Source organism: Ixodes scapularis, unplaced genomic scaffold (assembly GCF_016920785.2).
Source record: "Ixodes scapularis isolate PalLabHiFi unplaced genomic scaffold, ASM1692078v2 PGA_scaffold0__279_contigs__length_252992795, whole genome shotgun sequence".
In the NCBI taxonomy this organism is placed as follows: Eukaryota; Metazoa; Arthropoda; class Arachnida; order Ixodida; family Ixodidae; genus Ixodes; species Ixodes scapularis.
Window position 1 is genome coordinate 191,768,421 of NW_024609835.1, and position 72,089 is coordinate 191,840,509.

A 72,089-nucleotide genomic window follows, 5' to 3' on the forward strand; every position below is an offset into this window, starting at 1 on the left:
GCTCGGGCAAGAGACCAAGTTCGGGGGACTGACCTCTAGTACGACGGCTCCTTCGAGCTTCGGCGTCTTTGACAAAGGGTGGCCTTCCCGGGCTGAGCACGTCACTTGGCCGGGATGTCTTCGGCGGGGTACGCTTAAGGGACATAGAATGCGCTACCCCGCACCTCCACCAAAATGTCACGGATGAAAAGTTACGAGGCTGCGAAGAACTGAGCAAACTGAACGTTTAATGGGGCGAACTTGTGCCCAAAAATAAAAGGAGAAAGAAAGATAACAACAGAGCGTCGCGGCCGTCGAAGGCAGTGAAGAAGCACGATCGAACGCTGAGGGGAAACTGACTCTCTTTTTATACGGACCCCATGAGAGAAAAAAATAACAAAAGACTGTTTCGAATTATGTACCTCTCAATGGGAAACACGGGAGTTATGTAATTGTAGGCTTAGAGTGTTGGAAGGGTTACAATACTGGCATCGAAGCCTGCGGGCTGCCTGAAAAAAGTACAGATGCTTGCTCTTCTACGGTGTAGAGCGCAATTTTGGCTCACTCCTTTGTTTTAAGCACCTTTAAGGCTCCAAATATTTAACATCCTCACTACTGAATGCAGATTTACGGCTCCATTATTAAAGAACATTGCTTGTGGTGGGTCCACGCTCTTGTGGTTTTGGTTCTCCATCAGTCAGTTCCAGCAATATTAGCAATAAAGATAAATAATGCTCAAAATTTAAGATATACTTTATATCTAACATTATAAATAACTTGTACTTTGTAAGGCTAATATTTTTATTCTGTTATTCTAGCCGTCCTCACCAGGTACTGCGCAGGTATTTTAAGTTCAAAATTGATTAGAAACGTGGCTTAGGTTTATATCGAGGTGGATCAATTTGGAAGAGTGTGAGAAGGAAAGTAAAGCGAAGTGCAATTCTGAACAGTTTTTTACGTAAAAAGTATATCTTGTATTGAGAGCCAAAATATTATTGTCTTTTTTTTATTTCTGGGCATTCTACTTTTATCTGTGAGGGAATAAAATACATAGTCAAGACGCAGATTGCAGATTGTCCAGTCAGTGTTGTGGAAGCCGAGGGTGAAAGACGAGGCAGAGGGCACGTGACAGGCGGTCGGCAAAGAGGTCAGGAGCTGGCGCGAGACAGTGCGGCTGAGCGAGGCTGGTAGCTTGACAAGAACGTCAGAGCCAAGCCTGGACCATGGCGAACCCTGGGGCGGTCCACCAGCGAGGTCTGGAGAAAAATCGGTGGAAATGGCGAGCCCGGGTCATATGACCTGGGTTATGACGATCCCGGAGTGGTTCCGCAGCGAGACTCGGGCATTGATAACCCGGGACAGCCAGCCTACGCAGCGCTGGCGTGGGAAAGGCGATCCGCATGCCTGAAAACGGACTCCAACTGTAAGCTCTGATCGACGGGCGACAACAAAGGTCGGCTGGCCTGGACTGCCGGCTCTCGACGACGGACAACCAGGAGGTACAGTAAACCCATTCTCTCTCTTCTCGTTGCTGTATGTCACTCCCTGGGTGACGGGCGGAGCGCATACCTATCGGGCGACGATTACTAGTAGAGGGATCTTTACAAAAAAACCCACATTAAAATGTTTCTTTTCAATGTGCAGTTCTGAACAGTTTTTTTTACGTAAAAAGTATATCTTGCATTGACAGCTAAATTAATTATTGTTTTTTTTTCCTCTGGGCATTCTACTTTTATTAGTGCGGGACTACAATACATAGTCAAGACGTAGACTCCAGATTGTCCAGTCAGTGTTTATTTTTTAAGAAGTACGTATTTATTATTATTTTAGCTTTTTATACACACGAAGAAAGAAGCCTTTTTTACACATAAAATATATTAGCAAATTTTCGTTTCTATAAATTCAGTGGAATGGCAAATGTTGTTTTGACGGAGCAGAGAAAAACACCAATTTTAGTTTCTAAACCGGTGGTGCCTGAAACTTTTACACCGGCTCAATTGAATGAAACCACAAGGCCTCTCGATCCGTCGTCTTCATTTAGGCTCAAAATTTAATTCCCGCGAAATTAATTTGAGTGTGCATTCTGAAACGCCGCATATATTAGGTGGGAATTTGGCATACATTCTATTAACTGTTCAATTTAGGAATTCGACTAGGTAAATTTTTGATTTCATATGAGAACAGAAAGCATACTAACCAAACAATCAAATTAGGATGAAAACGTTGACTTGGAAGAGAACTGAATCTTCCAGATAGATATTTCAATGTCAGCGCTTGATATCTTCTTTATATGTTCGCATTCGTTTACATCGTTTATATAGGTTTCTGTTTTTTTGTTTCTTTTTTTTTCGCTATTTTTTGAGGCGGTGCGATAAATTGCGTTTGCTTTGACATTAGTGCTTTCACCATTGGAACCTGGGAGAAAGTTTGCCTTGTGCGCGCATACGTACAGGCGACATTATTTTTATTTATTTTAACAGGTTTTATTGCTTCTCGGTGAAAACTGTGTCGCACTTTTCCACTGAGTCACATTTTATTAATGTGACATTTGAAAAAAAAACAAAAAAAAACACGTCATTGCATTGATGACTAAGGCGAATGGAAAAGTATACGTCTATTGTTGTGAGCGCTCATATATTCGTGAATTCGAAATTTGAAGCAATGATGCTATGTGGGTGGTAATTGGATGTAAGGTATTCGCACTTTTCAGGGAGTATTTGTATGATAAGTGAGACCGTTTACAAAACCCCAATTATATTTAAAAAAAAAACGAAAAGTCACTTTTGAGCTATGGGGTGTGAATTTGCACGAAACCCATATGACCCAATAATAGACCTCCGTGTGTATTTTTGTGATATTATACTTCTCGTGTCAACGCAGTGTCCTTCAGTTCACCGCGAATAAAACTTTCGAGATTTTTTGACATAAAAACATTATATAAAAGCGAAGGCTTTTATATATTTAGAAATTAGGATAACTTGGTCATCTGTAACGACTCAATTAGACCAGAAATGATATTCAATACATGCAGTAACACTCACTTTCTAATTTTTTTCGCTGGCGCACATCCACCGACTTGGTCAGCCTTTCAAAAATATTACTCACAACAAACAGGTGCTACAGTAAAGCAATACAATCCGCGAAATCTGAAACATTAAAATTAAAAAACAAACAAAAAACACTTCGAAAACAAACAAAAAACACCTTGTCGCTTAACGAATGCCAATATCACGCAGGCAGAACATTACAATAAACAGAAGAAGAATTCGGTTTTCCGACGCCAGATGCCGCTCCGCCCATTTGTTTAATTACAAATGTATACCCATCAAAATTAATAAAAAGAATCTATACCTTCAGTCTGGTACTCAAAGTATTGATCCGGCTCCATTAGACAAGAAACAACTTTAAATTCAAAGATTCACTGCAGAGCTATAAATTCCTGGGTGGTTACATTCGAAACTGGCCAAGCGCTGGTTGACCAGTAATGTTCGCCATCGTAAGTACTTAACTTTTTTTTTTAAAGCAGAGATACACATTAAATAATTACATGTGTATACTGAATAACGGGCACAAGTTCTTTTTTCGGTCTATACTTACACCAACTTCAGTAAATTATAAGACCGAATAAGCTATGCTTTGAGAAGACCTCTCGGAAATAAGAATATTGCTTGAAGAGGTGATATGTAATTATTTTGCATAATTTGCTTTATTTTAGTCACCCTAGCCCTAGCAAAATATTAATTGCACATGCAATTAATATTCTGCTTTTAAAAGCACGTTGTTATGCGAACGACGTAGCATCAGGAGCTTGGCAAGAGCCCTCAAACAGCAGAGATCTTTGTAAAGCAAGCCCTAGTTATAAAGGTGAAAATATAGTCATGAAGCTCGCAACAAAAAGTGCTTGGCGATTTTCGTGCCTAAACTGTGATTACTACAATAAGGCTGGCAACCACAACGTCATATTCCTTTTTTTTTGTACTTTCCTTCTTCCTTCACATGCAAAGACAAGAAAGTGTATGCTGAATTATGGTGACACGAGTCGAGATAGAGTAAGTTTTCTTTGGCAGAAAGCACGCTGAAACTGCTGCTTCTGTTTGTTGCACCCCAAGCTCGATTCGGCCACAATGTGCAATACACTGCATTGCTGCGGCCACCACCGTAACACACGATTTAACTGGAGCCCCAACGGCATAGAGTTATATAGTAAACGTAAAGAGAGGACACAGGAGCCGATTCGCGGCCTAGATAGTGCGTTTAATACCCTCCGCTACGTGGCGCTTTTCTGCAATTTAATTAAAATTAATCAAAACTTTTTTTGTGAAAAGTATTTATTTTTTGAATGGCAAGGCTTTAAAATTGTTTAAAGTACTTAAAACAACTAAATAGTTTAAATCAAATACGTCACAAAAACCACGTGATGAATGGCGCCTGCTATGACCTGCCTGTCTGCACGCCGTCGCCTCTGCATCATTCTGTATGGCCTCTGCTCGTCCCTGCGTCGTTCGTCTGTGCCGTGCGTGCCGTCCATGTGTGCTTTCTGCTGCATCATGTTCGGTTGACTTTTCATCAATCAAGGTGACTCATGACCGCCCGCGTGCTCGCATGCTCGGCGTGAATTCGTGAAGCTGATCGGTTCGAGCTTCTCGCGCTGTTGTTTCTGCCGGGCTGTCTGGCTGCACATCAATGTGTGTGCATGTTGATTTTCGATGAGATTGTTTAAAAAAAAAGAATTTAACTTACGATCCTGCACACGACATTGTCCATGGGTTTACAGACGACGGTGTTGAACGAACCTCTAACATTGCAGATAGAGCCTTGGTTGTTATGCTATCTGAAATTTTCAGGAGGTGCGTTTAGCCCCTTGCATACACTGTTGTGCAAACTCCAACAACGTCTTCTGTTTAACGCAGTCTCCTCATTTCTCTCATTCGGGAGCTTAAGACTGTTCGCTTCACAGAAAAGGCCGTGGTCTGTGGTTAGGGGGCTTCGAACGTAGGCTTGGTGTGTGTGGTGATAAGCCATTTTTTGAAGTTGACAACGAACACGTTTATTTTCTTTTTGATGTTCCGCACCTTCCCAAAATAACCAAGAGAAATCTCCAAGCCCACAAACTTTGCATTGGAAATGAGGTCATTAAGTGGTCTTCTGTTGTTTAACTTTATTTTTCTATTCATGAGATGAGCTTGCAATTGGCTCCGAAACTTACCGAGATACACATTTTTTTAAGAACCTTTCTGTAACATGGAAGAAAATTGTGCCCACAGGTACTGAGTGCCCCACTCTTTCTTGCAATCATATCCCATGTTTATGCCAAGGAACTTCCTGAGGCAGCCATGGCTACAGCCTATTCCTGTGATAGGATGTGCATACTTTTTGATTGTCTAAATAGCTGAAAAATTCAAGAAGAAAGGGCAGAAGTTGCGTCATGCCCTTCTGAAGGGAGAATCTGAAATACTTGATTTTCTCCACCAGTAACTCGGATGGATTTCAGCATGGCAGTTCCAAAGTAGGAGGCAGCCCTAAGCCATCATTGGGTGGCAAGCTACTATAAAAAGTTCCCTCATGCTCTGGGATGAGCTTTCAAGCAGCCATGACTTTAAAGGGATACTACAACAAAATTTCGGTGCTCATTTTTTGGTCTATATGTGTTCAAAAGAGCAGTATCACCTGGAACATACCAATATCTTGTTAAAAAGTCTCGAAAAGGAATTTTAAAACGAATTAAACGATTAGCACAGAGCACCTGGTGGATGTCGCTAACGCCTCGTTTGTAATGCTCGTCTAGGAACCTTGACGGCTGGTGACAGAGGTTGTCTCGTCTCCGGCCACGACGAGAGAAGGGGGGAAGGAGGAACTCCCCTCTTCCCGAGAATCCCTTTTGTGTGTCGCAGAAGTCGCTATTATCCCTCTAGAAGATTATAGAAGATTAACCCGTCACTCAAAATTCGTTCAAAAGCTGCCGCTTCGGTGGCTGGAACGACTAGGCCATCCTCTCGACGTCAGCCTCGCCGTAGCTTTGCTCGTCTTGAGACGACCTACGTCACGATTGCGTTGGATGTCACGTGCTCTAAGCTGGGCCTTCTCCGAGCGCTTGCCAGAGTGGGCCGTTTATAACAAAAAATACAGCCACCAGGATCAAAATACAAACGTGCGATTGTCATTTACGGATATTGTGGATCATATTCAACCTATTTTTGAGCACGACGGGAATATTTCAAACTTCGTTGAAGTATCCCTTTAAGTTCTTACTTACACGACGCCTGCAGCAAGACACACTTGAGAACGTTTTTGGAGCTATATACGACAAATGCTGGGCTGCAACAGAAACCCAAATGTGCATCAGTTCACCTCAGGACTAAAACACCTCTGGATAAAAAAACTGTTCAAACTGTCGGACATGAAAACGTAGAGGATGACAAGGATGGACCTCCTAAAGGAGTTGCAAATATCTTCGCACAATGAAAGTTTAATTTCAGACATTGTGGAATGTCTTCCAATTGATAACTTCCGGCCACTAGAGGATATTTCTGAGCTGGCATCAGACATCAGGTCTAACATAATTGATGACTCGTCCACTTTTTTATTACGTTTGGGGCTATTTGATCAAGCTTTTGCTTGAACAGACAACTTACATCTGTGGCTGTTCTCAGCTGCTATCGGATGAGTCTAATAACTTGACCAGGCCTCACCAGTACTGTCTTGTTCCTAAAGCATACCACGTGCCTGGAAAATTCTTCGGGAACTTAGTAGTACCACCACAGGCTGCCTTTCATTTCATTCAGCAACTAGAAAATCACTTCCTTCCTATAATAGAGAGTGTGACACATGTTCCGGGAGTGTGTGTCGCCTTGTAGAGCACACTTTGAGGTCTGGGTGGTTTTAGCCTTTGCCCAGAGGAGTTCCACAAAAGGTTTTTAAAATAGTTTTGCAGAATACGCTTGTGTTGACATGTTTGATTTCTTAACCAGAATTTAAATAAATTTCGGTTGCACTCTTCAGTGGCTAGTAAGAACGAGACAGGTTTAACTGTTAATAGTGTATTAACACAGACGGTTGCCAAACCAAAAAAAAGGGCTTATTAAGTGGGCGGTGCAGCTTGCTCTCCAAATATCTGTTTCCCCTTTTTCCAGCGAATGTGTATCATGGCTTTCTAACAAAAATATTTGTCCACTTTCTACAAAATTTGGACAGAAAATAGTGTATAGAGGCTCAAAATATTTGAAAGAAAATTTATCCACTTTTGTATCCACTGTCCATAGATTTTTAGCCGCTTTTTTCTGAAGCCATATTTCTTTTTTGAACAATTTTGGGGAATGTTTTGGGACGTTGAATCTTGTCAGATTTCGAATAGAGTTCTCATTGATTGGTAATAGCTCGCCCGCAGTGAGTTTGAGGCTATGCAAATTTGTGTTTTTTTATATTTGCCGGAAATTGGGAATTTGTGCTATCCGGCGTGTGCTTCGCACTCTTATTATACTCTTATGACTGGTAATAATAGGGATGTCTTATTTATTTTTGCACTTACTTCCCGTACCCGAGTCGTTGTGAAAGTGAATGTATCATACAGCATGTTCTTTGTGGAAAGGTTTTGTTAACTTGGTTCCGCTAAGAATCTATTGCGAAGTTTACGATATGCCGAAGTCCTTCATATTCATTTTTTTTTTTTGAGTATCGATCTCTTTCGTATAAAACATACAAAGCTTCTGAAGTAAATCATGTATACAAGATTGTGGTCCAACAAAATGTGTTCGAATCACTTACTGTTGTTGACCCCAAAATGCTCCATCAGTCAGGAGTGAATGCGGCGATCGTGTAACTTCAATGCTTTACAATAGAAAAAGAACAAGAAATGTATATACTTCTGCTTTGTGAAGTAAGCTGAAATATTGTTTAACAGATTTTGCACGGACTCGATCGTAAAAAAATAAAGGAAAAGTGCGTCCGTATTAAAGAAAAACAAAAAACAAAAACAAAAAAAACAGCGGCTTCGGGAGTTAAGGAGCTCTTGAGAGTTGAGCGAGGCGAGGAGTAAAGAGATAGAGAAGGGTACCGGAGAACCGGAGCAGAAACGCCCAAACCGAAACCGAAACTAATTTGACCGGAAACGGAATCAGATTATACTTAATACCGCCCGCTAGGAGCGCTACCTGTCACTGGTCTATCTGGCCGCTGGGGCCTATGGCAGTGTCCGCTCTTTACCTTGTGTATATTACTCTATGCCAACGGAAACAAAACAAGAGCATCAATATTTGTAGGACATGCCCCTCGTTGCTCCGCCAGCAGCAACATCCCGGAAAAACATACACACAGAAGAGGGCTCGACCGCTATCTTAGAAAATGGAGGCCACTAAGCAAGCTGTCATGCTAGACCCAGTAGACGAAAGAGAGTAGAAGCGGTTCCTAAACAAAGTAAAAGGAGTCCTAACCGAACAAGGGCAATCGTTAATTGACATGAAGGTTTCGCGACAGGAACCGCATCAGTTCTATTTGGCAGATGAATCCGATGAACCAGCGACAGCCGGAAGCCAAAATTGCAATTTGAGGCCTTTTTTTTTGTGTGTGTGTTTTTGTTGCGTTCCTTTTTTGGTTCTTATTTAAAGGTCCTCAATGTGTTCAGGCGAGGTGAGAGAATGAGGTCTGCTCCTTCGATCAGGACGACGTGAACGGTGCCAAACCCGAAATTAGGTTTCCCCATTCCTTTTCTTTATTTCGTTTCAACTTTTCTTAAGTGTTCGTGTTCTATTAGTTCTTGTCATCCGCGACTCCACAGTCTTTGCACAGGTTCGTGTTATTTTGTCACTATTGGAGCCGATTCTTTTTTTACACTCACGTGAAAGATTTTTTTTTTGCCTTGATAACTGTTTTTTTTTTTACAAGCTGCTTGATTGGCCTTTCTGTGCGTATAGTGTATCCTCTCGTCAGAAACATTTGTCCTCACTTCACCGCCGTTACCGTTTCTATTGTGTTTGCGTCTGATAGGAAGTCTTTGTATGTTATCACATTATTAAGTGTACGAAAAAGAACTCGTGTTTTGTTTTGTTTTCTTCAGTCTGTCAGTACATTCGGAAGCCAGGTTGAATTGTCTTATTTTTTTATTATTATAGACGAAAGAAAAGTTAACATTTCAATTCACTAGTGTTGACACTTAAAATAGGAGGCTCGAAAACGCAAATAGCCTGCTAATAGCAGGCTATTAACGCCACTTCTGGCAGCCATGAGAGAGTGATAGTAATACTTCCGAGTCTCCTATATTTAATTTGTGATTGGGTAAGTTCGCGACGAGCACTGGGACATATCTAGAGCTAGGCTCTAGAAATGTCAAGTGTCATGCTTAGCAGTTACAGATCCGTACCGGTAAGAACAAAATGCCACAAGTAAACTCTTCATAGAAGTGAGACGACGCTGACGCCGCCGAGCCGCTGAGGGCCGCTAAGCTTTGCTAGTCACAGGACGGCGGCGACGGTGCTCGCCTACTTTGATGTGCTGCCAGCAGATGGCGCAACGAGAGAAGCTAGAGGTTGCGGGAGGCGTCGGCTTGGCCAAACCTCTCCGTACGATGATAGGTGTCAACCAGATTGTTACGGCATGTTGAAATGCAAGGTAACACGAAGGTTTTGGGAAACAAACCTTGAATTCCAAAGCAAGCGAGTGAAAGCAGTAGAAAATGTATATTACAGACTCGGGTCGTGGTGAAAGACGCATAGTAAAACTTTCAGGGAGATAGTCTGCTTTTCCGACTCGGCTCCTCCTGCAGTGAACACCGGCGCGTTTCTTCGGCCTTCGGGGGACGCAGGTGTTCATTGTCGATGCCTTCCCGTTCAGGAAGCAGTTCCACAAGTTTAGGGCCTGTAGGTTTTAAGTCATTAGCAGACATATGAAGCAGGTAGCTTAAATATAATATTCGTAAAGATGCGCCACGGTACCTTCTTCATATTTGTAATTTCTTTAAGGAGCAAGTCCTCGACAATCTCGATCATCAAGTCATCAGGAAGGCGTGTCCACTGATCTTCATTGCAGTAGCCTGGTTTACGAATCGGGAGCCCGTCGGTGTCGCCACCGGCGGCCATTGCTTGACACCAGCCAATAGACGCAAGGCTATGGGAGAAACGTAAAATAGTAACAATATTGAAGCATGTACACTGTGCTCGGAGGCGAGTATTATATAGTATGCTTTGATCCTTATTTCGGGTGTTTGGCGATCGATTCGGTATTTGTCAAACGTTCGAACGCCGATTAAAACAATCAAACGTACCGAAGCACCTATGGCTGAGCTGGCAAGCTTGCTCTTGTAGTGGAGTAAATACAAAAAACTTGCCGTCATTGAGACCGTCTTCGGAGAAGTCCAGAATTTAATGAATGACAAAGAAGTTCTATCTCGACAGCGGCTTTCCGGAAGTTCGCGAAATCCGTGTAGCAAAGCCTTCGAGCTTGCCGTCTGCTAAATCCAACTCAACGAAACCGCCACCGACTCCGCGGTAACTCTAGGTAGCTTTAACCTCAATGAGCTGCACTACACTGTTAAAAAAAAACGTAAAATTACAGGGAGCGCCAACGGGACCAGAGCCGCTCGCGAGCCGTCGTTGCCGTTTTCCCGTAAACCCCTCCACCGCACCCGAACGAACAGACATAGTCGGCGCGCTGCGGCAGTCAATGCAGCCCTTTTATTCGGAGAGGCGGAAGATCACGTGAACTTCTTTCCCGCGCTCCCGTGGGACGCTCTCCGCGTGAAGGCACCCCTGGCGCATGCGCAGTGAGCGAGACCAGGCAGATCCCGCGCAATTCGGCGACTTTGCGGACGTGTTTTGGTTCGCCGCACTCAAACCTGGAGATTTCACGGTAAGTGCATTACATCCCCTTCCTTGAAATGTTTGATGAATACCTATCGCACCACTGTTTTCTTAGATGAGTCGCGCAGTTGTCTGGATTTACTATTATGCATCGCTCGCCACAAGCGTGTGCAGACGGTGTGCGCCTCGCGCTAGAGGTGCGTAGCGTTTAGGGTAACGGGGTCTTTGCCTTGTTGCTTTCGAGTGTTACTCTAGCATTATCATGAGACGTAGTGTGTTGGTGTTCTACGTTTTTCTTGCTCCCTTCTTAGTTAAATATTATTCGGCTACGTGAAACGCTCTTGGTTTAGCGCTCCGCTGGAAAGGCAGAGGTCCCTGGTCCGGTACAAGGACCATGCACGCCGATTTTTTCGGTAGCTGCTTGTTCGACATAACGTGCTATTCAGGTGCGATTTGTTTCGAAACATGCAAAGCGACACAGTGCAATGAGGTTTCAAGTGCTCACAATGGTATACTACATACCTTTGACCGAAATGCCAAAATTCCTTTTTTTTTTGGTTCGTTTGTGCCGAGCCGACATTTAGCTTCCGTGCACTCTCATATTGTTACGGTAGACTTGTGTGAATTTAGGAAACTTTAAATTGATCATTTCGACCTTCGTGTCTAATACTGCCAGTACTCAAATGCTTTGCAGTACGCCTCTAAGTCCGCGGTCTTTTTTTTTTTTTTTTTGAGTTCGTTGAGTTTAGTTTTCTCCATTCTTTGGTGCGCTACTGTGTAGCGACGGCGCCGGACTCTACGTAATGAGTCATGACTGAAACACATTTGCGAAAAGCGGCCAAATTGTATGAAGAAATCGCAAACGAAAATCAGACAGCAACTCCTATTGCCTTTTTTTCTTTTTTTTCTTTCGGCGGGGAAACCCGGAGGGGGACGGAGCGATGTCGCAACGTTACTTCGGGAGTTCCGTCCGTTCCGTCCCTCTCCGGGTTTTCTACGCTATGGCGCAGCCGCGGCAGCCGCCGAGGCTGGTTGAGTGTTTCCGCGGTTTTTGATCAGCTTTGTACGAAGACTGATTTTCGCCCATCTTTGTCGTGTTACGTGTATGTGGTGAACGGAGCACTGCGAAGACTGAAAATTATGTGGGCTGTTCGCTGTGTTGTGGCATTCGGGCAAAGCAAGATCGCGGTGAGTTTGCTCGTGTACAGTCGGCGGTAAAAGTTTGCGGGGCGCGGGAGCGTCAGCCGAAATGACTGGTTGCGCCTTCTGCGGCGCGCGGCCGCTCTCAAGATTCACGCTTCGAGAATGTGCTTCCTTTCGTGCTCGAAGCCATGACTTTTTCGCTCGCTTCTGCCCGACGTGCACGAGATAACCGGGGACCGGCGCAAGGTGCCGCTATGACAGCCATCACGCCGCGCGTCTGCCTCAGCCACCGTGGTAGGTGACGAAACTCGCGCATGCTACAGATAACATTTCGCGGCACCTTGCGCCAGTCCCAGTTATATATCGTGCGTGTCGAACGGAAGCGAGCGAAAAAAGCATGACCGCGAACAAGGAAGGAAGCGCGTGCGCATAGCGTGAGTCTTGGAGCAGCAACGTGCCGTGAGAAGGCGCAGCCAGCCTTTTCGGCAGGCGCCCCCGTGCCCCGCAAACTTTTGCTCCCGACTGTACGTCGGCCGATGCTCGTGTCGGTGCACATCTCAATCTCAACTAAACATTGAGCGCCGATTGTGGCTGACTCCATGCATGTAAGAACGAATTAATCTAACAGGAACTTCGTGAATAAGAACGAGGCAAGCGTGTGGCTGTAGAAGGATGTCGTGACCGGTGACATACGTACACTGGTTTCCGCACGTTGCTTCTGTTTACTTTATCTGTTGTAATAGCAGTCTTTGTACCGGTGCGTGAAGGCCTCGGTTGCTTCGAAAACCAAAGCTGATACAGCCAGTCTCTTTTTATCCAATGATTCTGTCAAGTCCTAATCACGGCGTCATATATATATATATATATATCCCAAGAGTGCACGTTTGGTGTTGTTTGCGTTAATTTTACTGCGGAGGACGTTGCCTTTTGCGCGGGATCAGTCTTCTCGTGCAACTTGTCTTCCAAATTTGCGGGCAACAATTTTTGCACCCTCCGATTTCCGTTCTATATTCGGTTTCTTTTCTTGCAAATGTGTTTCAGCCTTAACATTTTGCCGCGGCGCAGCTCTGTTCAGAGAAGAAACGGTCTCAGCACAGCAGGGTGCACGAAGCGCGTCGTGTGTTTAGAAAAAAAAGAAAATGAAATCGGGCAAGAAATGATTTGGTAACTGCACCGTAATAAGTGGCTGCCAGCAGTGGAAAAAAAAGAGATGTGTTGCTTTATAGTTGGAGTTAAGTCATATGTCTTATTGTAGTATTTGAGGTAGAAAGGAGAACAAACTAGATGCCTGGGCCGGCTTGCGAGAGGCAGCGTCTCGGTTGAGACTGCTCAAAGGAAGCGCTGCCAAGGCTCGGGCCCGCGAGCGTCTGAGACTCGGCTTAAGATCGAGCGCTATAGCCTTGACAGCGCTTTCTTTGAGCAGTCTCACCCGAGACTCTGCTTCATGCAAGCCGGCCCACATATCTAGAAAACCAATTTTCTGCCCCAAAAGGTGGTAAAAAAATGTGTCACATTACTGTGCAATTGCGGGGCGTTAGCGTGGAACATTTTCGCGGTAGACTGCAACGCAAACAAAAAATAAAAAGAAGCAAGAAAAAAAAAACAGTAAGTCAAGCGTGAAATGCTAGGGAAAGGAAGGTGGGAGTGGAGGAAGCAGATGGATAGCTGGCAAGGAGAGGAGGAACTTCCCTTTCCTTGCCAGGGTTGTTTACTTACTCCTTTCCATGTTCCTTTCCCTTGCCCTTGGCAGCAGTTTAAATCAAATAGCGCTGCGTCGTCCTGGCTTTCATTGCACTGCTCAAGCTATGAATGACAAGGCGCTATACCATTCCAGCCCATTTCTGTTCACCTGACCTCTCAAGCCAGATGCACAGAAACGAAAACCTAGCCGAACGTTTCAATGACAATTACTGCGGCCATTTATATCACTGCCAATGTTAGCATGCTAGACTGTAGCTCCTCATGGCTCAGGGGCAACCTAAAAGAACACGGAAACATAGTTTTGTATGTTAAGACTGGACGACAAGACGACACGCACGCTGCAGGTGTAGACAGGCAGGTGCAGGTATTCTATCTCTTTGGTGTAAATAGAAACATATTGCCTTCAGATTAACACAGAACATTGAGGATGGCTGTTTTTTTACTTCAGTTTAAACACAATGTTAGTTTTGAAACTTGATGAAAGCTCACGTTAAGTGCTTTATAATCCTTACCGTGTTCATTTCTAGATAGGTGGATGTTTATGCTGTGTGTCATTATCTCCACAAGCACAATTGATTTAATGTTCACTGACTTCAGTTGTGGCAGGAATAAAAAAAATTGGGGTCAAGGATTAATATCTTTGGATTAGGACTTCGCCATAATTGCTTCGAATATTGGCTAAAGTTTCAGGTATCTTTATAAAAATGCAAAGATCATGTGTTTAAGTACAAAATCGTGGAGAGAAATTTTTTTTTTTGCAGATCTTAGGACTTAAAGTAGACCTTCAATCCGAAAAAAAAGCCAAATTGTTCAGCTCTCATGTCGTCTTAGGATATTGCATTTCTCAGGGTCCCAACGAACATGTTCAATATTAAATCAACTTGAAATAAACCAAGCACTCCTTTTTGGTTATAGATGAGACATCACTGCAAAAGATGCCAGAAAAAGTTTACATCATTGGACTCGTTCTTCAAGCACACATTATATCATGAAACGTCATCAAGAGGTGTTCCATGCAGCGTCGTCGGCTGTAAGGCTGCATTCAAAAATTACAACTCGTTGCGAAGCCACATCACAAGGTGTCATTCTCCGCTTGCACCTCGTAATGCAACTAACTTCCAATCCTGCCGGACATGCAGTGTAAGTTCCTGCATTGAAGAGGTGAGCCCTGGAAAAGCTTTTATCGAGCACTTCAAAAAAACATCTCAGCGGCAACCCGCCAACTGTTGTAACTTGTCCAGTTGATGCGTGTGATAGCCAGCTTAAGACGTGGGGTTCACTCAAGACCCATCTTTCCAAATACCATGGGAATGGAAAAAAAAATCAGTGGTGACAGAGCCAGTAGAGCAGGATGAAATAGTGACGTCATGCTGTAGCAAGGATGACAATGGTCTGGAGAACATTAGGGAAAAACCAGACGTTGAGAGTGAAGTGCCTTCAGTCATTGAAGATGTGGATCCCACTCACTTAGATCAAGACTCTTTCCTTGAAAGCATAGCCCTTTTTACTTTGAAGCTTGAGTCAAAATATTTGATCCCGTCCTCAATCGTCCAGGATATAGTTGATGACGTGAAAAGACTTCATGGCATTTCACAGGAGCATCTTATGACTGATTTGAAAGCTCACCTAACCGATAAGATGTCAAGAGACCAAATGACTGAGGCAATTGACCACTCCTTTGGGAAGAGTCCTTTGTCTGTTGCATTTTCAAGTGATGGAGCTCTTCGCTCAAGCTACATGAGAAATGTTTACTACACTAACAAATTTTATCACAATAAACCAGTCGAAATCTCTCTTGGATTAGACTATTCCAACGAAATGCGACATTACAGCTATGTGCCCATAAAGGTGACACTTCATTCGCTGCTTTCTAACCCAGATGTACTGTGCAAACTCTCTTTCAACGCGCAGGGAGGCAGCGATGGTGTGTATCGGGAATTCACAGACGGCAAAGTTTTTCAAAGCCGGATATCATCCGATGGCAGTACTGTATCGGTAATCTTATACCAAGATGCTTTCGAAGTCGCCAATCCCCTTGGATCAGCCCGTGGAAAGTTTAAAATGTTAGCGGTATACTTCACGCTTGGAAACCTACCAGCTTACCTCAGAACCGTAGTTGACCCTCAACAGCTTGTTTTGCTTTGCCATGATAAAGACTTTAAACACTTTGGTTGTGGGAAGCTCTTCGAGCGACTCATCAGTGACCTCCAAAATCTTGAAGATGGCATCACAGTGAACGGTCACCGTTACGTTGTGCAGCTTGTTTTTATATGCGGTGACAACCTTGGAAGCCATAGCATTGGCGGCTTTGTGGAGAATTTCAGCAGGGCCTCTTACATATGCCGGTACTGTGTTACAACCATGTAATATTTTAGGAACAACAAGCCAGCAGAGCTTCGAACTGTTTCATCATACACTGAAGCAGTCAACCGTGCTAAGGACAGCCAAGAACAGGGCTTTATGGGAGTCAAACACGACTCTCCATTCAACAAGCTTTCAACATTTCATGTCTGTCTTCCTGGGCTCCCGCCATGTCTTGGGCATGATCTTTTTGACGGTGTTGTTGACTACGACGTTGCACTGATGATAAACTATTTCGTGAAAACACTGAAATGGTTCTCTTACCACCATCTTAATGCAACAATACAGTTCAAATTTAAGTACAACGCGTGTGACCGAAGGAACAAGCCAGCTCCAATGAACATAAGTGGTAAAAAGCTTGGAGGCCAGGCACTGCAAACCTACACTCTTTTGTTACTTCTACCAATAATGGTGGGAGACAAAGTTCAGGATGCAACTAACGAAATGTGGCGTCTCCTTTTGACTCTCCAACAGATTGTAGAACTCGTCATGGCAACTGCCATTTCAGACGACCAAGTGTCATATCTGGCACTCTTGATCAGTGATTACATCTGTGAGGGGGAAAGGTTGTTTCTGGCTGTTCCACTTCTTCCAAAGCATCATTATTTATTCCATTATCCTTATCTCATAAAACAGTTTGGACCACTCGTGAAAGTATGGTCTCTCCGATTCGAAAGTAAGCACAGCTACTTCAAACGTTGCATTAGAGCATCTGGCAACTTTATTAATGTTACAGTCACTTGCTCAGAAACACCAGCTCCTGCTGTCTTACTTGCAAAAGGAAGGCTTGTTTGGACCAGCTGCGGCGTTCAGTGACCTGGCTCCTGCATCTGAAATAGACAGCTTCGACAAAAACTTGTGGTGCTTCATTCAGAAAAACTTGCCCACTAGTCATGAAACCCTGATGACTGCTTCGTCAGTGACACTATGTGGCACTAGAGATGTAAAATTTCCGGAAATTTTGAAGGCCGGAAAAAAACGACGAAAAAAACAAGTTTTTTTCCGGAAATTTTGGAAAAATTCGAAAAATATTCTCAACAGCTATAATTCAGTAATGATTCGAAACATATCGACAGAGGTCAACAACCGCAAGATATTTCCGCCAGTTTTACGGTGAACTATTATATTATATCACCTTTTTTAACGTTTACGACAACTTTTGTCAATTTAGCTGAGCTTTGACTACTCATCTGGCAACAACCGATAGCACCTACGCAGTTCTTCGTTCCCGCCGGTGCCGTTCGCGCTCTCGACGGGCAGTCGGAGGAGCCATATCACTTTAGCTTTCCCAGCCCCTTAGTGAAAGTTCTGAGCATCTTACTCTGGTGTGGACACTTGCCGTGGACCGTGGAGCTGTCAAAACTGTGTGCTGTGCACCGTGGAGAGGTCAGCCAGGGCAGCTATAACGCTTTAGCTTGAACAGCGCCGTTTCCGAAACCTCGCGCGCATCGTTCTCGGGTAGGGACTTTCGCCGTGGATCCGTGAAAACTGTGCGCTGTTCGCTATGGTGAGGCCGCGCTCCAACGTTTGGAGGAACTTTGACGTGCTAAACAGTGGTAAGGGGCCAGCGGTGTGCAGATTTTGCTGTGCCAAATACGAATTTCCCAACGCAACTCGCTTGCGGCAGCACATCGAAAGGTGCTCGAAGTGCCCCCCGGACATTCGGTCTGCAGCATTGGACGACCCGACAAGATCAGAGCCTGGGGCATGTCGGTCCAGGAGCCCATCTGTGGAAGTTTTACGGTCAGAGCGTGCACCTGTGGAAAATGAAAGCACAAGCTCTCAAAATGAGGCCGACAGGTATGTCAAGCAGCGAACTTCTATAGAAGCGTTCGTTGACAGAATGACGCAAGGGTGTCAAAGCAAGCTTGATGAGGCGCTGGCTGGAGCGATATATGCCAGTGGAACGCCTTTATCAGTTACGGAAAACAGATACTGGCGAGAAGCGTTCAAGCTCCTCAGGCCCGCATTCGTGCCGCCTTCCAGGCATTCTTTAGGTGGACGACTCTTGGAGGCCGAGTATGCCCGAGTGATGACGCAGGTGGAAGAGAAAGTCAACGCCGCTCTGTGCCCCTTAGCAAAAAGAGGCCGTACTTCAAACGAAGTTGAAATATATTTAGTACGAATATTTATTTTGTATTTATTCTGTATTATTTTGGCCGCATTCGAAATACGCGCGTAATGTATTCAAAATACATTATAAATATGAATAAAAAAATACTTTAGATATACCAAAAATATTATCCCTTCACACTCAAGATGCCATTTGTGCATTAAAAACCGGTTACACAATTTTTTTTTATTTTCGATTTTGTCAGCAAATGGTGTCCCTGTGGTATTTGATGGCACTACTAAATACATCTCACAAAGCTACATTAGAAACGAACACAAACACAAACACCATGACACACTGAACAGCTCATTCACAGCCCCGTTGACTGCTCTAGAGCCTTATATAGCCTACATATTGAAGGTAATCATTTTTTCGGTGACCACCTCTGCGCTTATTAAGGTTCCAAGTATTCGATCTTCTCCACGGAAGTCTGTCAAAAGGGAAACAGTGTTTTGATGTTTGTGGACGATATCTTTTAGTAAAAGGCATTGCTACAACTAATAACAATGCGGCGCAGTCCTTAAAACAATATCCACACAAACGGCTCATAAAATACATGTTATTGCTTCTCTGCGTAGCACCACTCAGGACGAAGCGAATCAAGGCAGTATCTTCACTTTAAAATACTGTAAACGACTTTATTTTCGTGAGGACATAATTCTCGCAAGGTTCGCGAATCGCCTACAATTCCGAAAAATAGGTCCCGTGAACAATTCCGGCAAAATTCAAAAACATTAAAATCTATATTGCGATCCCAGCGCGTCGCGAAAATTAGAATTTGCGAATTATTCCAAAACTCCAACTTTGACCTAAATCGCGAAATATTGAGCCCGCGAAAAATAAATATTTTACAGTAGTTGTTTTGCCTTTCCATTTTAGTAGTTGACTATTTAATATGGTAGTTAATGTCACTATATTAAAGTCACTATTCACATCACGTACAATGGTGAGTATACACGTTCAGTGAACTAACATTGTGCTAACAAAACCACGCCAAACGTATCTGCCCTTAGCGAAAACTAATACGTTTGAAATATACCACATCCTAATTTGAGTGTATTTGAAATACAATTCATAATTGTAAGTACACGAAAAATATACCGAAAATATAAACTTCTTTTTTTGTTACTTGGTACTAAAATATACTTCTAAAAATCATTTTAAAATACCTTTACTTAAACTACATTTGAAGTTCCCTTCATGCGTTTTGAAATATGTAAATACTAAATTAATAGGCACAAAATACCTTTCACATATATTTCTTGAAATATTTATTTAATTCGTGCAAAATATACTCCAACCCTAAAAAACGGAGCAATCAAGAATACGTACAGAATACTCTTAAAATACCTGAAAATCGTAAATACTGTTGTGTTATACTCTAAGTACCTTTTGACTGCAATACTTTGGTAGTTTGACTTAAACTACCAAAATATTTAAAAGCTCCCCTTCTGAAGTTCACTTCAAGCAGATATGGAGTACACTGAAGCGCCTAAATACATTTCATTAGTTTGGCAATTGAATTGCGCAGCATCGCACTGATAAATCAGCCCAGTTTATGTTATTGTTTCCTTTTTTTCTATCAAGAACACACCTGATCAGTTCCTTGCACACCAATCACAAACAGGGTTCGGAAACTACAACCACAACATTTGCTGATGATGGAAAGCTTCAGCAGGTGCTGTGAACAGATACGTTTGGCGTGGTTTTGTTAGCACAATGTTAGTTCACTGAACGTGTATACTCACCATTGTACGTGATGTGAATAGTGACTTTAATACAGTGACATTAACTACCATATTAAATAGTCAACTACTAAAAAGGAAAGGCAAAACAACTACTGTAAAATATTTATTTTTCGCGAGCTCAATATTTCGCGATTTAGGTCAAAGTTGGAGTTTTGGAATAATTCGCAAATTCAAATTTTCGCGACGCGCTGGGATCGCAATATAGATTTTAATGTTTTTACATTTTGCCGGAATTGTTCACGGGACCTATTTTTCGGAATTGTAGGCGATTCGCCAACTTTGCGAGAATTAGGTCCTCACGAAAATAAAGTCGTTTACAGTATTTTAAAGTGAAGAAACTGCCTTGATTCGCTTCGCCGTGAGTGGTGCTACGCGGAGAAGCAATAACATGTATTTTATGAGCCGTTTGTGTGGATATTGTTTTAGAGACTGTGCCGAATTGTTATTAGTTGTACCAATGCCTTTTAGTAAGAGATATCGTCCACGAACTTGAAAACACTGTTTCCCCCTTGACAGACTCCCGAGGAGAAGATCGAATACTTGTAACCTTAATAAGCGCAGAGGTGGTCACCGAAAAAATTATTACCTTCAATATGTAGGCTATATAAGGCTCTAGAGCAGTCAACGGGACTGTGAATGAGCTCTTCAGTGCGTCATGGTGTTTGTGTTTGTGTTCGTTTCTAATGTGGCTTTGTGAGATGTATTTAGTAGTGCCTTCAAATACCACAGGGACACCATTTGCTGACAAAATCGGAAATAAAAAAAAATTGTGTAACCGGTTTTTAATCGACAAATGGCATCTTGAGTGTGAAGGAATAATATTTTTGGTATATCTAAAATATTTTTTGATTCATATTTATAATGTATTTTGAATACATTACGCGCGTATTTCGAATGCGGCCAAAATGATACAGAATAAATACAAAATGAATATTCGTACTAAATATATTTCAACTTCGTTTGAAGTACGGCCTCTTTTTGCTAAGGGTGTTCACAGCACCTGCAGAAGCTTTCCAGCATCAGCAAATGTTGTGGTTGTAGTTCCCGAACCCCGTTTGTGATTGGTGTGCAAGGAACTGATCAGGTGTGCTCTTGATAGAAAAAAGGAAACAATCACATAAACTGGGCTGATTTATCAGTGCGATGCTCCGCAATTCAGTTGACAAACTAATCAAATGATGTATTTAGGCGCTTCAGCGTACTCCATATCTGCATGAAGTGAACTTCTAGAAGGGGAGCTTTTCAATATTTTGGTAGTTTAAGTCAAACTACCAAAGTATTGCAGTCAAAAGGTACTTAGAGTATAACACAACCGTATCTACGATTTTCAGGTATTTTAAGAGTATTCTGCACGTATTTTTTATTGTTCCATTTTTTTAGGGTTGGAATATATTTTGCATGAATAAAATACATATTTCGAGAAATATATGTGAAAGGTATTTTGTGCCTATTAATTTAGTATTTACATATTTCAAAACGCATGAAGGGAACTTCAAATGTAGTTTAAGTAAAGGTATTTTAAAATGATTTTTAGAAGTATATTTTAGTACTAAGTAAAAAAAAGAAGTTTATATTTTCGGTCTATTTCTCGTGTACTTACAATTATGAACTGTATTTCAAATACACTCAAATTAGAATGTGGTATATTTCAAACGTATTAGTTTTCGCGAAGGGGCGTCACTGTACTCCCGGACAGCTGGACCAATGTACGGGGCGAGAGCATCTTTAACTTTGTGTTGGCTACACCGAAGCCTAGTTTCTACAGCGCCGTGGAGACGGAAGATCACAGGCACACAGGAGACTACATCGCGGGAGAGATTGTGAAGGTTGTGGAGAAAATTGGAACCGACAAGGTTTTCGCTCTTGTTACCGACAATGCAAGCAACATGAAGGCCGCGTGGACAATCGTCAGTCTGCGCTACCCTAGCATCACTACTCTTGGATGCTGTGCTCATGGACTAAACTTGTTGCTGTCGGACACGCTCAAACTGGTGACATTGCAAGACGTTTGCAAGAGGTCCAAGACTGTAATCAAGTATGTCAGAAACTCTCACGTGGTTGCGGCTCACTTTGCTAAGAGGCAAGAAGACCCTTAGCGAAAACTAATACGTTTGAAATATACCACATCCTAATTTGAGTGTATTTGAAATACAATTCATAATTGTAAGTACACGAAAAATATACCGAAAATATAAACTTCTTTTTTTGTTACTTGGTACTAAAATATACTTCTAAAAATCATTTTAAAATACCTTTACTTAAACTACATTTGAAGTTCCCTTCATGCGTTTTGAAATATGTAAATACTAAATTAATAGGCACAAAATACCTTTCACATATATTTCTTGAAATATTTATTTAATTCGTGCAAAATATACTCCAACCCTAAAAAACGGAGCAATCAAGAATACGTACAGAATACTCTTAAAATACCTGAAAATCGTAAATACTGTTGTGTTATACTCTAAGTACCTTTTGACTGCAATACTTTGGTAGTTTGACTTAAACTACCAAAATATTTAAAAGCTCCCCTTCTGAAGTTCACTTCAAGCAGATATGGAGTACACTGAAGCGCCTAAATACATTTCATTAGTTTGGCAATTGAATTGCGCAGCATCGCACTGATAAATCAGCCCAGTTTATGTTATTGTTTCCTTTTTTTCTATCAAGAACACACCTGATCAGTTCCTTGCACACCAATCACAAACGGGGTTCGGAAACTACAACCACAACATTTGCTGATGATGGAAAGCTTCAGCAGGTGCTGTGAACAGATACGTTTGGCGTGGTTTTGTTAGCACAATGTTAGTTCACTGAACGTGTATACTCACCATTGTACGTGATGTGAATAGTGACTTTAATACAGTGACATTAACTACCATATTAAATAGTCAACTACTAAAAAGGAAAGGCAAAACAACTACTGTAAAATATTTATTTTTCGCGAGCTCAATATTTCGCGATTTAGGTCAAAGTTGGAGTTTTGGAATAATTCGCAAATTCAAATTTTCGCGACGCGCTGGGATCGCAATATAGATTTTAATGTTTTTACATTTTGCCGGAATTGTTCACGGGACCTATTTTTCGGAATTGTAGGCGATTCGCCAACTTTGCGAGAATTAGGTCCTCACGAAAATAAAGTCGTTTACAGTATTTTAAAGTGAAGAAACTGCCTTGATTCGCTTCGCCGTGAGTGGTGCTACGCGGAGAAGCAATAACATGTATTTTATGAGCCGTTTGTGTGGATATTGTTTTAGAGACTGTGCCGAATTGTTATTAGTTGTACCAATGCCTTTTAGTAAGAGATATCGTCCACGAACTTGAAAACACTGTTTCCCCCTTGACAGACTCCCGAGGAGAAGATCGAATACTTGTAACCTTAATAAGCGCAGAGGTGGTCACCGAAAAAATTATTACCTTCAATATGTAGGCTATATAAGGCTCTAGAGCAGTCAACGGGACTGTGAATGAGCTCTTCAGTGCGTCATGGTGTTTGTGTTTGTGTTCGTTTCTAATGTGGCTTTGTGAGATGTATTTAGTAGTGCCTTCAAATACCACAGGGACACCATTTGCTGACAAAATCGGAAATAAAAAAAAATTGTGTAACCGGTTTTTAATCGACAAATGGCATCTTGAGTGTGAAGGAATAATATTTTTGGTATATCTAAAATATTTTTTGATTCATATTTATAATGTATTTTGAATACATTACGCGCGTATTTCGAATGCGGCCAAAATGATACAGAATAAATACAAAATGAATATTCGTACTAAATATATTTCAACTTCGTTTGAAGTACGGCCTCTTTTTGCTAAGGGGAGTGCTATGCTGGAAACCAGACCACATTAAAACTACCAGCTGAAACTCGCTGGGCGGGCATTTTGATGTCACTAGAAGGCTTACTGAAGAACAAAGGAGCTTTACAGAAAACTGTGATCGCTGCGGAGCTTCAAGTGAGCAGGGAAATAAGATCAACGATATTAGATGAAGACTACTTTTGGCGAGATGTGCAAAGCACCTTCCACGTGTTGCAGCCAGTTGCCCGTGCTATTTCCGAGGCTGAGTCAGACACTGCTGTCCTCTCAGACGTCCATGAGATCCTGTTCAAAGTAACAAGACAAGTCGAAGAGGCCCTTCCAAACTCTGCCTTGACAACGGGCGAAAAGGAAAGGGTAGCAGAAATCCTGCGTGAGTGACGCAACTTTATTTGCCGTCCAGCACATGCTGCCGCAAATTTGCTCGACCCGAAGCTCAAAGGGCGGTGCTTAAGTGACGAAGAGGTATGCCACGCAATGGACAGCAGAAAGGATGTGTCTCGATGTGGGAAAAGTGTTGTCAAATCTCGCCGAATACCGGGTCCAGTCAGGTGCTTGGTCCAGGAAGGCATTGGAGGACTCGGCGAAGCATATTCCACCGTCCACGTGGTGGCAAGGGCTGTGTGCCTCTGAACCCCTGGCAGCAATTGCTTGTCGCCTTCTCCAAGTCCCGCCCTCCTCCGCTGCGTGCGAACGAAACTGGTCGAAGTTCAGCGGTGTCCACACCAAAAGTAGGAACCGACTCAAAGGACACAGAGTGCAGAAGTTGGTGTTTGTTCGCTCCAATCTCGAGCTCAAGCGCCCTGATCTGAAATACCACGACGCAGATGACTCAAGCGTGGAGTCAGAGTAGCCCTAACTAACACACTGCTTTGGAACATCCGTCTTAATTTACAAAAGATATCTAGTCAACGCGTGCATATCTACATCATCCAATGTTGGTTTTGAAGCTTGATCCTGTACTCTTTAATGCAGAACTAGTTGTACCCTTAGAAGGGAAAAGGGTCATGACAAAATACATCAATGTTGTTAAACTTCACTCCCCTTTCAATATGATTATTTAATGTGGCATTAAAACATGGCACTACCTTCATGATAGTACATAAATAAATTAATTTCTTCAATGGTTGACATATGCGACTATATTTCGCCACTCTGCTGTTATGTTATTTAAAGCTATGTTCATGCTGGTGCTGTAGTGGAGATCCGGCTGTAAATTAAGAGTCTCGTATATTAATTTATTGACCGAGAAAAACGCCATAGAGGACTTAGAAACACGGCTTCATCACATGCGTACACACTACCAACAAGCCTCGGACAGCACTGTCATTTCTCCTCCGTATAAGGCGTTCACACTGAACAGTAAAGCAACGGTCATTCGGGATGGTTGCTGCATAGTTTTTAGACAACGCAAACGGTGCAACGACGGGGCGAGGCGGCAGACAACCCGAGGTGATTGTGTTTCCTCACTTGCCCCGCCGTCGCGCTGTTTTGTTTTCTTAGGGGCTGAAAGATGTATTATGTTTAGTATAGCGTGATTAAGTTTCCGCCTGCTCTGCCGGCAAAACTCAATTCAGAGGAGCGTGATGGCCATTTTCCCTTTCGATGAGGTCAGCGATATCAATTATAACGTTCGTTGCAGAAATTTGCTTAATAGATTTGTTAATACTTCAAAAACTTGGGTTTCGGTTTTTTTCCCGAATACTATGTCAGGGAAAAAACCAGAAAAAACAGTTTTTTTCCAAAATTTCCGGTTTTTTTCCGAGCCCTCGCATCACTATGTGGCACACATTACAAGCCAGGTTCTTACATAGTGCTTGGTGGGGACCAGTACAACCTGCAGTTCGGCCAGCTTCTGCATATTGTGGTAGAGTCTGGCCATGAGGCAACTCCATTATTTTTTGTGAAAAAAGCAGCGTCTGCATTCCTCCCAAACTTCAGGCTCTACAAGTTGATGGAATTGGAAGTGGAAGAGCTACAGTTGTTGTCTTCCTCTCAGCTGATGGACATACATGCATATGTCCCGTACAGACTCCTCAACTGTCTTGTGATCAGGCTGCGGAGTTCACTATTGTTCGACGATTTTGAAGGTATGATACCAGTGATTTGTGTGGAAATTACCTCAAATTTAAAAACAGGGGACATCTTGCAACTCACTTTTTCAGTATACTGAAAAAGTGAGTTGCAAGATGTCCCCTGTCTGTTTTACAGACAGGGGACATCTGTTTTACAGACAATTGTCTGTTTTACAGACAATTGGAAAATGTAGGCCAAACAAAAAACCTCTAGGCAGGCTTTTCTAGTTTTTTTTAAATATATTATAGCATTCGTTGGAAGTTTTTACTAGGGTGCCTTCATGTGCGCGTCGCATAGGGTGATGCCAACTGCCTGTTTCCCTTTCCCACACCCTCGTCCACCGCCATTTTGTTCCTAATTGTTTCAACGTGCGCCGGAAAGTGGCCTTTGTTTCCATCGGTCCTCCCTTCGAGGGGGGAAATGCTAATCCTCATTCCGTGGGTTCCACAACGCTGCTTCGAACTTGTGAGATAAGGTACTTGTTTCCGGAAGGGTTATAAGCCCACGGATTATCGCCAAGGACCAAAATGGCTGCTGGTTTGTCGGTGAGTGGTATTACAAAGGGTGGCATCACCCTAGCAAAGCGCACATGAAGGCTCCCTAGTTTTTACAGCCGCAATGTCTAATAACTTTAATTTGCAGTAGTGGGGAGTAACATTTGGAAAAGTCGTGAAATTATCAGGGAATATCGTCAAAACGTTGGCCCCACCAGGGAAAATGACCAGTAAAAGTGGAATGGCAATGCGGAACAAAGCTAGATGGTTGCGCATGAGCAGAGCCATGCCGAATAATGTTTCTGAAATATGATCCTTTGACCCGCAAAGGCTCACGGGATTTTATCAAAATAGTCAATGGAAAAACTGGGAAAAGTCGGCGAATTTAAGACCACTAATTTTTTGTAGACCCCCTGTTAAATTGTAGCAATGCTTTACCAGCTAACTTGCACCCTTATTTTTTTTTTCTAAATTACAATTGTTTTGTAGCACATAACATAAACTTTGCATTTGTACGTTCACTGTTTTTCAGATGATAGTCAAGATCTGGAGCCTTGATAAAACGATAAAGAAACTAGCAGTGGTTGCCACATTCGACGCCTTAAAGAGAAAGGAGATAGAGTTTGGTATATGCTGCAATGGAGACATCAAGGTTTGTAAAATAATTTCAGAAGTTGAAATTATGTACTTAGCCATTCTTATTCTCAAAATAACATACCCTGTTTCCAGGTACACATGCTGGATGGAACGGAGGAGGACGAAGAAGCTTTCATTTGCTTGGATCAGTCACCTGAGGATGCTACTCACACTTTCATTGCAACAACAGATTCTTGGGTGTCAGGCAAGTCCAAGCTTGAGTTTAGTTTAGGAATGGGGGAGTAGTAATTTTTCAGTTAAAAGCAAATGTGAAGCAAATTATAACGTAATATGAGAAATTAAAAATAACTTCGAAACACCTAATTTCATAGAACGAAAAACAAAGAACTTATTTAATTGATAAAGGTTCCCTAGCAAAGTTTCTGCCAATTTGTCTTTATTTATTATGCAGGCAATTAGCAACAGACGTGCAGTATAGAGTTTTTGCTTCAAACGTAACACTTTGATGGCATAGTTAGAAGTTTCAAAGACTGTAACTACAAACTACAAAGAAATGCACTTGGATTATTTTGCTTGGAATTTTAGTTACACAGTATAATAACAATATTTATTAATATTCTAGAATATGTCTACTGCGCAGAAAAGTCAGCTGGTGTTCTCTTTCGAGAAATTGGAAAACCTATAGGTACTGTGCTCATTGTGTTTTGTAAGCGAACACATCAAAGACATAAAAGTTAGCTTATTGGTCTTCTCTGACAGAACTAGGATGCACAAGAAGAGAACAAAACAAGCAATGACACTGGCACCAGTGGTTGTATTTACCGGAATGAATAGCCAACACTCTTAAAGGCTGACGAATGCAAAACGATTAGGAAGCTGTCCCTCGCTTTCCTCGTTTGCACCCCAAAGAGGAAGAGACACTGCCTCCTCTCTGTGGAGGCTAGTTTTGGACATTCTGTTTTCGGGTAAGGAGGAGAGAAGAGTGCAAGAGGGAGGGGAGAGAAGGACACTACGGGAGGGATTTCAGCCATGCAGAAAGTGCTCCCTGTCGTCTCTCTTTAAAGGGAAGTAAAGAGGTTCTTAAGAAAACTGAATTTGAGCCAGATTTCAGCATAATGTTATCCCGTGAACCCTGAAGATGTAACTAAATGCGAGAAAACTCGAGAGACCTTAGGCCGGTCGTTGCGTCATATCCAGATTTTTCGGCCGCCAAGCGCGTTTTTGCTCATGTCGGCAGCACATGGAATTGCAAGCTTGCCAGGTATATTACCCTGCATGTGACACTGGTTGTGACGTCTTCGTCTGGCCTTTCTGACAATATCAAGAGTGGACGTGCGTAGCTTTGATGGGCATTGTAGGCACGCAAGAGCAGAAGTTCCGACAAATCTGGGTATGATGTCACGCTCAGGGATGACAGGGCTTTGGCGCTATTTCCAAAGCACTGTTACGACTGCTCCTCGCATCAGACTGATGAAACCTTGCAGCAGTTTCAAAGTTTTTCCTGGGATGTGTGCTTGAAAATCTTTTTGCACAAATATACCTTTTTAGAAAGGCAGAATATGTTCAGTTCTTTGGAGGAGTCACTCACTCCTAAAACAAACATACACTATTATGCTCATAAAAAGGTGCTTTGAACAACGAATATGATTGCTACTTTCACCATACAGTGGTCTTTGCAGAGTTCTTTCCTTCAATATTTTGCTTTTTGCAAAAAGGTATTTTGATCACAACGATTTTGGATATGAGGAGTCAGTGATAACATGAATTTTTTAAGGCTTACAGGTGTCTGTCTGGACGGAAAATTGAGCCTGCCCAAACGTGTCCTCCTCCTCGTGACATTCTTACGTTCAAGCCCCAAAAATGATGCTGTGGTCGAGTGGAGCCTCAAAATCAACAAGGCCGAGGCAGAGTTCAAAGATCAAAACGCAGCAGCTGTCTGCCTCCTCCCATTGCTTGCATCCTACTTTCAAGAAAACCTCGGAGAGCTCTTCCAGTTACATCAGGTAGGAGCATTCATAATAACCAGGCTATTTGTTTCCAAAGACACATCCTTATGACCTTGTTGAAAAGAACTTCCTGGAAGTCTCACACAGGCAGTCAGCATTCCATTGAGAGACTATGCATCTGGAAATACTAAACTTTTCTTCATTTTTGGAATTTTCAGCTATATCAGTCTTGCTGTATACCGTAACATACCGGTCATGCACCTATGTCCGAATAGGCGCCTATCTAGTGATATTTAACCATTGCAATGCCTTGTACTCTTTCTGCAGTTTCGCTTTCTGAGCGACCATCCCCTCACTTTTTCAGAATTGCCTGCAAAATCTTTGTGAACGCTTTCTTGGTATCTGACGACAATGCTGATAATGAGCACGTAAAAAGTGAAATTACTATTGCTCTACGAGGAGCCAAACCTTGCTTAATTTTTTCCTGGCTGAGGTGGCTCAATTTATTATACTTCACATTAGAGTGCAATGGGAAGATATGCAACTCTAGGCTGGGTCATCTTATAGTATGTTCTACATAAATATTTGACTAAACCAAAGGGGGAGTGGCGGTGAGCACCCACTCTTGCACCACTTTCTTCTAATGGGTTCACATGATGTTTTGCATTTTTGGGATCGAGTGTTAGAGTTAACACAAAAATTATGCTAGAGAATTAACTAGTGACAAACGTTTGTACTTCCACTTCGACTCCTAAGTTAGGATCATTTGTTTTTAATATTAGTAACTTCCTTGTCCCGCAGGTGTAACAATGAGGCTTTGTGACAGATATCAGCAGATACATTGCTGCTTATTTAAAGCTGTTTTTAGTTGTTATTGAGCGTTAGGACAACAAATGTTTGTAATTAAAAATGTCCTTATTAATGAAAAAATAACAGGAACCGCATCCTTTAATCTCAGCAAATGCTATCTCCTGTAGGTGGGATGAAGGGTTAAAGGAAATACGGGTGAGATGAAAATAAAGTGGGTGAGACAAACCTCTTTCACATAAGTGAGGGGTGAATGAAGAATAGCCTTTTGGTATTCCCGAATACCCGTGGGATTAACAGACTCTTTCAAGGTTTAGGGTTGCTTGACTTGCATGTGTGGGCAGTAACAGGAGTGCGCTTCCGAGACTGTGACCTCGCAGTGGGCGCATAGGCTTTTCTTGTGTATGGCGGCTTATGCACCATGTTCTTCTTGTGGGTGTTACATTTTGCTGTTTCCTTGGAAACCATAGTGGTGTGGGTCCGTTGTCTTTCCAGGCGAATCTCTTCCCAACTGGTATAATTACCATCTGGGAGTGGGTCTAAGTCTTCTTTGAGTAGAGCCGTGAGGTGTTTTCAGTGGGCCTGTTGTGTGGCTTCCTGGGAGAATAGGGTATCCTTTGTGTCTTTTTCAATGAAGGCGGCGCTGTTGTCACCAAGGATGGTAAAAATAAGGGAAGACAGGAACTCGCATGGGGCGGCAGACGCTGTTTCATTTCCTTGGGAATGGTTTGGTGTACCAGGAAGCAGTGGATTTAAAGTTGTCGGCCTTCCTGCTAGAGTCTCTTGAATGTGCCCCACACTCGTTGTGTGTTATCTTGGAGCTCGCACCTAACTTGTTTACGGAGCTTCTGGGTGTATTTTTTATCTTCACCGTGGTTGCATTGAAATTGGCTTGGAGTTTTCAGTCCTTATTTCTCCTGTAACATTGTTGGGCTTGCAGTCTGATAGCACACAAGTTGAGGAGATGAAGGTCGGGGTCTGGGTCGTCTTGTTTGGCTTGGTACTTCTGAGTGGATGTGGCTTTCATTATTCGCTCACCTAGACACTTTTTCAGGTGTAAGGTTAATGAAGCTGATCTGTCATTTAGTGTTGCGGTGTCTTTCTGTCATTAATTCTATTTCGACGGCTAGGTACTTGCTTCCCAAGGCGTCGGAGCAGTTCGCCCTCGGGCTTGGATGTTGTGTATGGCCCATGTCAAGTCTGTTGTGGTGTCGTTCTCAGTGCGACGTTTGCCAATGCGAATGGCAGTCTGTTTTTCTTTGAGAATTCATAGATTGGCCTGCTTGGCGGGTGTTAAGACATTGAACTCTCTGTCATTGTCTCGCTTGTATCCCCATATTCGTGCATCTGTGGTAAAGTCGCCGGCCACGATAAGTTCTTCGGGCATCATTCTTGGCGATCCGCCTTACGTCGTCTTGCTCGTGTCCCACAGTTCTATATTCTGTGGGAATAAATATAGATTCATAGATGTATGGTACCTTCACTAGCATTTCGTGCATTTCTCAATTAACCCCACATATTTTCTGACTTTTCTTAGGTGACAACAGAAATCACAGAGGAGCTTCGTAACAGTCTGCCTGCTTCTTCTGTAATTGTTGCACTGGGTGAGCTTCACGTGTCTTTTCCTTGCATGCTTTGTATTTTTGAAGGTGCTTTCTTTTTTAATTTGTGTTGAATTCTGGAACAACAACCTAGACCGTTTTATCGTGGGTAGTGCAATTTTGAGAGTGAGAGAGAGAAGAGGGGTCAGTGCAGATGACTCCTAGTGACTCAATTATAGTGGAATACTGTAGTGGTGTAACCAGAGTGCTGGAATACTGCAGTGGTGTAACCAAAGGGTAATGTGCCGATTTTGACCAGAGCTAGATGGACGACCACATCGTTTGGTTTCGGCGGCCTTGTCAAGCACCAATGTAAAGCACATGTCCTGGTATTATACCATACTTCGACAATCAATGTTTGTTTGATCCAGCAAGAAAAATAAGTTTTTATTTTGGTTTGTGAGTGCAGGTGCCACAAAACGGCATACAGCCCAAACAGCAGGTGCCTGTGAGGCATTTGATTGTTTGGGCCTGCATTCTGTGTCTTGTCAAACCCCAACAGCCAAATTTTCTGCTCGTAGAATGTGTGGTCGCATGCGGTCTCCGGTCGCTTAATTTCTAGCAAAAGCAATTTAAACAAAACCGACGACTGGCATTGCACGTTGGCATCAGACTTCCATGCTACTGATTCTGTTCACAAACTCAACAAAAAGTGTTTGATTCTGCATGTTCATATACACATTTTTTGTTTTGTTTAAGCCTTCAGGAGCACTTTGCATAACTTAATGTCATTACTGGGTATGGTTGCTCAACACTATTTAGTGTGACCCTTATTTGGCTTGGCATATAAGGTTTGCCTTACCTGTGATTGTGATGCATCTCAGTCTCAGATCTCAGATATGCGTCACAATCCTATATCAGTGTGCCTACCTATTCAGTGTTCCTGCTGGTAATACCTCTATAGAAGTTTCCAGATGTAAATATGACGATGGTATTTTTTTCTTCATTTAATGCTTCAGCGTTAAAAGCCCTATTAGAGAAAAAGCCGGCGTAGTGGTGTCGGTCGCATGACGTTTCTTGTCACTTGACTAGATAGGTCGATACATCTGATACTAACACATTTTCTCCGCATTAATTACATTAATCGCTTGTTTCTTTCCTAGGCCGCTCACTTTTCGAATACAGCTGCCAGCTGTTTGTGGACCATGAGGTGATGATGGAAGATGTGGGCTTTCTGCAAGCTGTGGAGCTCCTTTTCGCCCTTTATTATTGTTTAAACATCCAGTATGCCAAAGGTGCGGGAACCACACTTGAATTCATTCAGAGGTATGGTTTATTTCCTTCATAATTTTGAGCCTCATGAGCGGCAATAAAGAGCAACTCTGCTGAATTTTGGCTGAGAAAACAATTAGTTCTCTTTATAATCATCTAGGAAGGCTACAACTGAAATCTTTCTGTATATTAAATTGGACCCTCAAAGTTTGACAAGCGCTAATCTGCTAATTTTAGCGAGCGATGTGCAGGCTAGCCAACTTTGGCACTTCCTTCAGATGTGACGTCATGTTGATGTCTGTTGTATACACCGGCTTTTTTCTCTTTCAACGCCAACACATGTCCAGTCGGTTCAGAAAACACTACCTAGAGTTGACCCAGTGAGTGGGGTAAATCACGTAATCATGCGTCTGCCATGGACATGAGTGTGCATGCAACTGACGTCGCTGCTCGCCCTTTGTCGAAGTTTCGGTTTCAGTTTGCGACTTCAGTTATAAATAGCAAAGTTGCACAAACAATATTCTACTTTTCGTGAAACAATGTAGAGTTGTTCATGAGTGTTTTACAAAGTAAGGTCATCCACTATCTTGAAATTTTCTAAATTGAGTAGAGTTGCCCTTTAATTTGTCACTGGCTACCCACATTTCCAAGCTCAATTTCAGAGTCCATTATTAAACCGCAATAGGGTGTTGTATTCACGGACCACACAATGAATAAAACGTGCTCGGGACGAAGGAGACGACAAACATTTCTTTCAACTAAGAACAACAGGAATGAACTTAAGAGCACTCCGTGCAATTCAGACTGCCAAGAAAATGGAGAGAAAGGGAGGCAGGAAGAAAAAGAGGAAAGTGTAAAGTTAGAATTGTCACTCATGCTGTTACTTCACTCTTTTTCTTATTTCCTTCCTTACAATTTTTGACACTTACCTTTCTCTCTTTCTGCCTCCCTTTCTCTCAATCGCCTTGGCGGTCTGAATTGAAGGAAGTGCTTCTAAGCTCATTCATGTTGTTAATAAAAAGAAATGTTTGTCGTCCCTCGTCTGGGTATGTTTTGTTCTTTCTGTGGTCTGTGAATTTTACCAACACGCTCTTCAGTTACTTTAAAGTTGTTATATCTTGCATAATAATTCGATTTAAAAATTTCACCTAATGTTACAATGTGACTATGTTTGATCCTATCCCAGAAATCACAAATAAATATGTCAATATATCTACTATCCCTATTGTTTTATCTTTACTGAATGTGTCATTTACTTATAATTCTATTTAACCTTCAGTTAGAAGGCAGAGTCATAAGCAGTATACATCATTAAATTATTTTTGGCTGGAAACAAATTGGAGCCTCAAAATATGTTTAATATACTCAGCTAATTATTTATTTAAGAGTTTCTTTACTGCACCATGCTATTCTGTATCACTCTAAAAGTGTCTAGAAGTGATATGTGCAGATGATCTCTAGTTCATAACTAAATTTGACTGATATACAACCTTTTCACAACTTTTTGAAGCTTTATTTCTGCATGTTTTAGTAGCACGTGGTTCACGTTTGATTTTGTACATGAATACCTTTTTCTCGTCTTTATACATGTTTATCAATCGTATGTTCTTTCGACAGTGGCTGGCCAAAATGTGGCTTCCTAAAAAAAGAGAATGATTCTCTTACAACATTCCTTTTGCCATGTCTGGTGCTTTTAAGCAATCATTAACAGCTAGTTGAGTATCTTAGGTCATTCAACTGTCTGCACTACTAATTATGCAAATGAGTGCTTGCTTAATTACGAGTAGAAATGCAGAGGAGGAATTGCTTTGTAACTGTGTAGGACAACAGGCAAATTTTAATGCTGTATTGTAATAAAAGAAATAAGCGCGAAGTATTTACTGGTTCTTCTGTTTATGTCGCTGCTATAAAATTTACTTTTGTTTGCTTTCAAAGCTTCTCCCAAATGACTCAAATCAATTACATCGCTGTCTGTTCAATATCTTTTTAAATCAACATGTTTTGAGTGTTTTGTAGGTCTAAAAGTTACATTATATGAATCCTACCCCTTAAGATGTGCCACATGGGGCTTATAACTTCTGAAATATTCCGAGTTCTGTATCCCCATCTCATCTGAGTGAGGGAAGAATTGAGTGCCAGATTTTCTCCTCTTGCAGAAAAATGACACATTATTACAATTATTTTTTTTTGTTGTTCCCTCATTGTTTTATTTTCTTCAAAATCTAGGCACGAATTTGTACCTTGACATATTTTCTTGAAGTGCACAGTGCACAGTCTGCTGGCCTAAATGTAGGTTTTGCTCAGCTTGTTATGGCTTAATTGTTATTTTAGGAACCTTCAACACACTTATACTTTTGAAATGGGCACCTATGTGACTTTGGTGGCAAAGCTTGGGGCATTCGACATTAGTTGTGCATGTAAAATATCAGCAAGTACTGATCCCAAATCCTTCACTGCAATTTTTTTTTTCACTTGTCTGGTTTCTGACCACATACTTATGAGCCAATCTGCTATTTGTTTCAGATACCAAGTTGGTATCAAACAACATGATGCGTCACGACAGGAGGCCGGGAGGTCGAAAGGAGCTCGGGCAAGAGCAATCAAAGCCGCCACAGATCTTGCTGCTTTTGAGAAAATATGGAACAGTGTGAGTACATATTTGATTTGGCATGTGTACGACGTGGTATCAAAAGGTTTCCAGTCTTGTTGTGTATTAAAAAAAAAGCAAATAGCGGCACGACACTGCATTCACAGGGGTCGAGGGCAGCAACCTTGATCTGTCATGGTGCTGAGTGGCTCAATGCGGCAATGCACAGGCGAGTTGGTGCATGATTACAACTGGTAGCAGCATGCAAAAACACAAGGACAAAGGGACGAATGCACAGGACTTCGGTGTTTCCTTTTCATTAAACATTTAGTTGAAGTTCAGCTCGCCTTGTGCATTTCCTCCCTTTGTCCTTGTGTTTTTGCGCGCTGTTGCCAGAGGCTTAGATCATTGCTCTGTGAGCTTGGGAGCCCCGCTGTACAGGTTTTTGTGACTTCATATGCGTGCGCCTCTGCAATTCGTGCAAGTGGTTGTGGCCCTCCCGTAGCCTTTTAAATCATCTGAATATGAATTTGTTTTATTTTCAGCTCATCTGATGATTGATCGGATGCCATGAAGGCTTCTTTATAATTATGTTCTTTTACGGTTTACAATATAGTTCTTCAATTTCAAAACTGCCTCCGTTTTGTCTTGTCCCTTTTTTCAGACACACTACACTTGTTACTAAGGATGTGTCGTTATGTTACGGAACTGGACTGCGCTAACTCATGATGCCAGACGTTATCTGTAACCCTCCGTAATACTACCAAGGCCGTAGCTGAGAGTTCACATTATTGTTACCATACAGCGAGCACACAGCGATATAAGTGCAGTACACAAGTACGGGATTAAAGCTGCAAACTAAACTTGAAGTATGCAAGCCGTCAAGCGTTCCGACGGTATTGAAGGCGTAAGGGAAGGGTACGGTAACTGCACCGTTACCGTTACAATACGGCAATGGAAGTTCAGTATGAAAATACGGGACTGAAACCGTACCCTTCCCTTACGCCTTCAATACCGTCTGAACACTCGACGGCTTGGATACCTCGAGCTAAGTTTGCGGCTTTAGTCCTCTACTTGCCTACTGCGCTTCTATTGCTGTATGTCTGCTGTACAGAAATGATAATGTGAACTGTCATCCACGGCTTTTGTGGTATTACGGAGGGTTACAGATAATGTCTGGCATCATGAGTTAGCTCAGTACGGTTCTGTAATATAACGGCACCTTCACAATGCGGACACAAGCATAGAATTCGTTTGAAGACGTTTGATGATTTGGGCGTTCGCTAGTATGTGTGTGTGCGTGGGGGGGGGGGGGGGGAGCGGAGGGGGTTCTATATCTTGTTAAGCTTGAGCAAGTGTTATCGCTCAAAGTTTGCGTCGCTCATTTTATTATTCACATGTGGATGAGCTCGCATGTTATACAAACAGCAGCAGCTCTAGGATTTGAAGCGGATCATGTGTAGTATCATTAGCGGAAGAAATCTCCCCGACCACTTCTCAACTCGAAACATTGCTTGTCACAATGACCACGTAGGAGAAATGGGGAAATATTTCAACTGCCTTTGTTATATTTTGCATCCGCGTCAGGCATTCTTCGGTTCTGGTTCTCCTACGGGCCGCGAGTAGGTACCCTAAGCAGGATTTTTTATTTATTTATTTATTTCTGTGTGTGTGTGCGTGAGGGGGCTAGTTTGAATGAAGGACTCACGAAGCTACATTCTGCTTCCTCAAACGTTGTCCTGATTGGTCTTTGTCACTCACTGGTGCTTCCCACTCCCAGTCCCAGCTAAAAAAAAAAAAAAAAAAAAAAAAAGAACGGATATTCTACAGAAACTGTACATAGAAAGAGATTGACCTCGTTTCCTACAGCTCCACAAAAATCATTCGTCTTTCCGTTCGAAAAAAAGAAAGCAAATTTATTTTTGTCGTTTCATAAAAAAAAGGCGTGTGCGGGGGGGGGGGGGGGGCGTGGACACATTGTAACGGTTACAAGTAATCTTATTACTTCACAAAGTAATTAGATTACTCTTTTGAATACTGCCTAATAAAAGTAATCAACTGATTACAAAATTAGTCCAAAAAGTAATCAATTACAAGTAATTTGATTACTTGTAATGCGTACGGACAAGTCTGGGTACAAGTATATTTGTAATAGTCGCAAGTAACCAAGCCACTCAACGAGGATCAAAACTGAAACCATACGATTCATAGCCCAGCAATTTCGCACGGCGCCACGAGGGGTAGAAGAACGGGAATGTCAGTAGCTGAACTGAGTATCACACACAGGAGCCTGTGCTTGTAGGCAACAACATGCGGGCTGAGCTGTCCCCCGACTGACGAAGGGTAGCTCTCCTCGAAATCTCGTGAAGTTACTGGACGGATCATAATACACCAACGGATAATGCATCCGACATATGACGGTAAGATTTTGTTCAAACAGACAATAGAGAGCATAGCGTGCGCGATAAGCATCCTCCCCGTACGATGGCACTGGTTACCACAAGGGACTGCTCACAATTATTAAGAATGAAGAACGCAAAGCTCTAAACGCTCCCTCGGAAGAAGCGAAACCCGTGGAAACCTCTCAATAAATCGAATTCTTCACACGATCCATATATCTATAAATGTAAACTTGTCTCGAGCGCTTGGGCAAACCCGAGAAGTAGAAGAGTGGATCATTTCCGCAATCCATTCGAGACTATCCGTGGTTCCCAATAAGAAAGCATACACAATCATAATGCACGCCTAGTGGGCGCACGGCACATAGCTCCCCGTGGCTACGAACTCCCGGGCTTACCAGATATGAAAAAAAAAAATCCTTGTGGTGAGGAGTTTGGACCACCAGATATCGCCCGCCTATATTTACTTTTTTTGTTGGTTTGTTTTTTGTAGCGTTCAACCTACTTTAATTTCAATAAATCAATAATGAAAAGTCAATATCGGCGAGTCTGTGAGCGATGGCAGATCAGGAGAGAAAAAAGGATTGGTTTCAAGCCAAGCTGTTTTTTTCTAAACGGCAATCTTGAGCCGACTGTAAATAATATTCCCGTTATCACTGCAACATTCCGTCGTTCATATATTTATACATTTTTGTTTCTATAATACTGGCGGTTGTTATGTGCCGTTGTTAAGGCGGTGGGCTCCCTCTCGATGGCGTGTGCCGCGAAGTCGACTTTCTCCTCAATCGGGGTTTCTTTTAATCAAGTTACAATAAGTTATTCCTATGTATTAATAAAACTAGTATAAACTATTATCACTCATTGGAGGGCCTATCCTTACAGGTAGTCATTTGAAACCCGAGATATAAAAACAGTTTTTTTCATAATTAAACTTGCTTTATACCTATGTCATTGTATTGATAACTGACAAATACCAGTATGAAACTATGTAATTTTATAGAAAGGAATTTCTTAAACAGGCATAATAGGACATAGAAGTAGAGGGAAACATATGAAATGTGTTAAGATGAACGAACATTTAGCTGGAAAACTTTGAAACAGAGCTGGTTGGTACAATCTGACCAGGTCAAAAACGAAGCTCACCGTTTTTGTCGTGTCCCCAGCGCAGTTTCGGGAAAGACATCCTACAAGGCAGCAAAAGTGGAACAACGTTGTTGGCGCTGTGATGAACACAGCAGCCCGAAAACATGCAGGTTTGCGACAGCCACGTGCCACTACTGCCACAAACAAGGCCACATCGAAAAAGCTTGCATTCAAAAGAGGAAAACTTCAAAGAAAGAATTCCAACGTAGCAACCACGTGGACACAGCACGAGCGACTCCACGAGCGAACCATTCTGAGCAACAGGTGTCAACTCTGCATGACCTACACTCAGTAGCCAGTGAGGCCATCGCTCCCAAGTTCACAGTGATGGTTCACGTGAACAACAAACCAATGACATTTGAAGTGGACTCAAGTGCCCCTTGTACAATGATCAGCATTGATACTTTTCGGGAAACCTGGCCAAGCAACTCACCGGATTTGAAACAAGGTAACATTCACCTCACGACCTGGTCCGGCCAGGCACTGCAAGCCTCCGGTACAACACCGGTGGCTGTTCGTCACAAAGACAAGACGTACCAGCTACCCCTACTTGTGGTTCAAGGCTCTAAATGCAGCTTGCTTGGCCGCAACTGGTTCGGAACGCTGGGCATCACAGTCAGTGGCATCCACCTGACAGGAGGAAGTTCCGATATTACACAACTCCTCCATGATTTTGATTCGGTTTTTTCCGAAGATATCACGGGACATGCCGGATCACCGGTGCATCTGGAGTTGACAGAAGAAGTGAGGCCCAAGTTCCTCAAGGCACGACCTGTTCCGTTTGCCCTCCGTTCTAAAGTCGAAGCGGAAATTTACCTACTTCATGAGCAAGGATTTTGGAGCCAACACAACACTCTGACTGGGCTACTCCGTTGGTATTGGTGCGCAAAAAGGACGAGAACCTTCGACTTTGCGGCGACTATCGGAGCACCGTGAATGAAGCCACAAAGAAGGCATCTTACCCACTACCTACAACAGAGGACCTCTTGAGCACTCTGCGAGGTGCGACAACTTTCAGCACATTGGACCTGGCGCAGGCGTACCAGCAACTCCATGTGACTTCAGCTACATCAGAAGTACTCACCGTAAACACATTGAAAGGGCTTTACAAGGTAAAGAGACTTCCTTTCGGTGTAGCTGCCGCCCCAGCCATTTTCCAAAGATTCATGGAGAACATTCTGAGTGGACTTCCCGGGGTCTGTGTGTACCTCAGCGATATTATCGTCAGTGGCACCACGGAACAGGAGCACAGAGAGCGGCTGACAAGGGTGCTACAACGCCTTCTTCAAGCAAACTTGCGACTGAACAAGACAAAGTGTCGTTTCAGCGTACCCGAGGTACAGTTCCTGGGCCACCGGATTGATGCCAAGACAAGGTACGAGCCATCGTGGAAGCAGCAGCGCCCACAAGCAAGCAGACTCTACAGTCGTTTTTAGGCCTGCTAGCCTTCTACGATCGTTTCTTGGAGCAAAGGGCTACAGTAGCATCATCACTGTATGAGCTACTACAGAAAGACAGACCGTGGAAATGGGAAGATCCTCTTGAGAAAGCTTTTGAAGAGTTGAAACAGCTGATTTCGAAGAAGATTTTACTGACACATTATGACGAGGCAAAGCCTCTCATCATCTCGTGTGATGCCTCGCCTTATGGCGTCGGTGCAGTGATGGCGCAGCAAGACAGTTTGGGCAGGGAGGCTCCCATAGCTTTCGCCTCACAAACATTGGGTACAGCAGAACGCAATTACGCTCAACTAGGCCGGGAGGGCCTGGCCGTGGTGTTCGCAGCTGACCACTTCCACAAGTACATTGCGGGACGCCACGTGACATTCGTAACTGACCATCAGCCACTACTGGGAATTCTTGGACTTCAAAAAAAGTAGCGCAGATGCGTTCCCCCCGCATGACACGCTGGTGTCTTAAGCTAGCGGCGTATGACTACGACCTCAAGTTCCATGCCGGAAAGATGCACCAGAACGCTGATGCACTCAGTAGGTAGCCACAGCCAGAGCGCATCGAGGAACCCCAGGTCCCCGGCGACATTCTAATGTTCGAAGCATTGCCACAACCACCCCTGACAGCAGACGTTATAGCGAAAACAACACAGGAGGATGCTATACTTTCAAGGCTCTACACAGCGATACAAGAAGGTACGGTGCAGCAGCTGAAAGGCGATGACTTTAAACCTTACCGCAGAGGAGCCACAGAACTGGCTATTCATCGCGGTTGCATCACCTGTGGAAAAAGGGCTGTCATTCCCACAGCTGCACGGGAGCAAGCCATGAACCTGGTTCACGCCGGACATCGAGGAGTGATAGCTATGAAGACTTGCGCTCGGAGTTACTTGTGGTGGCCAGGGTTGGATGAAGACATTCAACCAACCGTTGGATTTTGTGATCCATGCCAGCGTACACAGCGGAACCCAGCAAAAACCCATCTTCCGCCGTGGCCTCAACCGTCGATACCGTGGCACACACTGCGTGTGGATTTTGCAGGTCCCGTGGAGGGACGCACTTTCTTGGTGGTGGTGGATGCCTTCACCAAATGGCTGGAGGTACGTCAAGTAGGCCATCCCCCGTCGGCGGCAGTAATCGATGTGCTGCGATCCCTGTTTGCGACGTTTGGAATTCCACAGAAAGGAGTGTCGGACAACGGGACAGCTTTCGTCTCTGCTGAGATTGCAACGTTCTACAAGAACAATGGGATTCAGCACGTCACGTCTGCCCCGTACCACCCTGCCACTAATGGGCAGGCAGAACGCTACGTGGGCGAACTGAAGAAGGCACTAGCACGGGAACCATCTGGATCAGTGAACCTACGGCTGTCGAGGTTTTTATTCCGTCAACACTGCACAGTCCATCAGACGACGAACATGACCCCGGCTAAGGCAATGTTCGGGAGGGAATTACCGACTTTTCTAGACCTTGTTGTACCCACCAAAACTACACCAGTGGCAACAGAGAAGTTACCTAGAAACCGCCAGCTGCAGGAGGGAGGACTGTCATGATCCGACAGTTCCTGAAAAAACCTGAATGGATTAGAGGCACATTGGTCAGGAAACTCAGTCCACGCTCATGGCTAGTGCAGTGCGGAGAAGAGACCGTTCGCCGACACTTGAACCACATTCGGAAGTGTAACCACAAGCGAGAAAGTAACGACTCGAAGTCATCTGTTGAAGAACCTGTGCTGCGCAAATCGACAAGGACGAAACATCCGCCTGCCAGGTACAGGAACTCAACAGAGGGGGCAGAGGTGTCGTGTCCGCTCGTGTGTACCAGCACCAGGGACGAAACAAGAAAAACGACGACGACACGCGCACGCGCGATTCCTGGGACGATCGAGCGCCATGCACCTCGAACGTTTTCATGTGTGACGTATTTCTCGATGTAGCCGATGTAAATGAGCATGTACAGCCCTTATTTCAACTAGTAAACAATTTTGAATTACATTTAGGAGAAAAAAATACTGTTTATTGATTGTATTTACCTCTATCTTCTAGTACCTTATTTTTATGTTTTGAATGCATTTTTTTTTTTAAAACCGCTTCCTTCAGTTGTTTAAGCTTCGAGTTTTATACACTTCTAGCATAATCATACACGAATTAAGTGATTCTCCTAAGTCTAAAAAAATCATCCCATTTTGTTTTCGTTTAAAAGAAACTCTATACATGTTTGCAAGAAAGTCTGCCATGCGCTGACATGTTGAGCGATGCCGGTGCCGCGTAACGTTTCCGCGATGCTGGGGTGCGCCAGGTGTACGTCATTGGGGTGCGCGATGACAAGATGGCGGAATTTGTGGTATCACCGACGGCCAGCGTTAGCGACACACCTACTGTTTTGGTGCTCAGGAGGAGGTATCGACACAGAATTATAGCATCAAACATTGTAGGACAGGAATGTTTTAGGGTTGGAGCTGACGTTATAAAGATCGCAGCCACTGTTTCAGCGCGTCGTGGAAGCCAGCGCTGCTGCGAGCGCAGCCATCGTTGATACAATGGCCATGCGGCTTTTGGCGCATTCTGAAGAAGGCTTTACACTTGTCTCTCCCTCTTGAAACTTTACATGTTTTTGTATTTTTTATTTGTCGGTGGTTATGCATTTTACTTAATTTGTTATGCTATTTCGCGGTCGAAAAACACAACTGTATGTTTTATAAAATATCTATATATTTTTTTATTTATTTCTATGCTCAGTTGCGTGTGCTTCAGCAAGAGACGCCTGACAAGATTGTACGACAAGTAGCGATCGTCGTGGTTGGAGAGTAGGCCCGCCTCACCTCGGCGCGCGGTTCCAGGTCAAGCCGGGATCCCACCTGCAAAGGTGTATACGGCGTGCAAGTTCGTCTGCTGCTTGCGCGCCTCGTGCGTTCCCCCCCCCCCCCTTCAATGCGTCCATGTGAATTTGTTTTCCCCCGACCTCTAACAATGGCGGCGTGCGCAGGGCTGCGTCGTCATCGTGCCCTCCCTGTGAGTTTTCTATGTTCCCCTATGATTCGCGCGCCGCTCCTTGGGTTCCGATGCGCCAAAGACTCATTTTGAAGAACTTGTTTGCTGTATTATGAGCGCCGTGATGATATCACCCGAAATGAAGATAACAAAAATATTTAAATCCAGTCACCTTGCTCTGTTTGGAGATGTGTGGTTGTCCTTTGTTTTTCTTGTTCTCCTTCTCCTCCTTCTCCTGAAAATATTTTCGTCATTCATATCTAGGTAGTTTGTTCCTTTGCATTGAATTGCATTATAATAATAACCTTAAAATGCAAGCCGTTCACCCTTGTTTGAGATAGACTGGTGGCAGCTGATAAAGCCCGTTTGCTCTACTGACGTCTAACTCCTGGTTAGCTCAGTTGGTAGAGCGCTCCAAAGGAAATGGACAAATCCCTGGTTCTATACTAGGACCAGGCAGATTTTTCGGTCGCGATCAGTCACCTCGCACAGTTTGGAGATTTCTGTTAGTCCTTTGTTCCCCTTGTTCCCTTTCTCCAGGGACTAATTTCGTCAACAAAACCATGTTACATGTTTTAGCATATTTTGACGAGCGCAAAAACTGGCGCTTTGAGGGGGATAATAGGTGCCAATTACTAATTATAAAACCCTATACAGGTGCTATTACGTTGAAAACGTAGCATGGTTTTTGTCGGAATTATTAAAATCAGTGTTTTTGTATTCATAAAAAAAGAAACGGGAACATAGGCTTCGTACTTACCACATGCAGCTTTTTGCAACGTCAAAAAATGTGACTAAATATTGTTTCACATCCCAAACCTCCAGGGTTCATGTCCATAGATTTTGCATTACTACTAAAACACCTATTATAAAGAAAGTCAAAACTTAGTCACAGTGTTTGAATAGTGAAAAAGCCAACATTGCTGAGCTGTTGGTAAAGTGCGATGGCTCTGGACACAAACATTTGTACGTTGCCAGATCATTGATTTTCCTTTATCACAATTCAGCCAATATCAAGACCTTGCCCCGCTGTATAGGCGAGAACAAAAATATTTGCCGACAAAACTATTTGCACTTTCTTGTCTTTCTAACAATTATTAGCGGTAGTGCTTTTGCTCTAAATTAATCTTTGTTCACAGGGGGATGACGCTCAAGAGTTCTTAAGATATAATGTAGGGTTATTCTGTCTCGTTTCAAATAAATGTTTTTGTTTGTTCATCTATAATTGGTCTCAGCTTAAGTCCAGACGCAGCCCACACTACGGGCGAATCAGACCAATCAAGTCACTGAGTATTTCTGTGTAGGATTAATTCAGCGATGTACAGAAACATGACGAACACCACGCTTTTGACGCTATCTGATTATTCGTATTAGCCCGTAGCGTCGGCAGCGTCTGGACTTAGGGTGACACGAAGCTTACACATAATATAGCTTACATACAGCTAATACTGCTTACATGTATAAGACATGTAAGCTGTATTACAGTTGCTACTAAAAAAATGTGCGGAATCGGCCTGAACCAGGCTCGCTCTCCAGTTTAGGCGCACTAATACCGGGATCGAATTATAAACGACTGAACTACATATTCAGTCACTGCCTCGTGTATACGATCAAGGTTATTAATTTTTGGAATCTAAAAAAAAGGAATACGGCAAACAAGTAATTAAAATCGCATCATGCCGTGCATAGGAGTGGAAGCGCGGAAAAAGTGAGCGGGAGTAATTTACCTGTGCTCCTAACCCCCCCCCCCCCCCCCCCCCCCCCACTTGCTAGTTTGTCATTCTTTGTGGTGGGTAGCAGAACATGTCGGCTGTTAGTTCCTTGACCCCTGTATTGCGCGGGGTAGGTCAGTCAACAAAAGCAATGCGCTCACCGACTTATGCTCTTTTCTTTTTGTCGAACGCCATGTTCTCCTGTGTGAAGTACCGGTGCATTTCGGAACCAAAAGCCCCTGAAGACGGTAGGCTGCCACTGATACATCTGCACACGACGCCTGAGCGTGGTGTTCTGACGCTACTCAACCCTTTACGCAAAGAACGAATGAATTATCGCCTTGGCGGCGGGCCACTGTGTATTCCAATAAGTTTTCGTCGCCGTGATGTTATTCCAGTCTCTGCTCGAGGGGCAGAGGATATTCCCGTTTTTCTCTCGACCTACCCGCTCTGTGATGCAAACCGAGCTCGTCGTTGCAACTGTCCCTGTACTCCCTGTGCACAGAGCAGACAAACTTGGTCGTCGTATTACCTTTTTTTTAATATTTTATATATTTTATTTTGTCTTGATGAAATGTGCATGGACGTAAATTTCCCCCAAAAATTATTCTTATGCACGTTTTAAAAGTAACGAGGATAACAGGCTTTGAATACAGGGAGAATATGCAGCAATATCATCGTTGCACTACAGTTCTGTAATTGACGTTTACTAGAAGTTATATACACGCTGCGGCTGTAAGGATCAACACATTTGGCAAGCCTTGTAAAATATGAATTTCAAAAGAACGTGCCTGAAACTGAGCACACGAACATTGTTTCGCAAGGAGTTCGATCTGTGTTTTTTAGAGCTCAACTCGGGGAGAGTGAAATATTAAATATAACATAAATTTGGAGTACTTTTCTTTTTTTTTTCTTCCTATGCAAAACTGTTCGTCGTCTGCAAACAGTTATATGGGCTCGCTCCCCGGTTGGCTTGCAGAACGCAAAAAACAATGAAGAACCAAAGCAGACGATGGAGATGAGCAAGGTAATCGCATAATTATTACTTTTAACGAAGCACATATTATTGACAACCTGGGAGCAAGCTTACAAGCAAGTGCGCAGATGACGACCATCCGGTATATCGCATAGAAAATGCACGGCCGCTGTAATTGTGCTATTTTCAATCTTTTACCACATATGAGTTGAGTTAAGAAGAAAATCGACATAAAACTACTTGCGAAACTGTAAACTACGTTAGCGTATTCAATTTCAGTTATGGACGTTTTGAATTCAAGTTTTGAAAGGCGTGCCAAATGTGTCGTCACTTACGGCCGCACCCTGTACATTATATACCTATCTGACTCAGCCATAACATATTAAAACGCCTTAAACTCACGAAATTTAAACTCAAGCGTTTTGAGAAATCAAGATATTATTTCTAGATCTAGTATTTATTTACGCCTTGTTTTTTTTTAAATCGGTTTTACTGTGCACCACGGAAAAGAATCTAATGGAAGTTTTGGGCTGTTTAATTATCGAGGCGCAAGATACTCAATTAAAATATCGTTAATTAGAGCAGTTTGCAATAATGTTTACCATATTTGTTTTGATATGATAGAAAACTTAATATAGAAGGATATTTTTCTATTGTATGTTCGTGTAGTGGACCTGGCGCTTGACCTTATTTTTTTAATTTCGAGCGTTATGACCATCGGTCTAACAGTTTAGTTCCGTCAAGTCCTTTTTGAGAAATATCATCGAGACATCGGTCTAACAGTCTAATTGCATAGCCTTTTTTAAGACGTATCACACTTTCTTTGGCAATTCATCTTGTGGGATTAAAAAAGTTTCATAGACAAAGCGAATTTTTGTTATATTTGGAATAAATATATTTCAAAATCTTTATCGTACATAGAAGCACTTCGGTTTTTGTTTAAGACACACATTAACATCTCTTGTATAGTTTACTCTCTTTCATTCGGTCTCATTTTTTTTGACAATCCTAAATGTTACTCGTTCCCAACTAATTTGATTGTGGGGGCGATAGCCTTTAAGGTCGTGGGCTAATGTAATGTGGGGTGTGTGTATGTAAGTGTGTGAATGGGGCGACACAATTTCAGGCACCTCGTGTACTCTGCTTTGTGTAAATTAACTGGCAGTTTTTTTTTTCCCAGTGTCATATTTAGTCTTGATTATTTTAAAGAACTGCTTTACATGATGTGGCAACTATAATTAAAACGATACCGTTCCACGAACGTGCTGGTATATACTAAATATTCGAATAAAGGTCAAGCACACTATCGTGTCCTTTGCTACATTCAAGAAGAAATTAATCGGGCTCAACATGACGAGAGAAAAATAAACATATATTCATAGAACATATCTTGCTTTCTTGACGACTTTTATAGCGACAGTCTGAGAAAATACCGGTATTCTAATGGGGACATTTTTTGAAAGCGAGATTCCCGAGCTTATAGCTGTATTCTTTTTTTTTTAGCAATTGTTCCTGCTGAGCGAGAGTTTGTGCAGCTGAGTTGTTTCCTTGAGTGAAGAGCTCGCAGTGGCAGCCTACTAGCGGATTTGTCGTAGTACATGGGATTAACTTCAAGATTACTTTAAAAAACAAGTGAGCTTGCGGTTAATCATGGTAATAAAAACCCCATACTCAGAAACACAGAATTGGAGGCTTGAGACGTGGTGTTGTGTTGTGTTCGTCCCAGTCTGTTGCTGAGTCTCGGGTTCTTGTTACCATAGACATGTGATTAACACGAGCAAAAACTGTTAAGAAAAAACTAAAACCAAAAACAAGTCACTTTATGAAGAAAAGCTTAAACACAGGCAATCTAATGAAGAAATTTCATATCACTGGGAGGCAAGGAGCGATAAAGAAACGAACAAAACAGCAGGTATCAATGAAAAAAAAGTGTTGATACACGTTGTTTTGTTTGTTTTTTATTGTTGAGTGTCCCTAGATGCTATGGAAGTCAATTTAGTACGAAAGAGTTTAAGCTATGTAAATACGTTATAAGAGCGGAGCCACGTTTCAAGCGAAAGTGAATCGGCGACATAAGGTTATTATTTCACATGCGATTCTTAGCCTTGGAGACAATGCAACGGGGCTCATAATCGGTCCCCTCCGGGCCACGTCCCACACAGTTGCGGGCCACGTGCGGCCAGCCGGCCGCGTGTTTGAGACCTCTGCTATTGGTAAGGTGCCTTTTCTGCGCCAGGAGTGTAACATGCATTGTTCAAAACCCAGACGGAGCACCGTTCAACGTACCAGGACCCGACTTGATTTGATGATCAAAAACCAAACGTTTTTTCTATTCTCGCATGTTCTATCCCCGTGCTGCTTTCCTGTGCCGCAGTAACGTCCGCACAACAATTCTAAGCGTCTCGAAAACTCCCCACAAGGAACTGAAGACTTAAGCACGTCTTAACTAATCATTAAAAAAACTTAGCCTGTAAACTTCACCAGAACCACGCCTAAAAACAGTCGAGATTGAGTTTTAGTCTCTCAGCGCGTTTAATATTCGCACCTTCACTGCCGTAAGTGAAGGCCGCACCAAGGGAAACATGTGGGGAACTCTTTCCCTCCACATAACCGTACATGGATGGCGCCCGAGGTTTATGTCACCATACCGGGCATAAGAAACAATAAAACGTAGACCACGCGGAAATTAACAGTGAGCTCCTGAATTAGTGCTTACTAGCTATTAATGGGAGGTAACAATTGCTCCAACGACAAACTTCATGAGTAAGAATAACTTACTTACCGCCTTTTCTGTATTTCCCGAGGACACTCCCGGCTTTGTTTCCGAGTCTTTATTATTATTTTTCGACAGAAAGATAAGACGGCTGGATTACCAAACACTGTTGAACACACGTGTGAGACACCTCTCCCGGTGGTATCTCGAGTGACAGACGCAGAGACTACGGCATAGCGCCGCGTGCTTGATCGACAAAAACCGCTCCTTCGATCATCTGGAAGATTCGCGTACATTCGTACACCGAGCTTAAATAATAAGGAAGCCAGAATGGCATTGCCTACTTCAGTCTCGCCCTAGCTGTTTTCAAACATTCTAGGTCGAATATTCGAGATGACAAGCTTAGTAGATAAAGCGGCGTTTGCCGTATTGTTGACTCATTCACTGACTTTCCCTCGGCATAAGCAGCTGTTACGCCTACTTACGCCGACGCACCATTGCTTGTAGCTACCACTAATGTCCCTAGATAAGAACTTCCTACAAGTAGCGCCATTCCTTGAAGCGCCGACTGCGTGATGGTGCAGGTTTTAGGAAGCGAATGGCGGAACACAGCGGAGCTTTGAACTGAATGCCGTCATTTTGTTCCAGGAGAATAGGCTTTGTTATCTGTAGTTGTTGTCGTTACTTGTAAAAGGAGTGTCAAGAGACTTTAGCTAGCACCGTCGACTCTCACTGCTGTTTTCCCGACGTGTATGTTTCTTGTTTTTTTCGTTTCTGGCACACGTTTGCCCCCATTGAATCCTTAATTAATTAAGGATTCAATGGGATTGTTGAATCCTTAATTAATGTTGAATCCTTAATTAATTAAGGATTCAACATGTCATACGCAATATTCTGGTGGAGGTGGGGTGTAACGTAACCCATACAGCTTACCCCTACGAGGGTCCGGAGTGCTAAACGGCTCCTCAATGAAAGAATACCTTTGGAGGAGCAAACGACGCACAAGAAAGACGCCGAACCCAGGGTAAGTCCCCGGAGTTCGGTCTCCTACCAACTAAGAGCAAGGCCAAGCATTCGACAAGACCAGCCATGACCACCCCAACCGTCGTCGTCCTACAAGTCGCTGCACGTACGGCCGCGTGCTTCAACGGTGAGTTTTTTTTTTAAACGTTGAAGACTGGCTACAGCAGTACGAAAAAGTGGCCCAGCACAACTGATGCATGGAAAAACAGCCCCTGCAGATATTGTACTTCGTGCTCGAAGGAACGGCCAGGCACTGGTTGGCGAATCACAATACCTCTAAAAAGGGCAACTCGGGTCCATACTTTCGATTTTCGGATTATGACTGTTTTTAGTGCAGTCAGCGTCCCTGAATTGCAAGGTGTAATTTTTTTTCTCGTTATTGTGCGTAGTTTTAAAGATATCGACGCCTCAAAGTTTGGTTTGGGGCGCGGCCAACAAAACCGAAACTAGCCGCTCGGGGCCCCGGCAACACTGGAAATCAGCCGCTATATGAACGTGGTGTTAGGATCGTTCTCGATCAACGAGTACGCAGGCCGAGCGGCACCTACCTGTTTGCGCTAGCCGTCTAAAGATAGGAGGTAAACTGATTTTGTTTTAATTCTGTATACGTGGTAGTTATCCAGCATATGTAGCAATAGTTAGCGCGTATACCTAAAAGCGAGCGACTGGAAAACACGTGAACTCGTACGGTGCCGTATTCGGCGGCCGCCGCCGTGCCTGCGCTACGCCGTACTCGTCGCTTGTATACCCAAAAGCTAGCGACTAGAAAACGAGTGAACTCGTTCGGTGCCGTACTCGGCGGCCGTCGCTGTGTGTATGGTCTTCTGTACTCGTCGCTAGGCCTAAATTGTCATCGGGGCTCCGTGGATGGAGCGGCGTTGCTCTGCGCCGCGCTGCCAGCGACGTACACTACTGGGGGCCTTTTCGCTTTCGCGCTGCGGGTCAGTTCCAGGCACGAAGCTTTGAGGCTCTCCGGCGCGGGCCGCGGCGCCCGGACACACGTGTGCTGGGCGGTACACGTCTCTTTTTTTTTTTTTTGTTCTTTTTTCCTCGGGTGCGTAAAAGCCGAAGTCCAAAGTCCACTCGTCGATCAGCGTTCACACACACCTTCTCCGATTTCCGGTCCGTTGGAAACTTGTGAAAAAGCATCTCCGTGTTGCGCAGCAGGTTGTTTGAGCAGCCCACAGCACTACAAGTTGCATTCGACATCTTTTGAGCAACAGCTGGGCAGTCTTGGGCACTGCGAGTTGCTCGTTAAAACGAGCCTTTAGTCCTCGCAAGCAAATAAACAAAAGGCTATACCGAAGCTACACGGGCTACAGATAAAAGCTACGGCTAAACACGCATTCACAAGCCGAAGAAGCAGTGGTAGCGGCTCAAATAAGCGCGCAACGCCCGGACCGGAGGAAAAAAAAAAGAACGATACTGACGTCACAGCCCAATGTTGCTTTAGCGATCGGCAACCCACTGACCACCCGCTAAGAAGCAGCGGCTCGCGGTGGATCGCATATTTATTATCGGCATTAGTTGATAATGCGGCGACCCACGGACGTAATATTTTGGCTGGGGTCGTATTTTGTAGCGTTGCAGCGATACCAGTAATTTATTTGCTTTCGAGTTTTGACCGGAGTTGCCCTTTAACGTCCTGGGCCGCCTGCAAGGATGCGCTGAAACAGACTTTCACTAGCCGCCATCGAAGGGAGAGGGCTGAAGATCCTCTCCAAATGCAAACCAAGTACTCCAAGAAAACCGTCACGAGCTTTGTTGAATACGTCCTGCTACTAAGCACCCGCGCCAACCCTGAGTCAACGGACGAAACGAAGCTACGAATTCTGATGCACGGGGTGAAGAATGACATTTTGGGAAGCCTCGTGCGCAACCCACCGACTACCGTCGAAGCCTTTGCCACTGAGGAAAAGAACAATCAGCGCGCCCTCCAAGCGCTTGCCTCCCACTACCAGCGAGTTCACGCTATCGCTACCCTGTCGTCGTCTAACGGCAACACCACGGACATCCGTGAGATCATCCGGAACGTCGTCCGGGAAGAACTAAAGAAACTCCTACCTGCTGCAGCAAGCCCAGTTTCGCTTTGAATTGTAGTGGTTGTCAGGGAATAAGTGTAACAAGCGCACCAGCTGGAAGTTCTAGTCAACGCCGTTCCGGAAGCACCGGCCTTGAGCTATGCAGCCGTAGGTGGTCACCCATTTTCAAGGCAGTGCTCCGTGGCACCTCGACGAGACACCCCTTCGCGACAGTACACTACCCACCAGGAGAAATGTTGGCCTCAAAAGACCGACGTGAGGTGGGTTGCAGACCGGCGCCCAGTATGCTTCCAGTGTTGTGAGGCTGGCCATGTCTATCGCCGCTGCAACGACATCCAGCTTGGGCCTCGATGTTCCCAGCCGAGCGACCCACGCCCAAGGTACGTTGAACGACCTTGGGACATATACCAATAGCTACGCCGGTCGCCATCGCCCGGACCGTTTCCCCGCCGCGGTTTCTGTTCGCCGCCACACTACCGCCCAGCATCACCTCAGCGCAGATACTGCTTGAGAACCTGTCGCCCCTCGCGCCTTGTCGGAGAAACCAAGCGCGGACACCTAGACGTGGAGTTGCCGAAGACGACCGTTGGAAAGATCCTCCAAGATCGTAGGAGGACCGCCAATCTAGCAAACGACAAACATCGGAACGATGATTCTGCCACAGTACCCGACAACCTCGACGTTGTCATTGAAGGCCACGACGCGTCGGCGCATATAGACACCGGAGCAGATAAGTCTGATTTGAGTGGGAAGCTCTCTCACCGACTTCGGGAAGTCGCTATACTCTGGGACGGCCTGCAAATACGCACCGCCCAAGGAAACGTCATCACTTCTGTTGGAAGGTGCGCTGCTTGCGTCGAAATTTACGGGGAGAACTCTTCTTTTATATTCGTCGTCTTTCAGGACTGTGTGAGACACGTCATCCTTGGCATGAACTTTGTCTGTGAATCCGGTGCCGTGATCGAACCTGGAGCGAACAGGTTGACGCAGCGAAAGCCCATAATACCCTCGGAGGGATCAAAAACGACTCCAGCCGCCGTCCGACTCAATTTCGGACAACGTGAACCTGCCGCCTCGGTCTAGTGTCCTTGTGCCCGTTGTGACCAATCGAGGCAACGTCCAACAGCTTCTTGGAAGAAAATAAGCGTCGCAAGGGGCGTAACAGAGCTCCAAGGTGAACGCACTATTGTCATCGTAACGACATCTTGAAAGGGGGTGCGGCACATCACGGAAGTTACACCCCAGGCCACGTCGAAGAACTACGAAACTCCTTGGAAATCGCCGTGATCTCTGATGAGCCCTCGCCATCTCAACCCTACAGTTCACCGTCGGCGCAGCCGTAGTGCCAGAGAACAAAAACAGCTCAGAGAACTCCTCGCCGAATTCAATTACTACTTTGCGACGACGTCGAAAGTGAGCCATAGAACCGTTGCGATATATAGCATAGTAACAAACGATTCTGTGCATCAGCCCCCGTACCGGGTGTCTCTAATTAAAAGAGAATGCATTCAAAAACAAGCGCAATAAATGCAGAACGACGACGTTATCCCAGCTTCAAGCAGCCGGTGGCCCTCTCGAGTCATACTGGCGAAAAACAAAGGACGGGACGCTTCAATTCTGCGTAGACTACAACCGGCACAGCGTGTTTACGCTGCAAGACGTGTATCCGCTCCCACGCATCGACGACACACTCGACCGGCTGCGCCACTCCGATACTTTTCGTCGATGAACCTGAAGAGGCTACTGGCAGACGAAGTCGACAAACGGGACCGGGAGACGACTGCCTTCGTCACGCCCGATGAAATGTACGTGTTCAAGGTGATGCCTACAGTACTGTGCACGGCAACTTTCCAGCGTGTCATGAACGTGTACTGGCATGCCTCAAATGCTAGAACTGTCTCGTTTATCTCCACGACGTTGAAGAATTCTTGAAGAATGCCTTCAGGCCGTTCTTCAAGCCATTATAACGGCCGGACTTACCCCAAGCCCACAAAATGCAGGTACGCCTTCGGCGAACTGAAATTCTTAGGTCGCATTGTGAGCAACGGAGGTATTTGTCCTGACCCTGAGATGACTAGCGCCCTATGGGCATCTCCACCAGTATTGCGGAATAGGCCCCCCCCCCCCCCCCATTCCATTCCATTCCATTCCAGTTCCATTCCGGGAATTAGAGTTTTCGATAGTTCAATCCCTTTCAACTACTAGGATTGGGAACACTGGGCCCATTCCCACTCCTGGAATGGCTGAATCGTTTTATTCCATTCCTCTAATTCCTAAACGTAAAAAAGGCCCCTGAGTGCTACATTGTTTTTGCCGGTATAAGCAGCATAAAGCTGACATTATCAAACGCACAGACAATTGCAAAAAAAAAAAAAAAATGAAGCTAAATGCTTTAGAAAAGCACTGATTTACTAAGCTCACGGTTCTGGATTGCCTGGGGTGACTCGTACCGTCCGAAGCGGTCCATCGCAAGGTGAAACAAGGTATGCAGAAACCAATTCAAAGGAAATGAGCGGGCATCATCTAGCTTGCTTGTAATCCTAACCTATGTCCTAACCCACTTGTGTGTAAAAAATTTAACGCAGAAAACAAGCATGGGAACGAAGACCAAGTAAAAGGCAGAATTACACGTAAAAATGCAGTATAAAAGAACAAGAGTCGGAGCAAAGCGCAAGAGGAGAAGAGAAAAGTGAATCTCGGTTTGTTTTAATACCAAAGCAAACCCACATTTCGCACTTCTAAGAAGTGCGCGCGAATGAATGTGGAAGGGGGCAGGGTTGGCCAGCTGCTAAACAGCGCTCCTCGAACTAAAAGAAAACTATAACTGATCACCTTTCGGCGGCGCGCGAGTCAGCGAGTTATCAGAGCTCTGGGAGTATGAGTCGCCACCGTTTCCAGATCTCAGTCTGTGCGCGCGCATGAATTTTCAATGCCGTCACAAAAAAAAAAAGGATAAAAAAAAGCAAGAAAAGAAGGACGATCTGGAGCCGTGCATGGCGGTTTCATTCTTGCCGGCTCCCTTCGTTTCTTTTGCTTGATGCTTGGTTTCTTATTTCGCTCTCGTGTAACACAAGTGAAGCCAGTCGTCTGCGCGTCCGAGAAAGGCGCTAGCGCCACGAGCGCCACTCCTCCCCCCCCTCTCTGCTCTTTGCTCTGACGTCTGTTTTCTTTTTTTTGTATTGCATTTTTGTTTTGTTTTTTCCCTACAGTCTGCTAGTGCTTTACACGGGCTAGCAGTTTCCCGCTGCTCATTTTATTTCTGAGCAACTGACTCGCTGACTTGCTCGGTTTAGCTAAACGTAACACCCCCCCCCCCCCTCAAAAAAAAAAAAAAAAAGATTAAACAAAAAACTTGGTCTATTTCATTCCGGGCTGAAGGAATCTAATTCAATTCCCATTCCGTTCCCCTCAACGTTGCCGTCATTCGATTCCCATTCCATTGCGGGGTCGCTAAAATGCGGAATCATTCCGGAATCATTCCAACTCCGGAGTGGCAACTCCGCCAACACTGATCTCTACCGCTTACCCTCACAAAGGCCGTCTGAGTATTCCTGGGACTTTGCGCGTACTAGGTGGTTCGTACAGTATTTTGGCTAGCTTTCTGCGCCACTCACGCACCTCGCAAAAGACGCCGTGAAGTTCGAATGGGAATGCGAATGGGCTCGTCGAACCGGCATTTGACGAGCTAAAGCGACGACCCCAGTCGCCACCGATTCTTGGTCGCTTCAACCAATCAGCCGAAACAAAAGTTCACACGGACACTAGCAATACAGGACAAGGCGCGATACGGGTCAAGGACCAGAGAGTACAGAGCCCCTGATAACGTACGCTAATGGGACGTTGTCAAACGCGGAACGAAATTACTCGACGATCGATAAGAGATGTCTTGCCGTCGTCTGGGCCATCTTAAAATTGCGCCCGTACCAGCACAGACGAGCCTTTCGAGTGGACATGAACCACCACTCGCTTTGTTGGATCGCACACCTGAAGGATCCCTCAGGACACCTCGCACGCTGGAGTTTTTGACATCAAGAACTTGACATGAGTGTGGTCTACAAATCCAGCCGCAAACACAGCGAGGCCGATTTGTGTATATGACACCAGTGTAGTTGTCGTCTGAGTGCAGCGACGTGCGCGACGACGACGACGTTTTTGTCGGCGCAGGGACCGTGAACAACATGGCAGCACCCTATCGAGACAATCTTCAGCTTCGTGCACTCATAGAGCAACTGGAGAGAAGAAAAAGTGCAGTTCCGCATGTCTTTGCACAATCCCTTGCAACCTTCGCCTTGGTAGAAAGTGTGCTGTAAAAAGAAAAATACGGCGGCACCAACTTGGGCATGGCTACTGGTTATCCCTGAAAGCCTTCGAGCGGAAGTCTTCCCAGCGCGCCGTGGCGATCTGACGGCGGGGCCCCTGGGGTACAGCAGAACATTTGCACGGATTCGAGAAAAATACTGCTTGCGCAAGCTTCCGAAGACTGTCCACCTCTACGCCCAATCGTGCCGCGAATGCCAAAGATGCGAGAAACCCCCGACGAAGCCGGCAGCACTCCTGCAGCCGATCACTTTACCGACTGCGCCTTTGCAGCAGATAGAAACGAACTTGCTTAGACTGTTCCCAGCATCGACGCAAGCAAACCGGTGGATCATCTCCATGACCGATTACATCACTAGGTTCGCCGAGATAAAGGCGCTTCCGTCGGAAACCGCTGCAGAGGTAGCCAGAATCTTCGTCGAGGCCGTCGTCCTCACGCACGGTGCCCCTCGATGTATTGATTACAGAACGAGGCTCGTTGTTTTTGGCGCAACTAACGCGGGAGATCTTCCGGCTCAGCCACACCAGCCATCGTCGAATGACGGCGTACTATCCAGACGCAAACGAGCTGACGAAACGGCTGAAAAAGACAATTGCCGGCATTATCGCCAATTACGTCGACGCTGGCCGCCAAGAGCTCGTCCCTAGCAGGACTTTGGACGATGACTAATCCTACGTCACGCCTGCCTGCGACACGGCTGCTCAAGGGGCCACTGGAGTTACACCTTTTGGCTATGCGTGGATCCAAAGTAACGACCATGCTAAACGCGGTGTTGCCCCACGAGCCAGATGACGTTTGGGGCGACAACGCCCATGTGGTTGCTCAACCGGCCGAAGAAATCCGCCTGCTCGCCCGACTCCCTATTCAAGACCAGCAGCGTGTCGACGCAGGTCGCTACAACCTACCTCGTCGGGACGTTCACTTCCAACCCACATACATAGTGTCAGTGTGAACACCCATTTGTCGCCGCGGTCTCAGGGAAAATCAGTTGAAACTGTACTTGTGGCCGCACAAGGCAGTTCGTGGCCTGAGGGAGCTCAACTACGAAGTGGTGGACGACAGATTGCAAACATCACGACGACGACCATGACCGGAGGTGGTCCACGTCGTTTGACTCAAGCCGTCCTACACTCGGTAACATTGAGAACGCTTCTTTCTCCAGAGAAGGTCTTTGGCTTATCATTATTTTATTTTTTTTTGTATTGCATCGGGGCGATTCGCTCTTAAAGGGGGGGGGGGGGGGGGGGGGGGGACTAATGCCGCGTGCATAATTGAGAAGATACGCTCCTTGAACTTTCTGGGATCCCTTGTGTGTCGGCGGTGATGATGGAGGATCCTGCTCTTCGTGTGGGAAAGGAAAAGGCATAGGATATTTATTTTAATGATGTAATAAAATGAATACAAGCAAGGATGCAAGAAAGGGCTAGTGTGAATATTAGGCTTCTCTCATTGACATACGCACGAGAAAACTCACGCGAAAATTGAAAAAAATGGTCTATTTTCAATCTAAAAAAAATGTTTGCATGCCAGGCTTGATTGATCAGGAAGGTCTTCGATGACCCCTAAAATGCATCCGTGGACCCCTAAAATGCCTTCGCAGGACCCAAACGGTCCGCAGACCCCCATTTGATAACTACTAATCAAGAAGATTCGCGTACATTCATACACCGCGCTTAACCGAGAAGGAGGCCAGAATCACCTTGCCTGGTCAGTCACACCCTCCTTTGTTTTTCCAAACATTATAGATGAGGACTTTAGTGGTAGATAAAGAGCTGACAGCCATATTTCCGATTCATTCACTGATTGTTTCTCGCGATACGCAGCTGCTACGCAGACGCACCTTCGCTTGCTGCTGCCGCCGCCGTCGTGTCTGCTGTCTTCTCGACGAGTCTTCTTTTTCGCTTCTGCAACATTTTTGCCCCGATTAAAAACTTAGTTTTGTTTTGTTTACTCTTGCCTGATCGTCTTTCAGTCGTGACAATATCAGACTGTAATGATGTCATCAGTACGGAGACAGAAACAGGAATAAAATCGGACTACTAACGGAGAAAAGAAGAAGAAAAGGTAATCGAGAAGAACGAGGAAATTCAGGGCGGAGAGCTGACGCATTCAAAAAAGCTTGGCTCCGGAATACACCGGCGAAACTATCATCCACAGAAGCCTGCCGACCTGTCCTTTCCACCAACACTGAGCTGCAAGCCTGGCTCAAGAGTGAACCGGCAAAGCCATCCCAACAACCGGTTGACTGATCACTATCGGTGCGCTGGCAGCTGGAGCCAAACGACACCGCCTTCCACCACCGTTCAAGGCGCCTAAACCTAGCGCAAGCCAGTGCCAAGCTCGGTAAGTCGAACTTTAGACGTCCGCCCTTTTCTTTTATTTAATTGCTAATAACTTTCCTTTTTTTTCTTGGATTGGGAAAGTAGAACAACAATTGGGTGCAAATATATTTCTTTGATATCAAAAATCAGACGGACCTCTCAGTTTCCTTTCTTTCTATCATAAATAACCTGACAATAACTGGCGTCTGCGACAGGACACTGATGACCATCCGTCTGATGTTCGGTACAACACATAAGTTATGGATTTAAAGGAGTTCATGGCCCTGGGTGAAAAGCTGGGAATCACAGGAACAGAACTACGAACATGGGTTGATCAGAAACGAGCTCTGCAAAGAGAGGACAGAGTGGCCGAACGAGAAGCTCTCCGACAGAAACCGGAACTGGAGGAAAGAACGGAGAGAATGCTCCAACTTAAGCTTAGGTTGATTGAGGCCGAGGGGCCGGCAAGTGACAGGCATGGTGCGGGCGGTGGTGAAGGACCCCAAAGAGTTACTGCGTCACAGTATCTCAGTCCCCATAAGCTAATGCCGTCGTTTGACGACTAAAGAGATGACTTGGATGCGTAGGTGAAAAGATTTGAGGTTTTAACCATGGGACAGGAGTGGCCAAGAGGAAAATGGACCACTACATGAAGCCTCTGCTTGGTAGGTGAGGCCCGAAAAGTGTTCGGAAAGTTGTCCCCGGACGACTCGTTATATTATGAGAAATAATGATGGCACTTTTACAGCGGTTTCGCTTTACAACCCAAGGATACCGCGAAAGATTCCGAGGAAGCTCTCCAAATAACAGCGAGACAGGCAGCCAGTACGCCGCGAGACTAGAGGGATTATTCGATCGCTGGGTGAAGATGGGCCTTCGTCCCAAAACGTACGGCGGTCTGCGGGACTCTGTGATCGCCGAACAGTTCATCAACGGCTGTCATTCGAAGCTGACTGTGTTCCTCAAGGAGCGGAGTTGCAATACACATCCCTTGATGACCACAGCAGCGGATAAGTTCATGAAAGCGCACTGGCAAGACAATCTGGCTCACTTCAAGGAGGACCAAAGCCAGAGTGATAATAATTTAAAGAATCACCTGCCAAGTAGCAAGCAAGAAAAAAAAATCAGGTGTTTCTTGTACGGCAAGGTTGGTCACCGAGCGACCCATTTCGTGTCCAGAACAGAACAGCGACACCTAGTATGTCGAATTTGTCAGAGATCGGGACAAGATCCCGAAGCATGCTTTCAGTGGAAGGGCGGCAAAACCCAGATCTCATTTTTTATAGTACCTGAATCTGGAAGTGCAGGATGAGAGTGTGAAGAAATTCACTTGCATAACGATGAAACGCACGGTGTGGAGCATAGCAATGAAGTACTCGTGAGTGTGGTGTGCGATAAAAATGAGCAACAACCAAAGAGACGCATGCCAGTTGAACATGGACTACTAGACGGGCAACTCGCTAAGGTGTTATGAGGTACTGGCTGCAACACCGTTATCGTACGCAGAAAGTTGGTTGGTCCTCAGCACCTGACGGGCAAACAACGCCAAGTGGTCCAAGTAGACGGAACATGCAGGTTGTTGCCAGAAACAATCGTTAGAATAGCGGCTCTATACTTTACTGGAGAGGTAGTCGCAAAATGTACGGACGAGCCACTTTATGATGTAATTATTGGCAACGTTCAAAGAGCCAAGGAGGTGTTGGACCTCAATCCAAGCGGGAGAAGTGTGAATGAGGATGAAGTAGCAAAGATCTTGCAACTGGACAGGAACATACTCGCCGCATTGAAGAGCCATGTTCCTGCTACTCCAAATCCCACACCCAGCCTTGGGATTGAAGATGTTACAGAAGGTGGCCTTGAAAGATAACAGTTGAAAGGCACGCCATTAGATATCTGCCACGGAAGGATTGCCGACTCTCACGCGACAAAAGGGGGCAACACCTACAGTTTTTAGTTAAGCAAGGGAGTTCTCTTCTGCAGATGCCTCCTCACAAACGGGAAGGAGTTCCGACAAGTGGTGGTCCCCAGGACGTTTCGCCACCATATCCCCAGTCTGGCTCATGATATCGCAGTGGCAGGCCACCAGGGTGTCAAGCGTACGAGTGACAGAGTCCTCGAATCGTTTTATTGGCCCGGAGTCTTAGCAGATGTTAAGCGGTTTGTGCGTTTGTGTGATCTGTGCCAGAGAACGATTTCTAAAGGAATAGTGTCGAAGCAGCTTTGGGGCGCATGCCCATCATTGAAACACCTTTCGAACGAGCTGCTATCGACCTCGTTGAACTAGCGTCGCCCACTTCTAAGAATGGAAATGGGTTCATACTCATCTTAGGGGATTTTGCGACTGGATACCCAGAGGCCGTCGCCCTACCGTCCATTGACTCAAAGACAGTAGTGGAGGGGTTAATTGAAATTTTCTCCAGAGTGGGTCTACCAAGTGAGATTATTTCTGAGAAGGGTACGAGCTTTACCTCGGAGTTGGTGAATGAGGTGACGGAGCTGCTCTCGATCAAGCCACTTATTGTCTACCCCTTACCACCCCACGTGCAATGGTCTGGTCGAGAGCGTTTACGGTACGCTCAGACAAACGCTAAAGAAGATGTGGGAAGAGAAACCTCAGTCTTGGAATGAATACTTGGCTCCGGTTCTCTTCGCCTACCGCGAAGCACCATAGGCGAGTATAGGTTTTTCTCCTTTTGGAGTTGATTTATGAACGACACGTACGAGGCCCATTGTCGGTTCTGAAACAAATCTGGACGGAAGATACAATCAGCCCGGAGCTGAAGACAACATAATGCTACGTCTTAGAGCTACGGAGTCGGTTAGAGCAAAAAATTGAATTAGCTCACCAGAAACTGGACGAAACACAACAGAGTCACAAGCGACATTATGACCGAAACGCGAGAGGGCATGAGGAGGAGAGGGAAACGCGAGAGGCTGACAATTGAAAGTAGGAGATTGGGCCCTGATCTTGCTGCATACCAGCCATAACAAATTGCTTATGCGATGGAAAGGTCCCTTTCTCGTGGTCGAAAAGAAAAGCGAGGTCGACTACAAGTTAAATTTAGGTGATACTCACAAGGTTTTTTATATAAACATGTTCAAGCGGGCATCTCCAGAATTGCCTATTCTTAAAAGCACAGACTTTTCGAAAGAGTTTGTCCTAAGAACTGATGCCTCCGAACACAGCTTGGGGGTGGTGCTTATGCAAGAACACGAGGGGGCACTGCATCGTTTAGCGTATGCCGGTAAGCGACTTCTTTCAAGAGAAGAACTTTTCTGCGAGTGTGAGAGAGTGCCTGGCACTCTTATGAGCAGTGGAAAATTTATCTCTCTACTTTTACGGTAGGCATTGCGTGGTGCGAACAGACCATCAGCCGCTTCATTACTTAGACAAAGCAAAGCAGCTCGACAGTCGTTCACTCCACTGGAGTTTGTTGTTGCAAGAATATTCGTTTCGAATATAACACATTTAGCACACACACACAAAAAAGTAGTCTGATTGCCTTGGTTTGTTGTGATTTTTCTGTACTTAGCCAAGGAACACATCATTAAGAATTTCGGTGTTCTTTTTTTCTTTTGGCTGAAAGACAAAAAAAAACTTAAAAGGGGGTTCATTGTAATGATGTCATCAATACGTCGACAAAAAGAGGAATAAAATCGGACTACTAACGGAGAAAAGAAGAAGAAAAGATAGTCGAGAAGAACGAGGAAATTCAGGGCGGAGAGCGGACGCATTCGGAAAAGCTTGGCTCCGGAATACACCAGCGAAGCTATTATCCACAGAAGTCTGCCGACCTGTCCTCACCGCCAACACTGAGCTGCAAGCCTGGCTCAAGAGTGAACCCTAAAAGCCATCCCAACAACCGGTTGACTGATCACCATCGGTGTGCTGGCAGCTGGAGCCAAGCGAGACCGGCTTTCACCACCGGTCAAGGCGCCTAAACTTAGCGGAAGCCAGTGCCAAGCTCGTCAAGTCGAACTTTGGACGTACGCCCTTTACTTTTATTTATTTGCTAATAAGTTTCCTTTTTTTTCGTGGATTAGGAAAGTAGACCAACAACTGGGTGCATATATATTTCTTTGAAATAAAAAAATCAGACGGACCTCTCAGTTTCCCTTCTTTTTACCATAAGGACCCTGACACAGGCGCAACGTTGATCTCCGCGACTGGTCAAGGTAAAGCACGGAACGCATAGCGTAAAACTGTGCGCCCCCCCCCCCCCCCCCCGAAAAAAAAAAGAAATGAAGAAAGAAAAGTAAAAAATTACGCATGTTTTAAGAGTTTGAACGAAATCGACTACTTTATTCTTAAAAAAAATTGTACGTGAAATTTTGGCTCGGGATATGTCCACAATCTTACAATGAATCCACATAATTTTTTTTTAGGTGGAACAATTTTATATTGTTGACGGGGCACTCTTAGGTTTTCTTACTTAAGCATCATGACATCGACGTTTCCTTGGAACATCCAAATACATGAAGCTAAGAAGCATATTATTAAAAATGCAAATTCTAGTAAAATGATGTTCGACGTAAATTTGTCAAATGTTTAATTATTTTAATAGAGCTAGTTTTCAGAATGATATAGAGGAAGTTTTCTAGGCTTTACATAATAAAGTTGTACTCGATATCCCAAGTTCAAATGTAAGGATGTTAATGTAATGGATCCCAGGCTGTGGTATTGTGGGAACCACGAGTTTCCCGTCTCCCTATCTAGGCCTAGCACAAGCAGGCCGTGGGAGCGTTATGGCGACGTCATCCCGGATACGGGGGTAAGGCCGCATTCCTCGAAGAGGGCGTGTCTTCCCCCGCCCTTTTGGGTGAAAGTGCCTCCGGCGCACCCTTCGGAAATGATTGTGGACGTGGCCCATCTGCGGGATAAACCACACTACCTACCCCGGGCGCGTCCACTTTCCGCTGGCTAGATAAGCGGCCGCGAACGGCGGCCTTGTCTCTCGTCGGGGAAGGCTCTGGGCCACGAGCGTCGTTCTTTTTGGAGCTTCCCCCTTTCCACGAATCTGCCTAATACGGCAGCGTGGGCCCCCTCCAGGTGAATCTGTCTAATGCGACAGCGCCGACCCTTTTTCCGTTCTTTTCTTTTATTAGTTTTGCCGACGGTTACAGCGTGGTGGCACAGCAGCCAAATAAACCCGCTTCTTCAGTATCTTTGTGTTTTGGAGTGAATCCTCTCCTTGGAGTCCACTGCAGCCTCCGGACGGACCCGGGCGTAGCAGTCCTCAACATCGAGCTACGGAGTGGGATCGACCTCGTGGTGCAGTAAGGCAAGTCGAATCCCACAGTATTTAGAAGGTACTCGTTTGCGACTGCTAGATAGAAGTTGTGAGCTAGAGTATAATTGCCCAGATTCCATTGATATCACGGAAGCACTATACATTAAAATCTGCCCACATTTTTACAAAATGTGCAGTGTCAAGTAAAACAATCTACCAACATGCGTAATTAGAAATAATTCATTATTTAAAATCACCACTCAATATTGTAGGGTAATATTTGAATCGTTGTAGGGAATAGCGTTCGTTTTCGATGTGCTACACAGGATTTTCTACCAGTCTTCATTTGTGCGTTACTCTTATTTTTATGTTGTTTGTATTCAAAAACTTTGGCCGTATGTTGCAGAGGGAAATGTATTTAAAAATATAAACTAAATAGGCATATATCATTACTTAGTAATGAGTCTGAGCAAAACATATAGACGGAGCAGTCCGCTCTTTTGGGAATTAAGATCAGAAAGAAAGACACAACAGAAAACAAATATAAAAGTCATAAAGAGGTTTCTCAGAGATCAACATTTTTTCGTCGAACCGCATTTTGCGGCTTTGTTGCTTTATATATAATTCTTCAAATAAATTACCGACTCTCCAAAGATTCCGAAAGGCGTGGGCAAAACCACATAAGCTAAGGGCGTTTGATACTAAATTTAGGCAACTTTTTGGTTAATAAATTGAAACTGGACAAAAACAAGAATCTCTGGTCAGAAACTTTTCCTGTTACGAAAGCAGCTCCCTAGCTTACCTTCGATCGCTTTCATGCTTTGTTTACAGAGGCAACATCGTTCACTAAACCAAATTCTAGGGTTTGAGGGTTTGAGGAAAATCTCGAGGCGCTAACTTGTTCCCTGGAGCAATAAGAAAAAAAAAAAAAACATTCTTGATAATTTCAACGAAGGAAGCCAATGCAGGTAACCGAACCGCGCAGAGAGTTTCGTTCGGAGCTGCTATCTCAAAATGCCTTAAAGAAAATCGATAAAAAATACGCACCTTTCAAATGCGTTCCTGAGGAAATTTTAAATTCAGTACTTGTAGGCGCCGACCTATCTAGCTCATTTTCAAGAGATCCCAGGCATAAAAATCAAACTATAGTCTCAAACAAGGAGACTAGATACGTTTTTCTTATTGAGGTGGTGTGAATTCTGGTTTTAGCCGTGAAACGCAGGGTTTTGCAGTTTTTGTATAATGCAATTTGAAAGTCTTACAGAGAATAAACAATCGAGAGACCGACCCTTTATTTGATTTTGCATGCGTTTTGCGCGACATCAACGTATAATTATGCGACATCGCTTTTTACGGCTTTGGTGCCTCCCGAATTTCGGATTCTGGAGAACCCTGCATACGATTTTTGAAAAATTCCTGACCAACCGTACGCCGATACATTGCATTACCAGGAACAAAATGTAGAAAGCTTCTGGCATACGGCTAACAGAAAAAGAAGAGGGGTTCTTCATAACTATTTTTTCTGCGTAGAAACGGTAAGTGGAGGGCTGCTATCTGTGTCCTGGCGGTGCAAGCCTAGATAAAAAACAATCCCAGCATTCTGTATATCTTTCATCCTACTTTTGATTGAAGTGAAGACCACTTAGAGCAGCAGTTCCCCGCAAGAGTTTATGTTGTCTCAGTGCGCTCTACTGTGACACACGCGTCTGAGCAAACGTCCCAGATAAACTTATCGAACATTGTCATTAGTTTCAATATTTTCCTATCGTAAATAAACTCCTCTCTCTCAAAGGAAGAAAACATTACGTCACTGGTTACTCTTAAGGGAAGATGAATGCCTTTGATGTTTCAGTTAAAACTCACTCTTCCCACTCAGAAACGCAACTTAACAACTGGAGGGGGCAGCTGTCTCGTTCACACCTATGTCACCGTTGCGCCTGAAGAGTCGGTCGTCATTGAGCTACCACAACATATTTTACAAACTGCTGTAGACAGTTGACGCGGCGTGAGCGTTTCAAGAACGCGTCTACCCAGCGGTGCTCACACTTCGCAGCTCCGTTAATCAGTGTCGCGGGTATTAAAGCAACAGTTCGCGCTACAGAGCCTGGCGGGATTCATGGCCTCGGTGCGTGCTGCTCATCGATTCGGCCTACGTGCCATGACATTTCCACCCAGCTCTGTTTCTGGTTGTACTCCAGGGACTCCCAAAAAAAGCCATAACATACTGGTCATTGAGACGTCTTGCGTCGTCTTGACTGTTTTCGCCGTTCAGATCGATCTCAGGGGGTTGAAAACCCACTTCTGTAGCTGTCACCCAGGGCCGAGGTAGATGTAAAAAATAAATGTTTGCTGGTAAAGATCTGTAAAAAAAATGGGAAGACTGACGTTTAATGCTGACAGCCGTGACTGAACCAAAAAAAATTCTGTCATCACTTTTCGGCTTTAGGGAAAGGAAATATATAATTCAATGTTCCGTTTTGTAAAAATGAATTGACATATTTTAAAGCGAAAGCGAAAAAGAAAATAACAAACGCGAACAAAAGATTGCAGCTTTCTGATATAGGTTAGAGAACAGGAAAAAATGCTGCGCATTCTTTGGGATCGGAGCATAAAATAGTTGAGATTAAAATATGCCAGTCTGTTACGTGCACTGAATAGCGTGCTCTTTGATTTCACAATACTTAAAATGGTTAATTAGGGTACATTTTAGATTACTTCGAGAATATATTCAATAAGCGCCTAGAGTCTGCATAGATTTTCAAAGTTGAAAACTTGGGTTATGTTGTGTTGACGGTTTTACATACAAGACATGATCCCTACATCGCTCGGCTGTAGAATGACATATATATTTTGACTTATTTTTCAATTTAATTTTAAAACTGGAATGTTTCGCTCACCGGGTGCAAATGAGCGATATACTTTAATCCTGAATAAGAATAATATATAATCGTCAGTTATCTATAGTGAGGCGATTTTGAAGTGTATAGACGCACTATCCGTCGGCATATGCAGACGAAGAAATGCGGTAGTCAATAGATAACTATATATTTTTATTAATGATTCCACGTTTGGATTTCGGCTCGAATTCCAGTCAGTTATTTTCACCGACCCGTCTATTGGTTCCTTAGTAGTTCGGTTCGGTCTTGGTATATTAAGTTGACACTATTTTGATTCGTGTTCCAAGTATCTCTTTGCAAGGCTTCACCGAAGATGCATATGGCCGCCTCAGCGTCACTGAATGTTGTTAGTGGCTCATTAGCCACGCATGCCTTGTTAGTAAAAAAAAAGAGAAAAGAATAAGACACAACAATTATTACAACTTTGAACTTTTATTTTATAAAACAAAAATCTGAAATCCAACTATATATTAATATACGCTTGGTTTACCACTTCTTTTAACGGGACGTTGCGCTTACACTGTTCCGAAGGATATTGGTGTCTGTTTGTTTATGACTACCATTATACTTTTGTTAAAATGAAATTCGGGGGATAATGCTAAAGATTTTGTAAACTAACCAGCGGACCTACTTTAATATTTTGTTTTGATGCTTGTCTTCTATATTATTTGAAAATATTACATCATCAGCAGTTAAATCTAAATAATAATAATACTACTGCTAATAAAAATAAAGTTTTTATTTCAAATTAACAAAGTGAAACTCAAAAATCAGACCTGCCTAAGCCCCATCGGGCTTGACTGCAGTGTCTCGCAATTTGTGAACCAGCAGTATGCAAACAGAAACATGTAAAATAAAATTCCTACAAAAAATTATTTAAAAAAATCTAGTGAGCACTTTACAATAAAAAATTCCTCTGGGTTTTCCTGAGCTTGTATTTGTTTTCTTAAATTAGCAATGCTAGAGGTTGGTTTGTTCAGAATCCTGGTACATAAAGCCACTAGCATTTTTCCAAATTGTGTCGAATATAGAGGTATCAGGTAACGCTCTCTGGGTTTAAGAATACGAGATGATGTAAGTATAGATCTTTAAATTGACTATCCTAATATGCCGACTAAAACAGTTTCCATAAATAGCGAATAAATATCAGTCGAATGCAATTATTTAAATGTATCAATGTCATTTCCATGCATAAATCATTAAAAAATTGTTTCTAGCGAAAAACACAGAACTGAATAAGTTCGAAATATCCATTGGAGAGCACAATAGTGATACACTGTAATGTCGTCACTGGGCACAGTGTAGACTTGAGCATGTACAACAGTATATTAAACTACAGTGGCATAAATATCTAGTGTCATATAACAAACAAGACACGGCACAAATATCCTTACATTCACGAGCAAAATTAGTTTTAAGTTCGGACACTGTCAAAAAATAAGCCAACATATTTTATAGAAAATGTATGTTGTATAGGATCACATGCACATGATACACATCCACGTATTAACATTATTACAGGGGTCATATTAACATTTATTCAAAAGGTTGTGGAAGATATGACTTCCATTTTGAATGCATTAACTTGAATTAAATAAGCTTCAAAACAGTTACATCAATACATATGAAGAAGTGGACGCTCTTGATAAAATAACGCTCTTGTCAGCATATTCAAATAGTGAATTTGGTACCACAATGCAGAGGTCATTAACATGAAGAGTATATAATAGTGGACTTAAGACCGAGCCCTGGAAAACACCAGCTTTGATTGAAAATAATATCCTTTGATACGCCGCAAATAAAATACATTAACGCCGATCCTGTAGAAAGTTTTCCAGTAGCAGTAGAAAAAAAAAACATCTAGATCCCAACTTTGAAAGCTTTGTAAACAAAATGGGATGGCTAACACTATCAAATGCCCTTTGGACATCAAGGAATATTGCTCAGGCAACTTTGATTCATCTCAAAATATGAAGTGAGCATATCAGAAATGTCCTCAAAATGTATTTTAGTACCCTGGCCTAGTGTTAATCCGTACTGATAAGGACAGTAAACTGTGTTTATATAAAAAGTTATTAATAGTTATCCACAATGGTTTTTCCATAGTTTTAGGAAAGGGAGCGCGTGAGCATGCGACTGTCCTCATTCAGCGCTGCGCACTGAATAAGGACAGTCGCATGCTCACGCCCTCCCTTGCTGGCAACATGCCCTACTCGAAGGACGTGTGCTCAGTGTGCTCCGAAGCGTTCTATCGGGGAAAAATGAAATGCGAACAGAGGAGCGCGTGGCTCGCGGTACAGGCTGCGCCGCCTGGAAGTGAGACTAGGAGCGAGGGTGCGTGGCCTACTCCGACGTGTTCACGCCCCTCCCTCTGCGCTCCCCAAGCTTCAGCAGTGCGCCACTAAGTGCGCTGAAAGCTATCACCGCTATCTTTGCTGGCTCAGCGCGTGCGGTGCAAAGAAGCTCGCCGCACTCGCCGAGCAGGCAAAGATAGCGGTGACAGCTTTCAGCGCACTGAGAGGCGCACTGCCGAAGCTGGAGGAGCGCCAATTGAGGGGCGTGAACACATCGAAGTAGGCCCCGCACCCTCGCCCCTAGGTTCACTTCCAGGCGGCGCAGCCTGTACCGGGAGCCCCGCGCTCCTCTGTTCGCATTTCATTTTTCCCCGATAGTTCATCGGCCGGATGCAATTCCTGCGATGTTCGGGGCCTTGCGGTACCCGCTTTCACTGTAAGTGCATCGACGTTGTGGGAGATGACTATGATTACTTCATGCAGAGTGGTGTCAGCACATACAAGTGTAAATCCTGCACGAGGCGCAATGGCTCCGACGAAGTTGGTGCTATCACGGAACAGCGCCCTCCTGATGATTGTAACGTGGCATCGGTGAGCACCGTTTTGGGAAACTGCAGCGCGTGTGGCTGTCTGAAAGACTTGGTGGTACTGCATGACAAGGTTGATTCTCTCGTCAAAGAAGTTGTCTCGGTCAAGGCGGAAAACGCGTCTCTGCTTCTGCATCTGTCAAGGAACACGGAAATGCTACGTCGTGTTACTGCCCACAACGTTGAGCCACGGCCGACTACAACGCCGTCTGCGCAACGGGGGTCCCGAGTCCGCAAGCTTCGCGGATGTTCTTGGGAAAGGTTCACCAGGCCGGTACGTTGCATCAACCACTTTGGAGGCGTCCGGAAGCAGTTTTACGTCCGCCTATCTGCGTAATACATCTATATCTGCTGTGGCTGCTGAGTCCTCCGTACTGCCATCCGCGGTGATCGTGCCGAAGGCGTCTACTGATGCCGATGGCTTTACGCTCGTCCAACGGAAAAAAAGAGTCAAGCCATCCTCAGGTTCTTGCGCTAGCAGTAAGCTATCGTCAGCCTCTAGAGCACCAAGGCTCAAAGCGCTTTTTGTATCGCGTCTCAATCATGACACTTCGTGTAGTGATGTTGGGGAGGTGCTAACGGCAGTTTTGGAAGGAACATCTTTTACATGCACGAAGTTAAAAACTAGACACGAAAGCTACTCGTCATTTCGCATTGCTGTGAACGAGGATGACTTCGAAAGAGTGAACAATGCAGGTGTTTGGCCAATCGGCTCCCTTTTTAGGCCATTACTCGATGTTGCAGGGCGCCATGATGTTCGTGACACAGCAACGCCCAACTAGCTTGTCAAATGAATTGTTCAGTGTTTTATCAAAACGTCCGCGGCCTGCGTACGAAGGCTCCTATTTTTTTCAATAACGTTGTTCTAGGTGATTACGATGTCATTTCTTTAAGTGAAACTTTATTAAATAGCTCATTCGCATCCCTGGACTATTTCCCTCCCGAATACACAGTGTTCCGTCGGGATCGAGATTACGAAAATCTTTTCGTTAAATTCGGTGGTGGAGTGCTAATAGCAGTTAAGAAACATTTACCGACTATTCGCCGGTTCGATCTCGAGTTCGAGTGCGAGTCCGTTCGGAGTGAAATACGTCTTCGTGATAACAATAGCTTACTTATAGGCACTTTTAATTTTCCTCCTAATGTAGAGGGATCTAAGTTTTCGGACCAATTAGATATGCTAGGGGATAAATGGGATGTGTGTCAACATCGTTTACTCATACTTGGCGATTTCAATATTCCTGAAATAAACTGGAATTTGGTGCATCCTGCACTGTCTGCTCATAGTGCATCATTTAAAGCGAATGCCCTTTTTTCATTTGTTAACCTTCTCGGATTTACCCAAATGAACGGTCTTCAAAACTCAGCAGGACATGTGCTCGATCTGGCCTTAGCCAACTTTCCTATCGACAGACTGATGTCTGTTTCAAATCCGCTTGTTTTACCGGATGTTTGGCACGTTCCTTTTTCTGTTTCCTTTATGATTTCTGTGGGGAAAGCAAAGCACAAAAACCGTGAGTCGCTTGCTTTCTCGAGAGGTGATTACTTTGTCCTTTATCAACATTTAGATAATGCAGACAGATGACAGATGCAGACAGTATGATAATGCAGACAGTATGACAGATGTAAATCGTGCCGTTGAAGTGTTCACAACCATATCGTAGATGCACTTGAAAGGTTCGTTCCCAAAAAGCGTCCTTACACAAGTCGTTATCCGCACTGGTACTCCAAGGAGCTTAGATCAGTTCTAAGAAAAAACTTTGCATTATTATAGGAAATATAAGGTTGCGAATGCCGCTTTTTGGTACCTAAAATTTTCTGAGTCGCGTGCGCTAGCTAAGACATTGTTAAAGCGCAATACTAACCAATGTGTCATTCCCCGGAGCGAATAGCAACCCAAGGAAAAACAGCACGTGTCTTTTGTTCCTTCTTCTTCGTCAATAAAGCGAGCTGACGAAACATTCTGCTGTTACTCGGTTTTGTTTACTAACATAAGGAGCTTGCTTCCTAAACGTGACAATCTGTATTCTCTTATCGATTCATTAGAAGCCGATTTCGTTCTTCTAACCGAAACGTGGCTGACCCCCGAGGTTCATGACTTTGAATTATTTCCTTCCAATATGAATTATGCAATATACAGATGCGATAGGATTAACAGAAGGGGTGGGGGAGTACTGATAGCGATAAACAACCGCTTGTCATCGTCATTAGTGGTTACAGCGACTGGCTTGGAGATGGTTTGGATTCATATTTCATCACCTTCAACACAGATACTGCTTGGCCTTTGCTACAGACCACCTGACATGAGTAGAGATTTTGTTCCTTTATTACACGAGTGTCTTAGCAACTTATGCTCAAAATTTCCCAAAGCAACTCCTATACTTCTCGGAGATTTTAACTATCCCGCCATTAATTGGGACACCTTATCTACCAGCAATAATGAATCAAAACAATTTATGGATATGTGTTTAGATTTCAACCTCCAACAGCTTATTAATCAACCAACAAGAATCGCTGCTCAGAGCAGCAACATACTGGACCTTTGTCTTTCTACAAATCCTAGTATTATTAATAACCTTTCATTACTTCCTGGGCTCAGTGATCACCTCATAGCACATTTTAATTTTTCCTTCCCTATTAAACGCAGATGCCCTCACCAGAAACAGATTAGAGATTATAATAAAGCTGACTACGCTTCAATTAACGCAGAATTAGAAATCTTTTATGATCAATTTCGTGTATCATTTCGCTTGCGCACAGTTGAACAAAATTGGATCCAATTTAAAAATAAGTTATCCTTTTTAGCCCGGAAATACGTACCCCTGGTTAATATTAAAACCGACGGACAAAATCCATGGTTTACTAAAGCAATTAGGAGAATAGGCAACAAAAAGAAGAGGTTATTTAAAAGAGCTAAGCTATCACCCGCCAATAAGGAAGCACAGAATAAATATGAAGAATGTGAAAAATTATACAGGCAAGAAATTACAAAAGCAAAATCGAAATTTTATGAAAAAGACCTATT

The 72,089-nt window shown here is 44.0% G+C and overlaps 1 long non-coding RNA gene and 1 pseudogene across 2 annotated transcripts; both read left to right on the plus strand.

The window, feature by feature from the left end:
• The first annotated feature begins 10,763 nt into the window (after positions 1 to 10,763).
• Positions 10,764 to 26,782, plus strand: LOC120841771. Of its 2 annotated transcripts, none has more exons than XR_005715813.1 (3): positions 10,764 to 10,815; positions 25,590 to 25,738; positions 26,751 to 26,782. It is a non-coding gene; the product is annotated as an uncharacterized LOC120841771 (long non-coding RNA). The 2 variants fall into 2 exon arrangements; XR_005715812.2 differs by lacking the exon at positions 10,764 to 10,815 and adding an exon at positions 11,876 to 11,954.
• A 171-nt stretch (positions 26,783 to 26,953) lies between these two features.
• On the plus strand, positions 26,954 to 35,213 carry LOC115308783 (annotated as a pseudogene).
• Positions 35,214 to 72,089: the final 36,876 nt, after the last annotated feature.